The sequence below is a fragment of the Siniperca chuatsi genome, linkage group LG17 (assembly GCF_020085105.1).
Source record: "Siniperca chuatsi isolate FFG_IHB_CAS linkage group LG17, ASM2008510v1, whole genome shotgun sequence".
Taxonomy (NCBI): domain Eukaryota; kingdom Metazoa; phylum Chordata; class Actinopteri; order Centrarchiformes; family Sinipercidae; genus Siniperca; species Siniperca chuatsi.
In genome coordinates, this window is record NC_058058.1 from 8,483,156 (window position 1) to 8,544,103 (window position 60,948).

The 60,948-nt window shown below is 39.2% G+C and overlaps 1 long non-coding RNA gene across 1 annotated transcript; it reads right to left on the bottom strand.

Annotated features, from left to right (window-relative positions):
• Window positions 1–41,744: 41,744 nt before the first annotated feature.
• Window positions 41,745–50,328, bottom strand: LOC122865055. Its single transcript, XR_006375378.1, has 3 exons — window positions 50,111–50,328; window positions 49,932–50,007; window positions 41,745–41,822 (listed from the first exon to the last, which is right to left on the bottom strand). It is a non-coding gene; the product is annotated as an uncharacterized LOC122865055 (long non-coding RNA).
• Window positions 50,329–60,948: the final 10,620 nt, after the last annotated feature.

The window sequence follows — 60,948 nt, forward strand, 5'->3', positions numbered from 1 at the left end:
TTTATTTCCATCTGTAGCCTGTCACTCACGCCTTCATTTCCTGTCTGCCTGTTTACCTGCCTCACCTGTCTGCAGGTCACTGTCTCTGCTATACAAAGTTTATTCATTTTAGTGGGATGACAGACTGGGCACTGATTTCCTCTCCCACATATACACACATGCCTGTCTGTCTTATTGCCTGTCTGTCCTGTTTAACTCTTTGCGATGACCAGCCCATTTTAAAACGCCAACCGACCTTGCATGCCAAAGAGAAACATTACACAGCTGCTGCCTGCCATGCTGGCAGACATCGCCCACACTCAGGTTTTAATTTCTCTGTTAGATACCGCAGGCCTTCAGAGTGCACATTTGTTTGTGTGTGTGTGTGAGAGACAGAAAAAGACCATGTGTTGTTTTTTTAAGCCAGCAAAAAATCTGCCAACCACCCACCAGATCCTAACTGGCTTCAATCACAAATTAAACTCCATTTAAACATGCTAATATAATTCCAGAGCTCAAAACATGAATCTATTGTGTCAAGTCGAGGTGCCTGGCCACACTTGAACACAGATGTAAATATGGCATTAACCTGGCCCTCAGCGATCAGATTGGATTCAGAGAGAGCAAAAGCACTTAAAACCCAGGTGAATATACACTTAGAATGCCCCGAGGATCCAGTTATCCAACCAGTTAAACGTGAGGTGGTTAATGATGTTTTTGTCACATTAAGTGCAGCTGCAGCCTGTTTTCAAACCACATCTTCTGAGAGTGGAGTCAAACTGCATACTGTTTCAAATAGTGGCAGGCAGGTGGTAGAGAAACATATTTATTTAAAGCTAGGGTAGGTAAAGTTGGAGAAACTAGCAAGAGACAGCTAGATTTTGAAAGTATGCTCAGAAAAATGCAAATATGGACACCTACAATTACATGGCAACTAGGCAAGATCAAGTGATATGATCAAAAGCTCCAGAACAGCCATTAAAGGACCAGTGTGTAGGATTTAGTGGCATCTAGCGGTGGGGTTGCAGATTGCAACCAACTGAATACCCCTCGTCTCACTCTCTCCTTCCAAGTGTGTAGTAGAAACTACGGTGGCAGCGAAACTTGCAAAAAAAGCAAAAGCCCCTCTCTAGAGCCAGTGTTTGGTTTGTCTGTTCTGGGCTACTGTAGAAACATGGCGGTGCAACATGAACAGAACCTCCCATTGCAAACCCCTATTACAAAAATAACCCCATATATAACATACAGACATGTACTGTATGTAGTACTGCAAATATAATGCCAGATGTTACAATCATGAAAATATTTTGCCAAATATATCAATACATTGAAGCAGCCATGCTATCAGTTAACTATTAGTTTACATTGTTTAATGTCATCAAAAGACGAGTGTTATGGGACATTAAAAAATTCTAACAATATTTGTAAAGTTAAATCATTTTTCCAATAATCAATTTTTTTCACAACTTTGAACAATACTACCCAAAAAAGCTAAATAACTGATGTGCACAATGCACAATCGACACAATACAAGAAGTGTGTCTGTACTGAAGAGGCCACCTCCAAGCATGGTATTATTTCTCTTCCTCTTATATTTCCTCTTTGTATCTCCATTGGTGGTTAAGGAAAGGGAATATTGAATCCTTAGATGTGTTTATGCATGAGTTTAAAGTTTTGGAGTCTTTCCTAGATTCAAAGTCGAATAATTGACAATATCTGCAGGGGGATTTATTGGGCTACCACATGTGAATGTGAAGTTTCGGTCAAAGTGAAAAAAGGTGGCTTTGTTGAGGACTTGGAAACCTTTAATTACATTAAAAAATCTATTAAGTTTGGTTTCTCAATGAGCTATTGTTTTTGTCTGTCTGAATTCATGAGAAGAGAAGCAGGTGTAGTTTGTTTTTCATTAATACACTGTGAGCAGGAACACAATTAACTGGCAGACACACACACACATGCATGCGCTCACATAGCAGCTGTTACTCGAGCTCTTGCATTATTGTGTGATGATGTGTGTGAGGTAAACTGTAAGTATTTTGACTTACATTTGCATGTCATAGCTGCTGTTTTGTGTGTGTATGTTTTGGGTTGGATCGTGTCATTTCCAAACAATGGAAAAACAGTGGAGAAGTGAAGAAAGAGACAAAAGAAGATGTTTACACTGGTTGGAGGTGAGAAAAAGATGGGGAAGCAAAAGTAGTCAGAAAAAAGAGGAGTAAGTGGATGAAAATTAGCTAACAAAACAGAGCAGGACAGAAACATAAGTGCGAGACAAGAGGAGCAGGCGGGAATAAGGGATGGAAGAATGAAGGATGCATCAAAATAAACAAACAGAGGTGGAAGTGAAGGGAACAGGGGCCACAGGAGGAGGAAGGAGGGATAGTCAAGGAGAAAAAATAGGCAAGAGGGAGAGATAGTGAGCTTCCACATCAGGTAAACACAGAGATGGAGAGGAAGGGAGGAGAAGAGATAGTAAACCACATCCAGTAGGACTAAAAAGTTATAATGAGAGACAGTTGAGAAGGGAAACTGGAGAAGGTGTTGAGGGATGGAGAGAATAAGAAAAGATAGTGTCTCTCTCTCTTTCTGTCTGGCTGGTCGGATGCTAACTATGTCTGCTCCTTAAGGACCAAAACACAGGTATCTTGAAGTAAACACAATTAATGAGGGAAGATGGAGGAGAGAGTTGGAAGGAGTGAATGAATGAGAGATAGATGGAGTGGCAGAGAAAAGACATACTGTGTTACATTTTTCTCTTCACTTTCTTTTTGTCTTGCTTTCTCAGTGTCACTTGCTCTTTTTCCTATCTTTCTACCTCTCAACCAGTGGGTGTTGGGTGGCGTACGTGGATAGAGGAGTGGGTTGGCAGCCCTGTGGTGCTGACAGCTCCTGATAGAGCTGTTCTAATGGGAGCAGATAATGATTGACGGCCCCGCAGCGAGCTGACAGCACATAAAGGTCACATTAGTTCCCACTGCGATAAACAGAGGAAAAGATGGAAAGAGGCTGAGAGAGAGTGTGTGAGAAAGCAGGTGGATAAGAGAGAGAAGCTGAGAAGGACCGGAAGTAAAGACAGACAGTCAGGCACACAGACGAAATGTCAAAAAGGCTGGGAAGATAGGGGTAAAATAAAAATAGACAGGTCAAACAGAGGTAGGAAGAAAATACGTTAAACCAATCAGAAAAGTCTGCCGGCACAGACAGACAAAAGATTCTCAACGAAAACTGAGACAGAGAACTAGTTAGTCTGTGTTTCTTCCTGTCTTCAGAGAGAACCTGTTTCTCAAATGCACATTGTTTTCATAGTAATCAATCAGGGATGACTTCAGTCTAACTCCCACACCAGAGCAAATCTGTTGACTTTCTAACTTTTGTGAGTCCACACCTACTATCAACCTTTCTATCTACATTCTTCCACTTGGCAACATCAAAAACACTGTATTTACATATTTAGTAAATAGTCCTACGTATTTGATATAGTTTAATATTTATATATTTTATTGTTAAATTTAAGTTGCACTTTATGTTAAACTTCAATTAAAAGCTGAGCCCCAATTAAATGCAGAGTCCCTTTTACTGGGGCTACACGGATTTTCAAATAGACGATAAAACCTTAAAGCCCACATGGTCGCCGCTTGTGCTAGTTCTAAGCTGCTTAGATCGTGTGTGCAAATATAAATGTTTAAACTTTTGAAACCATGAGCCCCAAAGAATAATTCATTCAGATTTACCGGCATGGTAAACAAGACAGACAAAAAAACATGGTGACTCCCTACCTTTGAAGCGGTCATAAAATCTGAATATATGTCCATTCCTTGATTATTTAACATATTTCCCATCTTTGCCATACAGACGCCTGTCCCAAATATAGGCAGGTTGAGTTCAGTGATTGAAGCAAATAAAAGCCTGGGCTATTAAAAGTTTTACGGTATTAAAAGTTGTACTGAAGATAGCTTTAAAGCTGCACTATCAATATTTTTAATATTAACAACTGATCAACTGGCTATGTGTGATGTGATAGTGGTCGCCTGAAGTAACAAACCCACAGAGAATGATCACCCAACTCTGCATTTCCTCTCAGCTCTACGAAGCCTTTTAGTCTTTTTTGGGTCATTGTTTTTTGGCCATCAAACTCCACCCTTATCAACCTTGTTTGCAGCCAGAGCCTGCAGCTGTTTTCAGCAAAAAAAAAAAAAAAATGTTGATAAAGCACCAAACAGCAGAGAAACAAAGTTAGTGACTTACGGGAGAACATAGTGGATTTACCATCTATAAAGTGTCAGATGTTTCCCTCAGGAGTTGGTGGAGACCAAACCAGTGCTAAAAGTAGAGTGAATATTGCACATAGCTAAAAATTGGACTAACATTCATCAGGTGGCCAGAAACTCAACCCCAAATTAGTGCTAATTTTGCTCTGTGTCTGCTGGATGTGTAAATTCATAATAGTTTGCTAACACATTTGCCATGTCAACATAAGAAGTGATAATGCCAGTGTTGGATTCACAGCTTGTTTGTGATTCCCCCAAGTGGAAAAAAATCTGTTATTGCAGGTTTAAAGTTGCACTAATCAATATCGTTATATCAAATGACTGTGTAAAGTTAGCTGAAGTTAAAAATTAGCCAAGTGCTGGTGACATAGTGGAGCATTTAGCTACAGAGCCAGGTTTTCCACCAGGAGATTGTGGAAACAGAGGTAAAAATTGTTAGAAAATAATGTAGTAAATAGTGTTGCTCCATGTCTGCTAAATAATATGTTAGCCATAACAACTTTATAAGGTGATAATATGTCAGGGTTTTTCTGTTTTTTCTACTGACCCTCAAATAGCAAACAAACAAAAAAAAAGAAAACAAACAAACAAACAAAAAATTATGCAGCTTTTAAATATGTTTAAATAATGTGGATTTTTGCTTATTTGAAGTAGTTACTTTTCATAAGTGCGTTTTCAAATAGTACATCATTATCCAATCCAAACTGAGCTGCTTTTTTTCTACTCTTTAAAATTGTGGACAAAATAATCTTTATTAGCGCCTAGGTAACTGCTATCTTGATTGCTAACATTTGCCAGTGATATCGATTGAAGAACCATTAATGCATGCAAGGACCATTTTGGATTATTTGATTCACTGGATTAATTGTGTTTTTTCACTCCCCATGATGGGGGAAAGTGTGATGTGAATACTATATCTACAGGTGAAAGGCCTACACACCCACAGTCTGCCCACACAGTTGTTTTCACCTACTATATTCTTCCTAATTAGACCTCTTCTCAGGACTGTGTGGGCGTATACATACTAGCCTTTACTGACATCTCCTTTAGTCTCCTGTTAGCTTTATCGCACCTGTTAGTGAGGGGACCACTCACACCTTTATAAGTCTTATTAGTACGTGAACTGAGGTCTTATCAGGCAGAACAACTGAAAACACCTGTGTGGCTGTGCAAGGCCTTTATGTTTTCAATTGTTGGTGTGTTTTCCAATCTTCTGCACTGTGCTAATGGTATGATGTAAGACCGAAATGGCTGCTGTGTTAATAAGTTGTGTTGGTTGCAGTTAAGTTGAAGTTTACAGTACACAGGGCAGCACAACGGACTAAAATGCACACGTGAAGACACATTGTAGCAGAGCTCAAGCACTTTTTGACCATATACTTAAAGTCTGTATTCTCTACAACCGAGTATGGTTGCATATCCACAGCGATAAACACTCTATAGCATTAGTTATTTATTTGGCACGGCTGCCTGAACGCTGTGGGGAGAAGGACTCACATTCCAGTCTGTTTTTGTCTTTGTTTAGACATACCCGACTTCAGTTGAACAATGTCGGCATACAGTTTGACACTAATTGTTGCCCATTTTCGCTGTAACTAACTGGGAAACTGTAATTCTCCCATACAGTGGATCTAAAAGTCATAAATTCTCATTTGTGTTCCACGTGTGCGAGTAGTCGACATAAATAGACTATTTTGACAGTAATTGTTTGGGTCACAGGGCGTACCGAACTGAGGAAGTCGCATACCGAATATCCTGTACCGAATAATTCGGGACAAATAGACATACCGTTACGCCCCTAGTGTTAATTAATTCAACACTGTGGTAAATCATAAAGCGCTTATTTTGTGTTGCTAAGAAAATGCCGTTTTAAAAGTCCACCTGTCCCTGCTGGTAAGATTTGTCACTTTTGTTCTGCTTGTTGATTGCTAAGCATGAGGTAATGGTTTTTTCATAGTTTTCTCCTTTATCAAATAAAAAAGTTTCAGTGTTTGTGACAAAAGAAATATTTTCAAACACATGTTGCTTTGAAAACTACCAATTAAATTGGTGATTTTTAGAATTTTAAAGCTGACACACCACACTAATTAGCGACTTGGCAACAATTCCTTGTTTTCAATGCCTTAGTCATTATGATTTAATCACTTCAAAGACAAACACCTATTTTCATGCAGTGCTTCTGTTTTTTCCCACCCCGTTTATTCTATTGCGACCTTGACCTATCCATAAGCACCTGCAGACACATACCAGCTCATTTTCTCCATTCTATACCTTCCTCCTGTATTTCTTCACCCCTATTTTACCTTTCTCATACATTCATACATATTGCATACCCCAGTTATTCCTACCCCAAACTACATGCAGCCAGACAGTCCCCCTATAACAGGATCCTGACATTTCCTATGATATGATATGGATATGGAGATAGCAGAAAGAGTTTACCTCTGCTTCCTCCTCCTCCTGCTGCATCTCACCTTCCTCACTTTTCTCCCCCTTCTCCCCTCATCCTCCCTTGTGTGCTGTGCGAGGACAGAGAGAGACAGATGATGTGTGTGTCTGTATGTGTGTGTGTGTGTTTATGTGTGTATTTGGAGAGGACGTGTGTGTGTGTTTTATACAATGTGAGAGTGTGTGTTTGCATGTATTGCTCTGTTTCTCTGCAGGCTGTTTATACTAGTCTGGAGTTTTCCACCAATCCCCGTATGGCTAGTGTTGTGTCCCATCAGCCACACACACACACACACACAAATACATACACAAGAGACCAAACATCTCGTTACTGCTAGTGGGATATGGGTGTGTTCTTGGTTGTGTTCAGGGCAGAAAGAGACAGTAAGTGCACTTGCTGTAGTTGCTTGTATGTGACAGAGAGAAGAGGGACACAGCATTTGTATGCATATTTGTGTTTGAATGTATGTGTGAAGGAGAGAGACAAAGTAGGTGTGAATGTGTGTGTTTTTCACAAAGACAGCGCGTTTTAGCCTGTGTGTGTGTGTGTGTGTGTGTGTGTGTGTGTGTGTGTGTGTTAAATACTGTCAGTGGCCAGATGGTTGTGAAAGCTGCAGCATCATTTTAGAACAAAGGAGAAGATAAAGTTTTCTAGGGTGATGATATATTTGTGTGTGTGTGTGTGTGTGTTTGTTTGAGTGAGTGTGTGGGTGTACATGTGTGTAAGTGTTCCTGCCCTTTTATCATTATGAGAACCAATAATCCTCCAAACTCATTTTGTAGTTCATCACTTTGAAAAGGGCATGCAGTGGCTTATAGTGAAGGTTAAAGGAAAATTCCGGTTCATTACAACTAAGAGCTTATTTGCGTAGTTTTTGTCACTATTTTTATTGGGTATGATAACATTGTTCTTGTTACAACTACATTCTACAATCAGACAGGGTGTAAACAGTTTAGACAGATTGTGTAAACCACTTTATATAGAGTAAAGTGAGCACTTCTTAAATGTTCTTTGAACATTGAAAAGGTCTTTGAACCTGTATGATGCTGGTAATTGGTTAATCATTTTAATTACTTTTTAAGAAAAAAACACAACCTTCTCTGGTTGGAGCTTATCAAGTGTGATTTGCTGGATTTTCTGACTGGACTATTGGTTGGTCAACACAAGCAATTAGAACTACTTTTGTTACGTATTTTTTCAGTACTAGTTAAATGGCTCCTGGGAGACTTAATATACAGTATAGACAAATCCCCAGTCAGCAGTGCATATGTATTATGAAGGGTAGCATGGAGCACAGTGGTGAAAGCATTATCACAAATAGTGTTGAAAGTGAACAGTGAGAGACTCTGCCAGAGATCCTAAATCTTGCCACTGTTTGTTTGTGTGGCAATGGGAGATAAACTGTAATGAGTAAGCTTTTCCTCTGCTTGTTGTTGAGGTTTGGTGTTTTAGTGTGCGCTTCTTCTGCTATTCTTTCGAGAACCATTTTTGGGTTTTAGGCCTTAAATTGTGAAATTTTTAGGAACGTCAGGACATTTTAGTTTGATCCTCATCTCTTTGGTATTTGAATTTACTTTAGGGATAGGGTTGAATAAAGGTTAGTGTGAGATTAGGACAAGCCACACTGGCGGGTAAATGTTTGTACCAAAATCGTCATGTATTAAAAAACTATGCTGAGAGTCTCTACTGCGTTTTGGTGTCATTTATGGGTCTGCTGTCTACAGTATGTCGGAATTTGACACACACACACACACACACACACACACACACACACACACACACACACACACACACACACACACACACTGACACTACCATATGTGATTTTACACACGTCTAAACAGTGCTGCAAAACTGACCATCTCGAAAATAAATATGCAGCGTCCGGTTACACTTTCAAGATAAAGCTTGCTGAGAAACATTTCAGGTGACGGTCGCAGTTTGGTCAGGTTTAGGCACCTAAACTACTTGGTGAGGTTCAGGAAAAGATTATGGTTTGGGTTAAAATAACTACTTCCTTAAAACAACCAACATTGACTATTGGTTTCACACGGGAAACGAACGCCCATCTCCTTTGTGAAAGTCCTGTGTTTGACCCATTACTTTTATGTTTGATCCTTAAGTACATTTAATAGCAAATACTTCAGTAGAGTTTTGAGATCAAGACTTCTTGAGTTGTATTCAGGCTTGAATCATTAACTGTTAATGAATATATTAAAATAATTTTGCTACAAATTTTGCTCTGGCCTCTTCTTTGAGTGTGTATTCAACATAATACCTTATTATCCCAATGAAATGTACTAAAACAAATGTATGTGTGACACAAAAAGGCAATTTATTATTCTGGCTGTTAAAAAAACATGCTTGGCTGGTGGATTTTTTCATATACCAGTCCCCTTGGCCCGTGAGTCAAAAAGTTAATTTCAGACACTGAGTATTAAGATCAGTGAGGTTAAGGAATAAAGTATATGGAATGTCCTCATAAGGGTAAAAATACATGTGTATGTGTGCTCTTGCTTATACTGCGTTTATATTTGGGTATTGTCGTCAGTGTCTGCATTTAGGTGTGAATGCTTGTGGGTATCCTTGGATGTTGGGGGAATTATTAAATAATCCATAAATGTATACACAATTAAGTATTTTTATTGGCAGACATTTGAGACAGATTACTTTTCATAGAATTGTGTCTTTTAACTAATGTGTGTGTTTCATATTCAAACCCATTCGTCTTGGTGTTTTTGCAGCTTTCTTCCCTCTATGTGATGATGCAGTTATTTAGAATTAACACTGCATTCAAATTGCTTGAATTATTGTCCTTTAAGGGAATATTCATGAGGTGGAAAAAGTATTTATCCCTCATTTGATTTAAGCACTTCCAGCCGTAACAGAAACTAAACAGCCAAAAGCTCATTAAAAATGCTGAGTCATTTCTGGTTAGGGAAAAGCTGAGTTGGCAGAATGCTGTGCTGCTGCAGCTTTGTGCACATGAGGTTGGCTGACCTACAGTGTACTACCTTTTCCTAGGTCTTATAGCCTAATTTTCATTAATTAATTTTCATTCCTCCCATATGTGTGTTTTTGTGTAACATATAAATCCCTACTGTCATTTCCTTAGCTTTTATTTGCCCTACTTATTCATGAAAACCTTCTCTTACTTGATCTGAATTTGGTAGAAGAAATATGATATATAGAGTGATGACTCTGACACAGTAAAGTTTACTAATGCTGCTGTACCCATGTCACTGATTGGCTCAATGTATAGAGACAACAGAAAGACGTAGTTTGTTATAAGGGGTGATGTGAAATATGATTGAGATAAGTCAGTAGAGTGTCTTTTAATAAGTTATACCCTGCTGAACCCACAGGCAGGTCTATATTTAAAAATGCATGCAATGCAGAAAGTTTGTTTTAACAGCACTCTCCCTGAATTTGTTATAGCACCAGTAGTTCCATATAATACCCATATTTACCCCCAATCTCACTGCTGATGTTTTGAAATTAAAAACACATGCAGTTCAAAACATAAATAGCAGGCTGGGAGGAATGTTTTGGGTTTTCACTACCGGGAACTACAACAAAATAAGGGAGAGCATCTTCATATCATATTGGGGATTCTAGTCAGGGGCGTTTTTTCAGCAAAAGCCAAGGTATGGCAATGTAACATGACGTCAAGGACCTACTATGCTATTGAAAACTGTTTTATCAGACAAATAGCTCTCTCTCACATTCACAATGCCTAATTTTGCATGTAATGCGCAACTTAGAAAGAGCCGTGAAAACGCCTTTTATCCTGTCTATTGTGGCGCATATTTCAGCACCATGGACAGAGAGTGGAGGTCTAAGTATCATTAGTCATTTGTTTAAACTTCACAGAAAATAAAGAAATGCATTGAATTACATGCTTATTTCAAGTAAGTAACCAAGGGGTGTTAAAAACACAGAAAAACAAAAGGCAAATTTGGCACAAAATTGGCAAATTTATTGTAGTTTCAGAGTACTAAGGTCCGACCATGCAGGCTGATTTTGGTCTTCAGTAACATGTTAGAATTCATTCGTTACCGGAAAAAACACTGACAGTCTTGGACATCATTTGTACAGGCTGTTGGGCAAAATGCTTCCATTACACACTGTTGAAAGTTATGGACCTATCAGAGGTCTATTTTCTTCTCACAGACAAATAGGCCTGAATGAGTGCATGTTGTGCAGTAATAATAATAATTATATGCATACAATGACCATACAGTGCAATACCTTCAGTTTCAATAATTGATACCTAAAGTCCAAGTTGCCTCTCAAAAAGGTCTCTCCTTTCTATGGGGCCTTGGCTGTCTGCGAGCCCCATACCTGTCTCCGGCACTTGTTGATACACCTCCAAAGTGGCGGCAAGCAAAACAGAAAATTGAGTCAGTAGACACCGAATATTCAGTCCACTCATGTTGGTCATATTAGATGCTGGAAAATCTTCTGCCGTTCCTCATGGGGTACTGGCCAAGGCATTGTTGAGATGGCGAGTCGGTTTTAAGCCTTGATACGTCCCCGACACCGACTGCTGTTGCTGTTGTTCGGCTAGCAGTAGCTGCAGCTCTAGGCTCGGTTGTAGTGTTAGCCACCTGGCTGGACAAAGCAGGAGGGAACACTGGCAGCTTCTCAGGATCAACAGCTTGCAACACCGCCCCACTTGACGGCATTTCAGATGTTGTAAATACATCTTTACGTTTTGTGAAAAATCCATCAATTGATATTTGTTTTCGTTTCAACTCTTGTTTGCTCGTTAAATACAAACCAGCTAGCCTCTGATTTTTCTTCCTGCCCCGAATCATTCTGATGTTGATAAGTTTAGCTACGTAATACATAACAAGGTCATAAACAAACACACATTGCAAACACTCAAAACGTGCAAAATTAATAGGCTAATATGAAGGCTATATATATCTCTTTATTTACCCAGGTAAGATTTGTTGAGGACAAATGATAAATTTTAAGGCAATACAAGTGTAATTAGTTTCTTATATTTATCTTATTTAAAAATATAAAATAAAATGATTAAATTTAATTTAAAAAAAACTGCCATACCTTGCCATACGCAATTGACACCTATGATTGCAGTATAAGATTAAGATGATACCACATATGTCATACCCCCCCCCCATGAAATACTAAAGACACTACATTGTTATCTCCCACCATATAGCATGATAGCTACAATAGTGAAGCAGTGGAACAATCAGATACACATTCTATATGTGACTTTATCAGTCTATGCAACTTAAAGGAATAGTTTGACATTTTGGGATATACGCTAATTTGTTTTCTTGCTGCGAGTTAGATGAGAAGCTATGTATAGAGCTAGAGCCAGCAGACAGTTAGCTTAGCTTAGCACAAAGACTGGAAACAGGGGTAAACAGCCAGCCAGCCAGGCTTTGTCTAAAAGTAAATGATGTAAATATACGCCTACCGGCACCTCGAAAGCTCACTAATTAACACTTTATAACTTGTTTGTTTAATTTTTACTAAAACAGAAGTGTAAAAACAGCAAGTTGTGGTTTTATAGGGAGTTACAGCATGTGCCCGATTGTTTCTTAGCCAGGCGCTGTAACTTCCTGGAGTCTTGTCATCACTGTGAAGTTGCCAGGCAAGCAGTGGAGACTCCAGGAAGTCAATGCTTTTTATTCTATTGTTTTTGTACGAATTAAACAAACGAGATATATCAAGCTAATTTGTGAGCTTTAGAGGTGCTGGTAGGTGGATTTTTTTAACTTTTGCACAGAGCCAGGCTAGCTGCTTCCTCCAAGTTTTAATGCTAAGCTAAGCTTACCATCTGCAGGCTCTAGCTTCATATTTATTGTACAGACACAGGAGTGGTAATGATCTTCTCATCTAACTCTCAGGAAAAAGCGAATAATTGTATTTCCCCAAAATGTCAAACCAATATCTTACGAAAAATATTACAGTTTAAGAGGTTAAAGAGTAAAACAAAATTTTATATCACATAACTTTTTACAGTTTGAAAACTTAATTTATTGCTATGTTTCCCTCTTTAGGTAATTTTGTCTAATCGACAATTGCTTTCTCTGGCAATTGCAAAATGGAGGAGAATTTGATTGCAGCAATTCAAAGCTGCCCACTTGTACAGCTGAGACTGAAAGCCAACAAGGATAGGACTCTAAACTAATGCTTAAACATTGGTTGCATCCACTGAATTAGATAATGGCACATGCGGAAGGGGTTTTATTGATTATTTTCTGGTTATTTTCAAATATTGGGGCCTGCTAGCTCTGTACGTGGAAGTAAAGTAATAATATGAGAGGCATTCCCAAATCAGAAAAAAAACTCATTCCTGTTCAAAGACGGCCTGTGATTTGTCAGAATAAAGCGACACACCAGCCATGTTGCACAAATGGTCGAGCAGCGTGGAGTGGTGAGGGGTTAAGGTTTGGTTCGGTGTTTATGTAATAAATGTAAGTCAGTGGAGTGTCATTATCGAAAAAAACAAACAATGCAAAAAGATGTGTGGAGTGAAGTGAATAGGGTTACAGGGAGTCAGCTTTTATAGGTGTCAAAGAGTCAACTGTGAGGCATCTCCTCTCTCAGCTGCTGTTGATTGGCCTCAAGGAGAGAGGGAAAGGAGAAAGACAGAAGGAAAGAAAAGAGAGGAGAGAGCAAAAAGAGATAAAAGAGGAAGAGGAGACTCGAGAGGAAGGGGAATGTGTCTGAGGTGAAGAGAGGAGGTGAAAGAGGGAGGCAGCGTATAAGGCAACATAAGTGAGTGAAAAAAGTCAAACTGAGAGAGGATCTGACGAGGAGGGCCAGGGAGGAGAGATGAAAGGACATGGAGAGAGAGAACGAGTGGATTTGGCAGGAGGATAGCTGAAAAAGAGGTGAAATGAAGTTCACAGGGAAAGGAAAGGAGTCTTTCATATTTCTGTAATTATCTATTTTACTTTCCTCTTTTCTGTCCTGTTGAGAACAGTATTTCTCTCAATCTCAATCTCAATCCTCGCCTCCCAGCTTCCAGTATACTTTATCCCAATTTTTGTCTCTTTTTTTCTTTTTGCCTTTCATCTTCCCTTTGTCTCTCTTACACACACATATCCGCCACTTAACACACACACTCACACACCTCTGAATGTGTCTATCTCCTGGGCATGTTGGAGCATTAGATGAGCTCACAAATGAATGTCAGCCAAAATATACGCAACCTTGGTCGTCAAACAAGGCATGTTATTAATGGTTTGCTCTTTCACTACATCCTCTGTCTCTCTGTCAGATGCATGTGTAATTTGTTATCTTTTTCTGTCAATTTCCTCACTGTCAGTCATTTCCTTAGAACTGCAAGTCTCAAACAGAACACTATTGCCTCTCTTTTGTTTGTCTGTTTGAATAGTTCTATTTGTCATGTTTGTTTTCATGCTTGTTTTATATGTTGTTTTATCTGGAGAGAGATAGGGAAAAAGAGTTGAATTTTTGTGTGTAAATCTAAGTGTGTGTGTATATGCGCAGTGAGAGAGACAGGCAGAGACGGACAGACAATAACATTGCCAGAAAAAAAAGACGAGTGAGTGGAAAAAGAGAGTGGAAAAAGAGAAGCATGAGGGGGAGAGAGGTATAAACGGCAGTAGTAGTTGAGGAGGGGAAATTAAAAAGGCAGAGGAGAGCTATCAGAGAGCCTTTTAATTAGCCATCCCGTTTATCACCGTCGGCAAATCAAGCCAAGGTACCGTCTGTTGTCGTGTCAGGAGAAAGTCGGAAAATCACTTTTCTCTGAGGCAGCAGGCATGAAGGAGAGACAGGAGATGAAAGAGGCCGAGACGAGAGAGAGACAAGTGAAGAAAGTTATGAGAGAGAGATTAAAAGTAGGGCTTGTTTATTATATAATACACATATACAGTAAAAATGTCACTGTTTATAAATACGATATTCAGAAATGTAATGAAAATGAATGAACGCATATTTATAGACATGTACGCCCCAACATGCATTGCACAGACAGCCAGAGACATATCAATATGATACCTATGGAATATTTAAGCAACAACAATGAAAAACTGTGCTGTGATACTTCAACAATAGAATAAAACATTGAGATAGGATGAGGGATGAGATTGCATATGAAAGTTAAAAACACAGCAACAAGAGCCACACATACAAGCACAATTAAGCAAAGATACAGGCTTCTTTATCAGCTATTAGCTCACACAAATACTGCATATGTGTCTGTCTGTTATTACATTGGATGAGAGTGCGTGTATGTACAGTATATGCCTGCCTATCCGTGTGCATGTGTTTTTATGGGCATTCATGCATGTACTGAAAGTACATGTGGGATGTTGGGACTCCATAATATACTCTGTGGTACCAACGCATCCATTCTAACTGTCCTCTTTATACTAGCTAGATCTAATTGAATCTAATTGGGACAATTAAAGTGAAATTGGACCAGAAGAATTTATTGAACCAGTTATCTGTAGTAATTAGGCAGTAATTGGCCTATTGTTATCTTTACAAGTCTCCTGGAAGGGCTGACAAAGACCCAGCACACAGACCTATAAGTGAGATTGGCACATAGTGCATAAAGAGACATGGCCTTTCTGTTTGTGTTTGTTTCCTCCTCTCTACAAATACATTTTACCATATGTTTCTATCTGCATGTGCCTACAGTATACAGACATTTTGCGTGTTTATGTTTTCTTTGAGAGAATGTGTGTGTGTGTGTGTGTGTATTTCAATGCATTTTTTCTTCGTCCTACAGCTGTACCTATTGATGTTGTCTATGTGCAGCAAAATCAGTGAGGGTCCTTTCGCACATAGAGAACATTTTCCAATATTCTTTTTTTGCAGTTAGACTCTTTCATCATCTTCTCATTGTTTGTCATCCCTCTCTTCCTTTCATCCCTGCTCTCACTCAACACATTTAGACCTCTAGAATACTAAAGACACTGAAAGAGGTCGCTCATAGTTACAAACCCAAAGACAGTCATCACCTCACATCCTCCTTAACCCTAACCCAGACTCTAATTCAACCCCCAACTCCAGCTTTAAAACCTCACGCAGACACTGATTATCTATAAATTCCCTTACGCACAATAATAAAAACACCTCAGTAGAAATGTATGGATGGTTTTGAGAGTAAGTTGAGTATTACCTGAAAGTGTTAACATGTATTTGTTTTGCACAGTTTGTACTATAGTTTGGTGCTTATTGAATAAGAGTTTTTGAATATGAAGTTGTCACTAAGACATCACTTAATGACTTCTATGTTAATTACAGCTGGGTGAAATAATCTATATGTAATGGCCTGAAGGCTCAGAAGGTTCAGAGAGCGATCAAGTTGGGAAAATAAAGGTGCAGCATTAGTATGCTGTCTCAAACTGTAGAAATTCAAATCAAGTGCAAAATATTCCATTAAAATACCTAATGAACTGAAAACAATAGTGAATGTCTTTCTGGGGAAATACATTACCTCCATTGCAATCCCAAAATAGAGCTGAGCAGTGCACAGGGAGGAATTCTCCTTCAAAGAATAGAAGACAAAGTGATGACAGCAATATTCCTTTATAGTGGTATAGTACCTGTGAGGATGAAATGAAAGACTACATACATCAATGAAACTGTTGCTATTAAATAAACTTTTAAAGGGAAAAGAAACAAATGGGCGTTACTCTGCATTTCTACATCCACTGTCTTGTTTCATGTTGCTTGTTGTTTATTCAGCAGTTGCTTTACTGCGCTTACATGTATGGAGAGGAGGAATGACTACAGCGACCAATAACTCTTTCAATGTACAAATGGGCATGTGAGTATTTATTAAGATAGACTTGAAAAATCCAAATCTATCCTTTAATGTGAACTCTGTCATCCTACCACTTATATCTTTAAACCTTGCAGCACATGTAGAGTCAGGGTGTCTTTTCCAAATTTTTTGTATCTGCATGAGGCCACCTTTTGTAGCACACTGTCACAGCTGGAGGACAGATTCACAGTGAAGCCTGCGGCACCTGTGTTGAGAACAGAAAACTTCCCACCAACTTCACTGTTTTTCCCTTTGTAACTTAGTCCTTCCTCCCTGTGTCTCAGTTTGTTCTCATTATGGCTAAAGGTACATCCCCTACCACCCTCACCTTTTGTCTTTTTCTGTCCTTTTCTTTGTCAGTTGGTGCGTACCCCTTCAGTCCTTTTGCTCTCTTACTCTCCCTTCACATCTTCCCAGTGTTGACTGTGTCAAGACAAAAGCACTTCCAACCACTGTTTCTTTCTTTCTTTTGACTCCTATTTTGTTGACTCTGTTCTTCAATTCAATTCAGTTTAATTCAGTGGAGCTTTATTGCATGGGAAACAAACGTTAACATTGCCAAAACTCATGTGTGAAATAAAAACTTAAGTCCTAATAAATAAACAGAAGAAATGTGCTATTAAAATATTTACAGATAAGTAAGATAAGATAATAATATTAATAATAAATTGTAGACTTGCAGTTAGTCTCAGCACCAGCTGACATAGGGGACTCTTTTCTGGGCTCAGCTCTTGGGTTTGGAGGGCTTTGGAATGGAGGTTGTTTAGGGGGCTGGATTTAAGGTGATTAAAAAATTTGAGCGCTCTCTTTTGAATGTTAATTATCAGTGCGTATCTGCCTAAGTCTGCTCCACATGCATTTGTTGGTGTTTTTCTGTGTACTTCCCTGAGGACTCTGTGTCAGGAGCTGCCTGAGGTAGCTTCACCATGGTGCTCCCGACCTCCCTTTTCCCTCCCTTCTTTCCTCCCCCCTCCCTCTCCTTCTCCATCCTCCCTCCATTTTCCTCACTATTCCATCTTATCCCCATGGGATTTCCAGGCCTTAATTATTCATTGTAATTTGTAGATTAATTCTGCATGGCTACCTCCCTCATCACACACACACACACACACACACACTGATTCCTTCACCTCTGTCTCTTTATCTCTTTACTTCGCTCCACCTCAGGCTCCTCTGCTACTTACCTCCTACTTGCCTTTCGTGTCTCTATATGTCTTTTTCTTTCTTTCTTCTCCCCTGTCTTCCATCTCTACTTCAATCCATCCTCTATCTTTCTCTTCCCCTTCTGCTGTTTACATCATCTCTTTTTTTTTGCATCTCTTTCTCAGTCTCTTTCCTCTTCTCCCAGCCCTCCCTTCTGGTTCTATACTAGTCCCTGGTTTTCTCTGTCTTTCTCTACCTATACATACTTTCCTCCTCCCTCCCTCGTTCTCTCCCTTCTCCCTTCCGGTGACAGGTTCCATTATCATGTTTCTCACGGCTCGCCTGCTCTCCCCCTGATGGATGACCTCACGCGAATATTAATTTACTGTAGCATTAACAATATCACATCTTATTCTACACTTACCTCTCCTCCCCCCGCTTCCCTCTCCTTCTCCCTCCCTCTCTACCTGCTCTACCCTCCAAACACCCTTCAGCTAGTTCTCTCATTTTCTTTTGTCACTTTGCTCCCTCTCTTTTACTCTCTTCTCATGTCTTCATCTCTCTCTGCACTTTTGGCTGAAGTTAGCTCTCCTCATTCAAAGTAAATTCCTTCACATTATTGTATATTCATTCAAAAAGCCAATAAAATATTTTTACCAATAGAGCAATTCTATTAACTCATTGCAGCTTATCATCTTTCCATTTCGAATTCCGATGCAATCTTCACACTAACACAAACCTATAGTGTATATATACTGCAGGAATATTAAATTGAGTGGCATTTACCGAGGCCCCATGAAATCCCTCTTTCTGAAGCCAAATGTTGAGGCAATCTACATAATTCATATTGTGCATCATGACACGCAATGCATAATGGATATGTTGAGTGAAAGGTGCTTGCACGTTATATAGATCAGCGATGTGAACGGAAAAGCTGTTGACATGAGAGGAGATGGAGGGAGGAGAGGAGGAAAGATGTGGAAAAGATGAGCGCTGATGAATGTGAAGAGAACAGGCCGTTGACTCTGGCACTCATTGCTCATATGCTCTTTACCCGCTGCTTTCTCACGCTATCTCTTCTCTCTTTTCCACCACCTTCCCAATCTCTCTTACTCTACTTTCCCCTCTCACATAACAACCATTTCTCACTCCCTTCCCCTCACTGTGTTCTCGAAATCCCACTTTTTATCCCATCATCTCTCTCCCTGTCTTGAGAGGCTCATGTTCACAGTATTTATCATCACCTGTCTAAGTTAATTTGATCAGGAGGACTCATGTCAGGCCTTAGCTGCTGCTGCTCTGATTCAAGCTAGACCTATCCTAACTCACAGAAGCAGATAAATACAGTTCAACTTTTTCAGTTCTCTGTTTAAAGTTGGGTGGAGATATGCTGGGAATTTGCTAAGGTCATCAAACTCGTTGCAAGAGTAATAAAGGTGTAAACTATCCCGCCCTTACAGGTGCAATAAAATGAACAGGAGAGCCCCTTAGATGTCAATCAAGCATGGACAATGCATGCTTACACATTTCCTTGATGCATGCTTTTGCAAAATCTGTGCAGTGGTCTACATGCTTCTGCACTGCAAGGCCTACTTGTAACAAGAGATGTTGGCTAGTTTAGCATAGTTGTGCAGAAATTACAAGCAAAGATAAATAATGTGTTCTTACTCTCTTTTTATATTTTGCAACCTCACTGAAGATCTTTTGAGGACTGAAAATGGTGCAAATAGCCATGTTAAGAACATGAGAGGACAATTTCTAACTTTGAGAACTCACTAACAGTGAGGTGCAGACCAGTGTGAGCTTCAATGCAAGTCAAAATTAAAACACCAGTACACCGTGCAATAAAGGATGCAATCAAGCACTGGAGAAGAATCGTGTCACTTATTTTGTAAGAACATTAGAGAAAATGAAAATAGAAAAATAGAAACATCACTGTGTTTTCTCCCCCAAATTATATTAGGGGACAAAAACGGTGACAGTAAGGAAAAAGTCATAATTTTTGGATAATTTTATTTCCAACTAATGGACTGACAAATCTGCTGACACTTTTCAGTGTCTTTCAACCTTCATCACAGCATACTGTACATGACATCAAAGGATAAAAAAGGACATAATGCAATCAACAATCATCTATTCTATTTACATCTAAAAATATACAGAACATTTCCTGCTTCCTGATGAAATTTCAGCCTATCCCACATGTACAATTGACAGAAACTCAGGTCTTAGAGTCTGTGGTAGAGTAATAATGCACACAATGTTTATTTTAAATCCCTGCTGGGCAGATTAATCCCACCTCTAAATTAATTTACATTAGGTATTTAGATGATAATACAATGAGCCTCATATACATCTGCCACACAGTAAAATACGTAAACAGATGGAACACACACACACACACACACACACACACACACACACACACACACACACACACACACATACTAACAAAAACTGGAAGGTGTTGGCTACTTCTAGGGAAATGAGGAATCATTTTCTTGTATTCAGTTTTTTCTTCTCCTCTTATTAACAGTATGTGTCAATGTGTGTGACAGTTTTATTGATGACCTTCCAAGCCAATGAATTAACTGTGGAAGATTAAAAAGGATTCAGGAGACAACAAAGATAGCAAACATGACAGTTTGATGGGATAAAAGAGTCACGGATAGTCATGGATTATTAGTAAGAAAAGTAAAAGCTAAAATAATAGGAATACATATTGTGTGCATTCGCATGTGTGTGCAAGAGAAAGAGAGATGGAAAAAGCCAGATGAGAAGGCCATCGTTTGAAAATAACAAAGCTTTCTGTATAAATACTGTTGTGAAAGGTACAGTAATGTGTGTTCTGTAAGAGGCAAAAGTAAAAGATGCATAACAAGGAGCTGCAACACTGGAAATAGAGCATGTTATTGAATATCAGATAGAGGCTCTCTCTGAATAAAGCAGAGTTAATGTACACAACAGACAAAACCGTCCATCAGGCACAGACAAAGTGAAGGTTGAGTCAAAAATATTTTGATGCTGTCTATTCATATTTTAGAAGAGATTGTGATAATTGCTCATTATTAAAAATATTATTGTAGCAAAATATTGTTGTGCAGCATGAAGACCAACTCCAGCTCTAAATGCTAAAGATCTCAAACCACCACACACTTGCAGCACCCATTTTTATTTCCTGATGAATTATTTTGAAAAGTTTGCTCTCTTGTTATTTGTCAGCAGCTACAAGAAAACTTACGAGTAACAAGTTGCTTGATGGACATTTGATCTTACTTTAACAATACGCACTTCTTGTGGTCTGCTGTACATTGCCAAGGACAGTGTCTGCAGTATTAATACAGGATAGATGCAGGATAAATGATTGAGTACCAATGTCCTCCATGTGAGAAAGTTTCTACATCCTGCTGACTTAAGTGTCACTTTTTTCAAGTGTCTGTTAACTGCCAATCCAATCCAAAATAACTATGTAATTTATGGTCTTATGTACATAATATATGGTCTTATGTACATACAATATTAAAAATTATGCAATTAATTCCGCAAACCAATAATAAAAAATCCACTTCAGTTTTCTCACATAAACAGTTGCAACTAAACCTCTCGACTCCCGCTCAATCTGCCTCTTTGATTCTGAGCCAACTCATCTCTACTTAGCCTTTTGCAATTAGCTAGCTAATCATATATTGCCTATATTTGATCTATCTATCTAGTTGTCTCTCTCTCTCTCTCCCCTTGCTCTTTCCCCCCATCATACTTGTTTGTGCTGGGTGCACAACCACCGGTGAAGATGACAATGTGCCATTCTTTTATTTTCCAACTGTGGTGGACTCCACCCTCAAAGGGTTAAAACTTGCAGAGAATTTTTACCTGGGTGAGAATAGTCACAGGCAGCCATCTGGCTATTTACACCCGACATGAGCGTTGTTTGCGGGTGATTTTTAGCGGCTGCGGGTGTTGAGTGTCACCCGAGGGAGGTTATCGACAGCCGTGGGTGTTGAGCGTCGGCCGTGGTTGTCTATTTTTGGCCACGGGGTTTAGTGCTTGTCACAGATGGTCGGCCGCTGTATGGCACTAGTTACTGCTACAGAGCCATCATTTTACATTGCATTCATTCAGAACAAATAGGGACATCATAGCTAAGTTAGCCAACTTTGCATGTGTATGCTAACTCTTGAGATCATATATACATTTTTACTATTTAAAGCAAAATTTCCAGTGCCTTTAATGTACTAGAGGTAGTACACTGAGTTATAATTTATAACCCAAGTGCTGACAAAGCTTGGTGCTGTTGTGAAGTAACACTGAGCCTGAGCAAAGAGAGGATTTGTACAAGAAATTTAATTAAAGGTAAATAAGGTATGTTTTTCTAAAAATGTTCAAATGAATGCACCACCTGCGCGAAGTGTCTGTGCTTCTGTTAAGCGGTTTCCTATCAGTACATTTGATAATTTCTTTCTTGTCAGTCCACTGAAGGAAATTCATGAAAACTAATTTTGCTATTGTAGTGTGTTTAATTCTTGAGTGCACTGACAACAGTATCGTGCTTAAGTGAAAGCAGGTGGAATAGGCACAGATGAGTGAGAGCAATTTCAGAGTTACATTCAAGCTACTGGGTTGTCAGCTGAGATTCTGTGCTCCTGTTTCTTCTATTGGTAGAGAAAGCAGACAGACACACACTCACAGTCATACCCACTCACATACACTTGTATGCAAAGGCAATACACATTCATTTGCTCCCTTGTTTATTTCCTCAAACTTAGAGAAACAGCCTAAAATAGCAGAATTGTACGAGGTAATCGTGTGTGAGCTTGTGCAACATCAGACATGTGCCACATGACACATACATGTCAAATATCTCCACTTGACACACACACAGCATCAGACTGGGAGTTAACAGTTTTGGCCTCCAGCAAAAAACCTCTCCTACGTCCCTGAGCACTCACTGGATAGAGATTCTACTATAGTCCTGCTCACTCTGTCTGACAGATTCAGACTGGGGAGAGCAACACTTACACACTCTTCTGGGTAAAACACATTCCAGTGGAAGGGAAATGCTGTGTGCCCTCTGGGAACCATAGGAAAGGATTGCACTGTTGCATGTTCCTGGCAGCACAGGGATCTTAGCCTAACTTAGGCCCTAGAAGGTACAAATATAAACTGTTAGCATAAAAGAACTGTCCTTTAAACAGGTGTTCAACAGTTGCAATAACCCATAAACAGCATTTCCACAATTGTTTTGTGGTAGTAGGTAAATCTTGCTTAACAACACTAATTGCGTAGTAAATTAGCTAGTATTTGTTTAGGTTTCAAGTTTTCATTTATCAAAAATATCGGTGTTATCTGTGCTTATTTTAGTGAAAAAGACATATAAATTTGCTTTAAAAGATAGGGCTGGCGATATTCTATATTTTCGAAGTCTGCAAATCCCATAAAAAGACCAAAACCAACAATGTGTTAGTCTGTCTTTCTGACGTCCCTACTCTCTGTGACACTCAGCCCCAAGCCCATTCATTATTTCTGAAAACGTGTAAATCTTGCACGATGGGTCATGGATATATACTTTCATTTTCAAAAAAGGCCAAATTAATTTCCTAAAACATCAAGACACTGTAGTTTTAGCAAACATTACTCAAACAGGAGTAAATTGTGAATTTGTTGGGATCACTTTTCATCCACGGATTTGGTGCACTAGCAAATATATACGGCAGCAGAACAGTGCATGTGGAATTGAGTTAAAATAAACTATAGTGCCCATGTTCACTATAATAAAGCAACATGCCACCCAGTGCAACTGTGTGGCTGTTTGATGTGTTTTTGATTGTTTGATTGTTTTTGGACAATGAAGCTCTATGACACAGAGGCTTTGACTACACAAGCAGTACTCATTAAGGATCAATTTGTTGTTGGTTTTGGTCTTTTCATGGGATTTATTGGCAATAAGAAAAATGTAGAACATCATCAGTCTTATCGTTTATGAAAAGGTAATAAGCAGGTCATTTGTTCCCATTTTTCTTTTCACTTTTTGTAATTGCAAGATTTTCTGAGCTGTGTTCATTCAAGACCCTGTTTACTGTTAACTATGGCAAATCTTCTTGCAGCAGTAAACCTCAGTCAGTTTTAAAAGATCTGCTCCTGTAAAAAAAATCTGGGTATTTTTCAGTTAGATTCTGTGAAATATGAAAGCAATAATTTATACTTCAGTAAAAAGTATTTTTTGACATGTCATGGGAAATAAATGCTGCAACAGGTTAGACGTCCAGCTGACACAGTTGGCAACAGGTGTTGAGTGCTTACCTTTCTTTGTAAGGCCTCAGATGTTGACAAAAGTACCCCACAGCTGTGATTGGTTGTGTCATGAGTCACTGAGAAAAACTTCCCTGCTGAAAATAACTTCCCTGCTGAGAATAATGTAGGGTGATGGCACATTGCTACAAAACAGCCACTCAACTGGTGTGAGTGCTGCAGTGACTGCTGTATAAATGTGATGGCCCAAATTGTCAGCAGACATACACTGTACATGCAAACACACACACACATCACACAGCATTTCTTTTGGCTGACAAGATCACCCAGGACTGACAGAGTCATAATGGCCACTCCAGGCCATTACTTCACTAAACCCTGGGGAGAGCAAACAGGATGATACAAACATAAGAGCAATAGAAAACCTAAGTGAGCATGGATAGGAAGAGAGAATGTAATACTGATATATTTTCCAAATAGATTGATGACTGAGTAAATGTCCAATTAATCTGCTTTATGATAGCAGGATGAGCTCTGCAGGATGAAATATGTATGAGGGTCCTTCAGACAGCTCTGTGTTTAAAAATTCTTTTCATCCTACGCCCCTGAGGAAGTGTGTCAGATTAGTTTGTCTGTGTGTGTGTGTGTGTGTGTGTGTACTTCATACCTCCCGCTCAGACCTCAAGGAAGTTCTCGCTCAGGGATACAAGCTCAGAGGGGAGTTGGCTTCATTCCCGGGTACATATATAAACATGCATAAATGGGCATATCAAGCATGTTAACATCCATCTTCAGAAACATACGAACACACACAAACAGACACCTTTACACTTTGCATTAAAATGCATTTCGTGTGATAGGATTGCAATCGGATAGTGCTTGACCACACGAAAGTACAGGTGTAAATGCACTCAAGATGCTTTGAGGACGGATTGTGATCCCATTGGCCAAACCACCTCCAGAGGTTGTCAGGGACACATTGTGACCATATTAAACACAAGTGTAAATGCAATGTGGGCGGAAATATGTAATCGCAGAGCGCAAGTTTGCGTCTCTTCTGGATAACACTGGTCGTAGTCTTCCGCAAATAAAATCAAAAGTTTGACAGCGCATACATAGGTTTGAGACCCAGTCTTCATCCGTAAAGGTCCCATCACTATCCTTTCCCACCAGTCTTGACTGCGTTCCCACATCCAGATCGTCCTATGGATAGTGGTGGCACTGATCACAGCTGAAATAAAAGCAGCTGCATAAAACAGCATTCTCCTCTGCTTTTGTCTTTGGCATTCCAGTTGTCAAAGATAGCTTCTTCCTCCGCTTTGAAAAGCATTCAAAAGTCCATACAATAGTGCAGCTTCATGGATGGCTACCATCTTTTTTATTTTTAGGTCTTAGGTCGGTACCTGTACTACCCGTGATGCACGCCACACCCAACGCAATTACTTCCACACAAAAACAAACACACACAGTTGAGCAGGAGCAGAGTCTCTGGCCGAGTGATCAATTGATCTAGATTTCATCTAAAGCCAATAATGGGAGAGGATCCAGAGGCTATGTGGGCAGGGTAATCATTGTGTTAAGTTGCACCCACCGCTGGGCTCACTACTGCTGCACACACTTGTTTGTGTTTGTGTGTATTTAGGGAGTAATCCTGTTTGTATTGGACCAATATGGCTGTTGATGGTGTGCACTGTGTGTAGGGCCCATATACACTATGTGTTTGTCTGTGTGTCCCTGTGCAGAATTGTTTTTCTAGTTCAGTTTCTCCTCCTCTTGACCACATGCCCCTGCTTTTTACAATACTATTATATTATGTCTCAATCTGACTGGTCACACAAAGCTTAATACTTTAGAAGTACTTTGTATGAACATGGATGTATGTAAGAGGTACAATATGCTTCCATTGACATGCATTAGGTGTAGTTTGACTTTGCGCAACAAACAACTGCAATAAATTATTTAAGTTTTATGCTTGGATGAGGTTAAAACGAGTATGAATAAGGAGAAGATGCGATTAAGGCTGATTGTATCATTGTTTGTGTTTCAAGGTGCTTTACAGACATTTAAACTTTAAAAGGGATTGGAAGCAAACTTAAGAGACTGAATAAAAGAAAGTGTGAACATGCGTAAAAACTTGAAGGCAACACTGAAACAAAAAATAGGACTTGGGGCACATCTTAGATCCTGTGGTAATTAAAGCTGTAAATGTTGTGATATGTGGCACTGCTCCATGCTATTCACTTGAGAAATCCCCAAAATTACATACAGTACTAAAAAGTATGGCAGACAAAATCATGATGTGTTCTGTTGGAGAGGAGACAAATTAATTTACTACTCCAACATAAATATTATCTTAGGTGAGAAGCAGCTATGGAATGCCATAATGTGCCACAAATTCAAAATGCTCTTTTCAATGTAATCTTGTTATACCGTCTGTATATTCTCATTACATAAATTTCATATTACATAATATCCACATGGCAGCAGCTGGAAACACATTTTCCTTGCTGATTTTTTTGCTAAATTGCTGAAAATATACACAGATATCAATGAAATATTCAGTACTTTATGTCATCTGTTCTGGCTGATGCTTATATGCTTTGACTTATGTGCTTTTGTGCGTGTCTTTGAGGTGTGAGCATACATGTGTTTTTACTTTTGTGTTTATGAATGGGATTTAAAGGCTGCCTTATAGATCAGAGCTACCTAATGCTGTGTGTTTCCAAGAGAACATAAAATAAAGAAAATAAATAAAGCATGAAAAGAGGAGAGAGTGAAGAGACAGAAAGAGACTATCGTGCACTCTCTTAGATAAATAGAGATGCATCTGAATAACAGCGCTGCTGGAAAGCATGATTGTTAAATAAGCTGACAAAAAAGTAAAGCTTTTAAGTAGTTTGTTTAGTTTGATGTACAAATTTGAATTATGTTAATTTTTGTGTCTTTTTTCCACCCCAGAAGCAAGCTTTAAGCTATAGTAGGATTGTGTTTTACTGCATGTCAGATGTTAAAAGCACATCATTCCATTTTATTCACACCACTGGCTTATTTACCTGATTATTTTATCACAGCAGATTTTGAAAATATAAAACCCTTATCATACCTGATCAAATTTACATTTACTTACCCTATCTCGCTGTGTTTCAGCTGAATTAAGTCCATCAGTGTGCTATTGTACAACATGGTGAGAGTTCTGATCAGTGAGCCAGAAAGGCTCTGATTCTCTGATCCTCTTATCTTCCCTCCACATTTATAAATCCAAGATCTATCTCTGCTTTTTATTCCACGAGTTCTGCTCTATAAACTTCCACATGCTCCAGTATTTCTTTTGAGTGTTTGTGTGTCTCTGTGTGTGTCCAAATTGGGAAAGCCATGATGTCTGGCATTATCCTTTAATTTCCATGGAAATAGGTTTCAGAGGCCCCAACACATACCAGTTGGAATTTACCAATCTGCTTTTTGGTACACACACACACATGCACGCGCGCACACACACACACACACACACACACACACACACACACACACACACACACACACACACACACACACACACAGACAGACTCCTTAGACTGCCTCATTTATGCTGTGTCAAGCCACTATTTACAGTATAATGCAGGATGGAAACATCAGAATCAATATGAGCAGTGAACATAGCCGCCATGAGAAACATCTACATGTCGTGAAATTATTAAAAAAGCACCCAGTTGTTACTAACATAAAAAAAACATGAGGCTTTTTACAAAGAATGTTGAGGAACTATGTTATCTCAGATCCAAAAGAGATTACAGGCCCTAAAAATGGTGCCAGTGGAATGGTCACGACAAAATGCAGTCTCCTAAACTGTGTCTAATTTGAACTGGCTCAATAAGAGTATATTCCAATATCTTCACCACACCTGGGGCCTCTGCTGCCACACCAAAATTACTCTCAGACACTGCCTAGTAAGCATGCAAAGCACCCTCTTGCAGACACTAATAATCACAGAGGCAAACATAAAGACATCTGCGCCTATAGGGTGTAAAGAAAAAAAGTTTTAATATTACCAAATAACACATGGTGCTATGGGGAGATGATCAAAATTGAGGAGAAGGATGTTGCTCGGTTAGTCAGGAGTAGAGGATCATATAAGATATAATGTGCAGGTATTAATAAACAGATGATTAGCCAGGGTGAGGGTGCAAGGTGGAGGACAGAGGAAGGGTTGAGGAGAAGGAGGAGTGAGAAAAAAAACGAGTGGACATGCCCTCAAATGGCCTGGCATAAACAAAAGTAGAAAAGCAGGACTTTAATATTCATAACCCGGGACCAGACAGGCCTGTCGCTTTCATGTGCATAAGGAAACAAGAGAGGACGGCAGGGAGGGAGGGATGAGAGAAAGATGAGAGAGAAAGCGATAAAGGCAGTAAATGAGAAATGGGGAGGGGAATAAAAGTTTGCAGTTAAGTTAGAATATAGGGCGATTTCAAGCTCAGTTACAGAGCACATGAAAGCCTGAGCCTTTCACGTCCTCGTTCCTCTGTTCTTTCTCTTTGTTCTTCAGTTTTTGTATCCCTCCATCCTTTGTCATCTTTAACAGCCGCTTCCCTCTCCCTCTGCTTTAAACTCTTGCCCTCTGTCTTTTCCTTGACTTCCTCTTGTTTCATCTCTTCTCTCTGTTTTCCTGCTTCTCCTCTAGAGGCCATATCTGTGACTTGGAGCCTTTAAGTGAGCAACAGTCTGGCAGATTTCAATATATTTTCAGACTGTGGGTAGAGCCAAACCTAGGTGACAATATCTTTGAATATCAATTCCAATAATGAGATGCCCTTTATTTGACTTACACACACATCAGTGTAGGTAACTTGCAAAAGAAAGTTAAATCCAACACTTCTCTTCTTCTCTTCATGTGAGAGTTAAAGCTCCCAACTTTTCTGGTGGTGTAACGACAACGAAGACCGTGAACTGGCCTCGGGTGGGGGAAGAAGAATGAAGGGGAAAATGGATGACAGGGTTTGAATTGGACAGCAGAGTAGGTTGGAGAAATGGCTGAAGTTGAACAAGAAGGGAAAAATAAATGTCCCTAGTCTGGTTCCAGGATGTCCGTACAGGAAACTAGGAAAATACTGTATGTATGAAGTTACAGGCCCATATCTGGTCAAGTAGGTGTCATTTAATCCACAATACTGTCTCCATTAATTAACTGTCATTTCCAAATGTTAACAAATGCCCCACTTCAATGTGGTAGCTGACAATAAAAATGATTTGTTTGATCTATCTCCTCTAACACAAAACCACCATCCACACCTAGTGCACCAAGGTAATAACCATGCAGTATCATTACCAAAGATTAATAGGGCTTTTAATATAGTCATTAAACTCCAGTCTGAAATAATGACGACAGTTGTCAGCCAAGATAGTATTCTGTTCCATTTCAGGATGCTTTGAAGCTCCTTGGGGTGCCAGAGTTATAGGTGCCACTGGTGCTATCAAGAGCTAACAACATCCTTTGGCATTTACACTTCACTGGTCTCCAAACTATGAGCGCTGAGCTCATCTGCACTGTGGCAACCTATCAGGCATGCAATGTCCCTATCACAGCATTTCAAAAAGTATCTTTTATAATATTAAAAGAAAAAACCCTTAATACAACCAGCATTTGAGGATACTTACTTAAAGAATTATGCGTTTTTTTATTCCCTTATTAGACAGTGGACAGCTGACAGGAAATGAGGGGAGGGAGAGAGGGGGGATGACATGCAACAAAGGCTCCCAGCTGACAAACTTACATTGCAACATTCAACAATGCACTAAACACAATTCTGTCAAATTACTTTTTTTTTTAGAATTTGGCAACTGTCACTTACGCTGTATGCACAACTTTGCGCATTTGTCAGATTAATGAAGGCAGGAGGTCAGTCATGACAAGTCATGATGGAGAGTAAGGGACAAGTGCACCCAATAAAGTATTTCTGATTCTAATTCTTGTGGCCATTGGATCTGCTGGCCATTGGATCAAGTAGACGTTAAATTTTTTTTACAGTCAGTACAACCACAAGTACGAGTGGCAAGTAGACGACGAAGGCTCATCAGAAACACAATTTTTGGCTTTATTGAGACTAAAGAAGACTACTGTTTTCAACCTATTTCCTCCAGAATGTGTCATTACTGAGGGCCTTTTCCATTCTGGATCACATAAAAAAGGCAGATACCCAATACAGCAAGGAAAGACTAGGCTTTCCTCCATGTTGGCAGTTTCATCCACTTCCATAAAGCAAAGAGCTCTGCTGCTTGCTTTCAGGGTGTGGGGATTCCCTAAAAGAAAATGATCCACCAAAATAGCACAGCAAGTTGTGCATGCTGCGTTAGGGTTGGGTTCCAATAGCCGATTTCACTTTAGATCCAGTTCCTACTTGGCAAAATACTGATTTGTTAAGCTTTGTTATGCTAACAAATCTCTTATCAAACCATTTACTGTACCTCTTCCCACCCTGTTTATAAGAAAAGAGCATTGTGCAAAACACTTGCTAGCCAGCACCATCGCTTTCACTTTCACAAACTTCATTGCAGATTATATAAACTGCAGCTAATTAGTGTTAGTTCTGTAACAGCTAAAATGAAACTGTTGTCTTGTTAATGTACTCTCTGCAAGCTGGTGTCTGCACTCAGCCGAAGATTGTTTGTGACAGAAAAGACATTACTCTGCAACGTTACCCCATGCTCGTGAGTGGACTGTGTGTCCTTCTCTTCTCTGGAGAAATGAGCTTGCCGATCGCACCACATTAATCTCAGAAGAATCTCCCAGTTAAATATCATGTATTTCATATAAATAATTAAGCTAATTAACTTAATATTTCTGAATCAGGATCAGCAAGTTGTTCATGAAAAATAAGGTGCAAAAGTAAGTAGGCTGCACCTGTTATTTCAGTGTGTCATATACAGTACATTTATATGTAATACAGCTCATCTCATTTGCAGGTTGTAGCTACGGGTTGTGAACATTAATTAGGCTGCCACTAAAAACTGCTGTTCTTCTGCCTTCTCAGCCAACAAAGGGAAATAACAGATCTTTGAGTTTTAGTTATCTTTAACTTTTATTACTTGCAAATGTTGAGAGCTGAACCTTATTAGATTCGACAAGGGATTCAAGTGGGAACAATACTGGCTTCTGATTCAATAAAATGCTTTCAAACCCCAACCCTACTGCCACTCTCTCAACTTAGTATATTGCTGTATATACACCCCAGGTGCTAAACCAAGTATCATGATCAAAATGATCAACATCAGGATAAATAACTCCTCCACTACCACGTTGGACTCTGAGAAAACTGCACTTCAGAAAGCCACAAAGTATTTTTTGACTTTACATAACAAAGCAAGTTGACTAAGAGCATGTTCTTATCTATATCTATCCTCTATCTAGCCTGGGGGAGAAGTGTGTGGTCAGACAATTACTATTTAAATCATTTCACAGTTCTATGAAGATGGAGTTTAGTGCTTGAAGGCCTGATTCACTCCTGACCTTACCTAAAAACAGCATAACCAGTCTGATGATAAAACTGCCATTTCATAATGTTGCTGTCAATACATGAATAGCTTGTTGCTACAGCAATAGCTTTTCCTTTTGTGAACTAAAGAGTTGTTTTAGTACACAACCCCCTCAGTTAACCCTAGTACTGCACCTCCGGACCTTTTGACAAGGGTTTTCAGGTTTTTATTTGTCACATAAAATAAAATAGCATATCCCTTTAGATTTGAAAAGACTAGAGATATTTCAACCATGCAGCAACTGTAAAGACTGGAAAAAAACACTGGGAAGTAGGAAAAGGCTGGAAGCTCAGACTGGGAAGGAGAGAAGTCAGTTAGAGAAATCAACATCTGTATTGCCAGATCTGTAGAGCTACAAGATGCAAAACAGGCAGTTTTGACAGTCCATACTGTACTCAGCATACTGTAAATAACACCTGTCTTTATCTTGCAAGTATATACGTATATAGGATGTAATCTTGTTGCTATGCTTCACATGCGCAAAATGATAATTCACTGGATTATAGTCTTATACAGTATATCTCTTATCTCTTCTGTTTGATGTGGGCGATAATGCCTTACATCCCTTTCCTCAGAAATTTAATGTGTCATTATCTTGTTCATGTACACTAGATGAGATTGCATGTCCTCAGGTTGCTGTCAAAACATGCAAAAATCTATTCTATCTCCCTGTCATCACCTAATGATCATGGGTCTTATCTTGATCCCTCTGTTCTGACTGTTGTATCACTATTTGTGTGTATATGTGTGTGTGCTGCAGTTCTCTTCCTTTTAATATCTAATCTCATTGTAACTGTCACCACTAATAAGTTTGATTTAATTAAGTTTGAGCTTGCATTCATGCAGTAGTCATAGCGGTAGAATCTGTGCCAACCTTTTCTCTTTTTTTCCCTGTGAATTTTATTGTGTACTAAGACTAAGACTGATCAAGGTCTGTTGACCCAGTCATGCTGTACATGAATGCAATAGATAGTCTACAACTTGTCTAGTGGATGGTAAATGGTGTTGAGCAGTAACACATTAACACATTACATTACACATTATAATTTAAAAATTAGTTATCAAATTGCAGTAACTAATCCCAGTAATGCTCCGTTACTTCCATTTTTGGGGGTAGGCTTGTTTGTTGTTTTACTGTCAGTTTGATGAATGGTTGAATGAACGATTAATTTAATCTTTGTGAGTTTAGAAGAGAGAATGGTGACATGTTAGCTTCGGCAGGGGCTGGACGTGGGGGGAGGCGGTTAGCCCCTACCAAAAGAGGAGAAATTGTTCCTTGTAATGCCAGTGTTGTTTACATGTTGTGTATTCTTAGCTGGCTGGCTAATGTTAGCTACTGGTTAGCCAACAGGTTAGCCTACGTTCAGGAATCACCGTTTTTTTCAGGCTTCACTGTGAAACAGGACTTCCGGAGTTAAGCTAGCTGTTGGTGGCCAGTAAATGCCTCCAAACCACATGCTTTGCACTTGCTAAAGCACAATGCACATATATAATATTATTACTGTCTTAAAATTTTATTTTTCAAGTAACTTGCCCAACACTAGAAGCAAGTCACAAAAATAGCAGACTACAATTTAAAAGATAATTGGTCCAGAAGAACAGTGCAAAAATGCCACAGCAATGGCCGCTGCGTTCTGAAAAATATACAATTCTATTGAAAGACAACATCTTTTTTTCCAGTAAGAAAAGTCATGTTGCTGTGGTGATGTTGTGGATGGAAGTATCAATTGATCTGTTTTATCCTGAACAGAGCCTCCATCCCCCTCTTTTAGGTGTATTATTTGGCTGAAATTAAACCCAGTCACCCCCCACAACTGAGATTACAGAGAAATAGCTGACACAGTGTAATTGATGACCTCTATCTACCTGTCTGTCTTTCTGTCTCTCCTATCCCTCCCTCCTCCTGTTGCAACTCTTGTTGGATGAAAACTACTGACATCATAAACCACTTTCTCATTTTCTCCTCCAGGCTTCAGCTCAATAACAACGTCCATCGACACTGTACACAATCAATCAATCTATCAATCAACCAAACAAGCAATCACTCTTACATTATTCAGAACACTTTTCATTCAGATGATTGACAAACAGTGCTCTTCACAATCAGTGACAGACAAGCCGGTCGGGGTTCAGAGTTTCACGCAGAGCACCCTGCAGAGGCCCGACTTACCGGACAGCTCTCTAACAGCAGGGGGTGGCGGATTTTCCACGAAATAGAAGGTATGCAGGATTGTGGATTGGTTGCTGGATTTTGGTTTTGGCTCATTACAACATGCTTGCAAGGACGTGGTGGTGATGTCCTAGGTTTTTACATTTTGCATGTTTTTTTCTTCTTTATCTCACACCCATTCTACTCTTTCATTTTTTTCTCCATTTTATTCCAGCAACAAAAGAGGCAAATACATACACACTTACATATTATGTGTTGTTATCACTTGAGGGTGCTCTCATTTGTTCCTCTTTTGTCTGTTTCACGGTGTAGACATCAGAAATTCACCGTAAATGGCTATGAGAAAGAAATATATTAATGTTACTAAATATTGATTGAGTTAAGATACTGATTCTCAAGTTGTAAGAGCCCTCAGGGGGACTTTGGGGAGGTCACAATGACTTAAAGAAAGTGAAGACATGTATTTCAAATATGTACATTTATGCTGATAATCATACATTACATGTAAATAATGGAAATGTGCTGCCTTTAGGCTCTTTTGAATAATTAACGAAGTAAAAATTGCCTGAAAAGGGAAAATAAAAACACTTTGCGTTCATGTGTCCTTGCAGCAAGAGGTCAGGTGTGGGTGTTAGTTCATCTGTGGTCACCTGTTGAGGGGGTTGAAATCAATTTAAATAAGATAGGAAATAGTGCATGAGAGCTTTCTTTTTACCTTAAGAATATCCTGAGGGCTGTTTTTCTCTTTTTACAAAAGAAGATAATATTTCTGACATTGCTCATGAAATGTTGACTCATAACCTTGTCCAAATACACACCAACAACAGGAAATCCTTGGATTGTGGATTAAGAATATAAACACACATTCATGCACACACACCTACCTCTTTATATAGACATTGTGACTTGTGGTTTTAATGAGGACTTGAGGCTGCTCAGTTGAATTGTCTGAGGTTTTCTGGAGAGCTGATTAGTGTTTCACTCTACCTACAGCTGAATTAATTCAATGATGGTCTGAATTATTTTATTATTTTCCAATCCATCGCATCCAAAAGCTGAGATTTATGCAGAAGATATTCTCACTTCATGTCTTCTCAAAACAGGGGGCTCATCTATTTTATATGTAACACATGGAAAGGCATGTTTAAAATAGAGGGTGTTGGAAGGCTATAACCAAAAATATTTTTAAGGCAGGGGAAATGCTCTATCACACATTCGTCTAATTTGCAACTAAAATTTATTCAATTTAATTGACGTCTCAGATTTTTCTCTAACATTGTTTAAAAAACAGAGTATTTTCAATAAATTTCACTAATACCTTTACAACAAAAATCAAATATTTATTGTAAGAGCTGACTGTGTCTGCACCATCTCCAAGTCTTAGTTTTGCACAGAGCAAACACAATAGTTTTAAACAACACAGTGGCAACATGTGTGTCTATGCATAAATGGGTTAATTGCGTTCTTTGAATTCAGTTCTTCCTTTCACATTTTTTTAAGTTTTTGGCTTCTGTCTGTTTGCATTTGTGAATTCAAAGTTCATTACTGTGTCTTTTACATGAACCGTAATGATTGTGGCACTCTGAATGATCAGTTGAATAAAAGATGACACTACTACATTAGATATTTTGGCATTATATTTATGGGTTGTAAGAGTTCCTTTGAATAGATAAATACAAAATGTGTACTGCTTTCTTATAGGCAATATCCAGTTAATACAGTTGGTCCTCATACACCTTTAGTCCTCACACTCCTTTAGTAAGTCAGGTCACCAGATCTACTGACTGTTTAGTCTAAATTAAATTCTGAACAGCTGGATTTGTTCTTAAACTTATGAGAAGCAGTTTCCTACTGCTCATTTGTCTCTGCGACAAAGGGGAAATTGTGTCTCCATATCTTTGTCTTGCACTGCTTTAGGAAAGTCCTCATAAACCTGTTTAAGTTGCGAGGATTTCTAAGGGAATAAATGGACAAAATGACAGTCTGCATTAATGCTGTGTACTGACTTGAAAACTGCATGGGGCCCTTCACTGCAGTGATGCTCATCAATAGCAATTTTCTTGAACACAGAAAGACAGGAAGGACTCAAACCGTTTTGGTACAAAACATGCGCACTTACAGACACACACACATACATGCACACACAAACACACATACACAAAAACCATTAGCATTGATCAAGACACTCTTTCTGTTGTTCTTGGCAAACATGATGACAGAAAAAATGGATGATCCCTTCACACACACACTCTCTCTCTCACACACACACACACACAAAATGACAGACTCTCAGTCTCCATGGAGCCCAACTGGAAATAATTCATGATTGGCTCCTATTGTTAAAGGCTATGTCAAGCACCAGCCTGTGAGCTGCAAGGTGATGAATAGCAAAATAAACAGATATTTACCCCCTGACAGCTCCTTTTCAATTAAAGGGAAACACTCATGATTTTCAACATTATCAGCATCAATAATTGTTTGGTTAACGTTCCATTAGCAGGGATGGTGTTATGCTGCTGGAGCACTACCTAGAAAATCATTGTTGTCACATTGGAGAAACTTGCTGGCCTCATAAATACTGAAAACTAATGCAATTCAATTATAGTTTGACAAAGCAATCCCAACTCAAGGTCCACTCACTAGCTTTTTTCTGGAGCTTTCAACTATAGTAGCAGTAGTAGTAGCTGTTATGATTTCATCCATAGCACCTTTAAGACATCTCCTAGGTGACCTTGGAATGTCCCGAGCTTTCAACTATATCACATGGTGCTCATCACGAAGATTCATCTTAACAGCAACTGAACTGGCATGTCAACAGATCTATCTCCATGACAACTGAACAAACTCCAACTGGTTTAAGGTCAAGAACGAACTATAATTGCAATTCAATTGCAGTTTATAATAGTTTGATTCAAACACCACATCACAGAAAACTATAGGTGAGCACAACCTCTCCTGTGTAGCTTCTGCCAGTTGCTACAGCAGTAACTGTAACCAATGAATAGCCTTAAAAAGCAAGACCTTTTCTTTTTTTTTCTATTATCTTTGTCACTAAGGCTGCATTACACAACACTTCCATTAGAGGAGGGACAGCAATGCCATTAGTTCCTGTCCACATCTGTGATAATGTTATACTGCTGTACAGAAATGTTTTCCGTGACAGATGATGCTACACTTTCTACCTTTCGCCATCACGAAGGCTAAGCTAAAATGATAAAATGTCAGAAATGTTTGCTGCTTGTCATAGAAGACTACAGTTTTCAGTGACATAATTGTCTGAACATCAAAAGCATTGTAGCAAGCACTGTAGCCCCATGGTGTTTCAGTCTACGACCTGCATGAGGCTGTATCCATCCATTGACATTGTACCACTCTTCAAGTTTGCGAGGTCTACTGTATCAAAAGTAAGTCCAAAGACATTTCTCACAGTAGGCATTTTAATTTATCAAACACCTGTAACTAATAACATCAATAGTGTTGCATTACATTTGTATGCCAAGTGTGCCAGTACTAGTGCTCTGCTTTTTCACAAAATACATTTTGACTTGTCATAGTAGGAAAAGCATAGGTGTAAATAATAAAATGAATGATGGTTGAACTCCATTTAGCTGCTTCACTGCGCTTGATCGTCATCAAACTTACAGTCAAGAGAGAACATTGTGTCAAATTCAATTCTGTGAGTCCAGTACAGAGAGAAGTCCAGGGCAGGTTTTGCCTACCATGGCAAAATGACTTGAAGCAGGGGGAGACAGTTGTATTTTATTGTCACCCTATACACATGACAGTGTACATTAATGGAAAAAGTGGAAATAATTGCATTTAAACAATAATTAACTGCCTGATTAGTAAAAACTGCAATACATGTTCTGATCAGCACAATATATTACATTAGCCAAGGCAGCGGTGTCAGTACAAGCTGTTTTTAATTGATGTTTGATGACAACATGAGCACACTAGTAGGAGGTAGAGCAAAGCTGCAGTAGAGCAGAAAATTGAAGACTTTTCATTAGCAAAAATGACAATAGGAAAAAAGTTTAATTACAGCAGCTGTTATCCTTTAAATCCTTTAAATAAACACTGGCAGAAGATTTTCAAGACAGAGAAGCACTTGATGAAGGCAGAGAGGATAGGGGAGTATAGGGTGTGGGGTCCACTTTAAATACCCATGATGGTGTTGGTCACATGTGAATACTTGCTAATGGTATTCAGCCTGGTGATCAGCCACAGCAGGACCCCTGCCGCTGGGTGTGTGTCTTTTTTCAACCTGTCGTTCCAGCTCACCCATGAATAATTTATGATATACCCCATAAAATCACATCTTTAGAATTACAGATTAATACCTCAGGGGTTGAGGGTGATAGGAGAAAGGGAAAAAAAAGAGGAGGAGAAGAAGTGACCGAGAACCTGATCACTCACCTATGTTTGTGTGTCTTTTGATATGTGTATGTTACTCCCTTTATATCTCCTTACTTTAGCTCTTGAGCCATCAGCATGGTTTCTGAAATGAAATGGGCTAAATTAAAGTAGGTACTCAAACTATATGTACTCCAAAAGACTGTATTGTACTATATAGTACTATATTGCCCACATAGGGCATTGAGTGGGTTGTCCCGCAATCACAGGGTTTGTGGTTTGATCGCCGCCTCCCACTGTCCACATGTCAAAGTGTCATTGAAGCTTGCATGGAAGCTTGCTGTCATCAGTGTGTGAGTGTATGTGTGTGAGAATGGGTAAATAATAGTCAAATTGTAAAGCACTTTGGATAAAAGCGCTATATAAATGCAGTCCATTATTGGTTTCATAGACAAGCGCACAACATCTCTAAAGCTCTGGTTCGATATGTAGTTTTTCTTTGTTTGGCCACTTGCGTGGGGATGTTGGTTTGATAAGAAGGAAAGTGACATTGGATAGGGTTAGATAAGTGGACGAGGGGGATATGTTTTTTACATTGTTACTTCTTGATACTTTTTGTGTAAAATTTACTTGAGAAAAAGTGATTAAACAGATTAAAAACATTTTGTAACTCTAACCATTGGTTCTATTGGCTATATAAACGGTGTCCAACAGTCATACATGAGCAGTCAGAAAGCCTAACTGGTTTTAAACAAACACCCAGGTTAGTCAAATTTAATTGGAAGAGAAAAGACCGCTAACAGTAAAATTACAACCCAAACAGTCCATTGTAAACATCTACCACAGCTTACAGTCCAACTTCTGGTTCAACCGTACTTGCCATTGTTGTGCGCTTTCATGGTTTTCCTGTGCATGACGGTTTATTAACGACATTACAGGTGTGCTCACTTATAGGTTTACCTCCAAATACAGTGGTAGCTACTTTTGGCAAAACTGTCGGCTTGTTTTGGATGATTGTTTGACCACTCCTGTTCGTGCCCTTTGGACCTTTAGCTACAATGCTGTGTTCCTAGACCTTAGCAGTTAATTTTGTTGAGTACACTTTTATCATGACTGATAGACCCATTTTGCGGAGCAACAAAAATAAAAAAAATCAGAAGTTGAAATGAATTGTACTTTTCCTTTAAACAAGTCAGTTGGTTCATGTTACTTTTATGTGACTTTCTGTGTGTATGCAGTTTATTGTGATTATTAGTGATTACTACAAGAAGTGACTCACATTTGGATGCATTGCCAAGCATCCGAAAGACTTTTCTTACCACCACCCAACATCTCTTGGTTTTTCCCTCTGCTCCGATTTATCTCAGTCCTGCTGAATATATCAATACATTTACATGCTTGAATTTAATAGCAAAACAGCAGCTTTACTAATTTGAAATTAGGGTGAAAGTGAATTCTGTGACAGCTGTGTATTTTTAGTACATTTCAACAACCTCATCTCACCCAACTCTCTTGTACTATGTATTATCCACTCTATTCCCTTTGTTAATGAGGAGTTGTGTAAAATCTTTTGTTTGCTGTATAATTTAGCTGAATAGTGGTTGTAAACATTCTTAATACCCTGCTTGTTTTTTGTAAGTGGTATAGTTTAAAATGCTTTATTAATTTTTTGCTCATTACAACTTAATGAGGTGTATGAATCAAAAGGACACCTTTCCTAAAAGCCACAATGACAATACACAATATACATGTAAACACAGTCACAAAATATATTTAAAAAATTTAACAAAATTGAATGTATTTAGGCTGCAGGTACTGAGGTGTGTTATCACAATTGTGAGGAAAGCTCTTTGAATTGAATGCAGCTTCTGTTGTTTGTCAACCTCCTTAGTCTGTTGAGAAACTGAATTAACTGAATAGGATAGTGCGGCACATCTGTTCAGAAGGAGCTGTTAATGTTGAGTAAACAAACCTCTGACAAATTGATCCTAGCTACAATTATATGATAATTTTAGTTTCTGTTGCTTTGTTTCTTTGCTTCTGCTTTTTAAATTCTTAGTGTTTCACACAGGTTGAGAATTTATTTATGGTGGTGGGCACAGAGCTCTGACAGTCTGCTACAAAACAGCATTGCATTTACAACAAACTTCTAGGGGAAGGGGAGTCATTTTTCCAAAACTATATTATTTCACTAACTGCTCTAGCTGACATTTCAATCGCTCTGCACATTCTTGGATTTTGAAATTGTACAGGTAAATCATCAAAGTAATTCGTGCAGTGACTTAAGTGGTTACTTTTTCTGTTTAATAATTTCTGAAGCTTTAAAAAAAAATACTGTCAGTTTTCAAAGGTTATAAAAGACATCAGGATTAGAAAATCTTGAAAACGTATTTTCTGTGAGGGCAACTTTGTAACTTTTCACTGTATGAGTTTGGGGAATGATTGTTTGTACGTCAAAAAAGTGGGCGACCTGGTGGGCTTCAAGAGGTTTAATACATCCAAATAACATTTGTAAAACCCAGACCCGGTGTCTAATTGAGACCTAAGTTTATTTGTAAAAACATGTAGCCCCACCTGGCCAGTAAAAGGGACTCGGCGTTTAATTGGGGCTCTGCTTTTACGGTACCTCACAATAAAAGAATAAAGAAAAAAGAAAAAATAAGTAACAAAAAATCTTGTTTGCTTGGAGCTACCTACAAAAGTAGAAGCTCTGAGCTGAAACACACTGGAAGTGCATGATCCTTGATACTTAGTTCTGTTTGCCTTTTGTTTGTAGATTTATTTAAGTTGTCTGCCTTATTTCCATTAATTACTCTCCTGGCTCCTTGGGTGTCAATTTATCTCTCACCAACAGCTCTCTCTTTTCTTTGTCTCCTCTCTGAAGCAACATGCTGATAAAGAATTTAACAGTGCCAGAAGAAAGTATCTGAAACGTTTCTCAACTGAACATCGGTATACTGATTCTGTTTGGGAAATGACTGATTATTTTGATAATTACTTTTTGAAGATAAGTATTAGTATTAAAATGACTACATATGTCAACACAACTGAGTCTATGCACTGTCGAGAATGTTTGTTGCATAAAAAAGAAGTTACTTTTGCATAATAGCCTGTCTAATATCAACATAAAATCACTTTATGGCCTATTTCCCACAACTGCACCTGCTGAGGGGCCGCTTCATTAGTGTAAACTTGAGAACGAATATGGCAACAAATTAGTCAATAACAAATGTCTATATTTCTTCCTCTGCCGCCCTTGTGACTCTTCTGCTGTAGATTTATGTAACATTGACAGCCCTTCTTTCCTCACTCCGACAACAGACTGACAAGGCATCAATCTCTGCTCCCCAGCTGAATGCTACGGCACAGAACACCCACAGAGATGCCAGACGATCGATATTCAGAATAAATTCTACCTTCCGCTTACTGGCACCATGGGAGAGAAGAGATGGAGAGCAGATACACACACAAACACACTTACACTCATATATGCACACACAGTTACATACACACACATCACACCAGTGTTAGGGAGGGCAATGCAGTGGACATGTCAGCGTGCTGCAGGCAGGCAGGCAGGCAGGCAGGCAGTGAGCAAAACCCCCTGTGGTGAAACCTTAAAGTGTCATCAGTGTCTGTTGCAGACACCACCTGCCTGGCTGCCATTCAGCATCTTACATGCATACAGTGTGCCCTTGAATGAAAAAGAAAGGAAACCTTCTAAGAATACGTGTTAAAATGTTAGAAAACAATGACTGAGTACACTTAGACTCAGCCCAGTCTACCTACCTATCGTATTGTAAGTGACGTAGTTCAGATGAGATCCTCTAGGGCAGACTTCCATAGGTGGAGGTGGAGGGGAGGTTGGTGTTGTGATCGGTAGTCAGATGGCTGGAGCTGCAAAAGCAGAAGAGACATGCGTTCGAGACCACTGTTAGCTTCCCGTTTCAACTGACAAAACCGGACGTTTTTGTGTGTATTTTTAACCCAAGTCATGATCTTTTTCTAAGCCTAATCAAGTGGTTTTTGTGCCTAAACATCACCAGACCATAACCACAGCTTAGAGATTCAACTTTGAAATCTAGAGATTAAATGTATCCGTGGTTTGCAGAAACGTAAAATGGCTCCGTTTTATTCTGGCGATTGGGATGTTAGACTACACCAAACTTTGCTTTTTTTAATTGCCAAATGATAAGTCAAATCTGTGTGTGTTGTTAAATATAGACTGGACTCATCTCTGTTGCAGGCTTTTCCTGCCTGGCTATTCAACTGTTAAAAAATGTAAACAGGGAAAATCAAACATGACCAAAATCACAACACCTATCCTAAAAGCATACAAAGTAACAGCAGTTTTTTCAACATGTGCACACAAAAAGTTTCATTGTCAAAACTTGTACTTTTATTTATTTGATGCACTACTTTTCCAGTCTGAAAACTTCTGCAGCTCATCCCTCTGCATGCAGAGTATATGTTATTGAAATGCACTCTCTTTCACCCCTGCACTGTCACTATTCAGTTTTGAAAAACCAATTGACAAAAGCTATCCGCACCCCACTATTACTTCCTTTCACATGGTTGTGCAAGAGTTGAATTTCTGCAGAGAGCTTGATCGCTGCGTCATAACAGACTGGAAGCTTACTCCAGCGAAGTGGCATCTTTCTCAACTCTTCTACTTTTATACTCAGCACCAACTCATAAATGTTTTTGTTATGCTCCATCTCTGTGCAGTATGTGGGGGAGATGGTTAAATGCAGGCTATGACTGGGTCATCAACATTCACCAAGTCCAGTTGACCCCCCCCCAGCAACTTAAAGTATGAAATCTTACATATATACATTTAATTTGACAAATAGTCATTATAATCATCCTCTTCCTAAGACAATACGTAAACCTAATACCTAAGTACAGTGGTCCGGGTGCATATGATTAACAGGATAGGAGCCAGGAAAACAAACATACAGAATCGATGGCTACACACAAACACAGTATTTGATTATGTTTTCAGACTTTCCTCTAATCTTTGCCATTTTTTAGTCAATTACTGGATATTTTATTCTCCTAATGCCTCTAAAAGTAAAATAATGTGTAAAGTAATAAAGTAAATAAGTCCACTTTTTTGTTTAAGTGATGTGATGAGGGGTTGTAAGTAGAAATTTTAATGAGTGAAAAGCCAAAAGGTTGGGGACCATTGCCTTACTATCTTGTGCAGCTATTATTATTATTATTATTATTATTATACTAAACATAATTGTGATATACTGTAGATGTTTACTACATTTGTAGTTTTTTTCACTTCCCTCCACTCCACAGAGAGATCGGAGATTCATTCAGGAGCTCTATGTCTCGCTCCTCAGAAAGACAGATGCTTGCCTGAAACCAATCTTTGAATTCACTCTATTCACTACAACCTCCAATACAATACATGCATGCATATACATATAAAATGGATGTGTTTACATCCATTTTATTAAAACTGACAGTATTTTTTGTAACACATATGTTGTAGCTGGTCAAGTTCATTTTAACTACTTTTTGTTCCGGTTGGAAGTTTAATCTCCTGCAATGCATCTTATTTTGTAAACTCATTAATAAATTTGTATGTAAAATCTTAATCTGCAAAGTAACCAGTAAAAGCCAAATATTGTAGAGGAGTAAAAAGTACAAAAGCTCCATCAAAAATCTAGTCAAGTAGAAGTATAAAATCAAAGCACTGAAAAGCACATACCTCAAAATTGTACTTAAGTATAGTATTGAGTAAATGATTACTAAGTTACATTTCACCATTAGTGGTTATAGTAGAATAGTTAATAGTTAAAGAGAAAGTAGTATGCAATGTAATTGAGAAGCAGCCACTTGAAATGTCATCTGGTATGACTGTTCTCTTTCTCTTATTTTTATCACCTATCTTTCTCTCTCTCTCTCTCTCTCTCTCTCTCTCTCTCTCTCTCTCTCTTCTCTCTCTCTCTCTTTCTCAGCTTCCTCTTTTCCCCCCAAAGCAGAGATCATCTCTTCTCTCTTCCTTTGATCCTAATAAACCACATCTGGAATAATTCCCATGACAGGAAAGCATGGAAGCCAGAGTGACACCACCAAACACTCGTCTCTGAAGAATTTGCTGAGTAAATGTCACTCTGGGCACAAACATACACACAGGCATACACATACATGAAAACAAACTCAACCACCTCAGCATCACCTCTCTTTCACCTTCCTTAATAAGAACCATAGTACATGACAGTCTTAGAAACTCTCCAGAGTCTTGGAGAATAATTCAGACAGTGCAGACAGACATGGTAAAGGTGACGCTGCTTCGTCACTACTGGCTGTAAGAGGAAAGTTGGTCTTAAGATGCTTTTGGTTTAAGGACCCAGGACCATTTAAACCACAGGGATCAGACAAAGGCCAGTTAAATAAATGCTCATACTCCCAGTCTCCCAGTGGTTGTGAGGATGCTTCCTCACACAAGGACATGAAAGCATGGGATCAAATCCCAGCAGGGTCAAGAGGAGTGAGCACTGAGTGAAGGGCAAGTTAACACGCTACTGTAATACAAAAACTGGTAGGTGACCAAAGAACAATGTCTGGGTTTCATGGAAATAGCCATTGACAGGGCAGAACAAGTAAATCAGAAAAAATATCTTCTGTCTTAGCTCAGAACGGAAAATGGACCTAAACAAAACAGCCCCACCAACAAAAATATTTCTTTCTCGTAAAAAAGTTTAAGCATTAGCATGCTAACATGCTGATGTTCAGCAGGTATCATGTTTACTATGTTCAGCATCTTAGTTTGGTGTGTTAGCATGCTAACATTTGCTTATTACTGAACACAAAGTACAGCTGAGGCTGATGGGAATGTCAGTAGTTTTGCAGGTATTTGATCATAAACCAAAGACAAATTGGACAAATTAAGATTTACGGTTGGCTTAAGAACAATGTCTGGTTTCATGCAAAAAGTAAATGAATAAAAATCAATAAAATATCTAAAGTCAATAACAGAAATTACTCAAAATGAAAAAAAAACAAGGAATGCAACCACCCACTCACAAAATTTTTTCCCCTATTGAATTTATCCAACCAAAGATGATGTAAATTATGAGCAACACCGAAATGCCTAAAACCACAAAACTTTACTTCTTTTATATTTCTCTGTATTTTCCTAAATGGTTAGTTAAGCCCAAATTCTTTTGCAAATTCAGCCTTGATGATCATGTGACAAATGCAAAAACCTCAGAATATACAGGTATTATTACAGGGATGTTTGCGGAAGCCTACATTCAAATGCAGAATTTACAGACCTGAACACCTTCATTCTTCTTGTTATCTTGGTCTTTGCTCTCAGGTAAGACACAGAAACTCTCAGTTCTGGCTTGTTGACCATGCTAGTAAAAACTCCTGAGGTGCATTGTGACTTTATGATACTTCTGGAACTTTTCAGAGCAAGAGAGAAAGAAGAAGACCTACAGAGAGGAAGAGGGAGCGTGGGTGTGTTTGTACATGTCTCTCAGCTTGGGCAGTAGGAAAATGGAAAGTGGTATTATATATGAACACAAGGCTGTAATATAAGCTGTGGTACACAACTCTCTTTATTTCTGTTGCATCAGCCAGCGTAGGCTGTCCTCCTCTCGCTCTGTGTTTATGCAACTGGTTATCAGATATGAGCCAGCCTTCTTATCATATTGTATGTCTCCAGGCTGTGAGTGGGTTCGCTCAAACTTTCCCCAAACTAAACGATTGAAATGGAACAGAAACTTTTAGTCCTCAAGACTCGTTGCCCGCTGTGTGAACCCCAAATGCTCAAATCCCATTTCTGCAGTGTGGAGAAACGGAAAAAATAGAGGGAAGGAGATGAGCATAGGGGAAGAGTGGGAAGAAAAGATGTTGGGGGAGGAAGGGGAGGGGGTTGGCATGCTCAGTTGTCTTAGTAGATAAGAAATAAGCTCATATAGCTTGAAATCTCCCTGGATGTGCTTTCAACAAGGTGCATAAGCAGATATAAATATATTAATGGGAGCAGCCTCCACATTTATTAAAGAGGGAATCCGCCACATTTCCGTGGTGCAGACGATGGCACCCTGAGGGGTAATGAATGACACAGTGATTCATCTGCTTTTTGTGTGATTGCGTGTGTGTGTGTGTGTGTGTGTGTTCGATATGACTCTTCGAGACATGCAGACATCTGTGAGCTGTCATAGAGTTTGTGTGTCAGTCAGGGGAGGGCCAGATGTTTTGGCGCATTTATGCTATCTGTCTGATCTTAACAGTAGTTCACTCTCTTGTTGTCATATCATGGTCCCATTGCGTCTGTTTAATTAATACCCAACATTCATTGGCAAATAAAGTCAAAAGTAAAAAAAGGCATTCAGATATTAGTTTTGGTTTACTGAGAATTGTCTTTTTCCTTTTTTGCCTCTCCATTGTTTCTTCTTCAGTTATTCACCTCCCCCTCTTCAAACAGGTTTTCATTTTTCTTTTGCAGCCTATAGGCCCCTTTATTATTCATGAACTCCATATTGTTTTTGGCTGATCCAGAATACATGTTTTCCCTCCTATATTACCTACAACCCGCACACAGTCTCCTCGCCAAAGCCTCTTCTACAATTTAACAGGGCTAAACTTCAGGATTACTGTATGTTACTGCATTCATAATTAATGTTCATTCCACTTTAATCATTATCATATAGTAGGCCTATGCTCAGTGACAATATGGGAGAGAGAACGGGGTATGGTGTGACAAAAGGTTGTGAACCAACCTTTTTGACTTGACTGAACTTAACCAGTTGACACTGACACCTTCCATGTATTTGCTGCTGTTCTCATTTACAGGTATTTGCCCATCAACCCAGACTGGTAACTCTGCTCAGTGAAAGGTCTCTCAAATACACATAGGAATTATGACTTTGTCACAGGAGACTGCTGTTTTGCTGATGTTTCCTACCAGCAGTTAATGTTGGTTTCCTTTAACCACAATCTTTCCTAACCCTAACAAGTCGTTATTGTGCCTAAATCTAACCAAATCTAAACTATAGTGATGTCAGAGCAAAACATGTTTTTATTTTTAAAACAGTGATTTGGAACAGCTCTGGAAGGCACTGACAAATTATGGCATCCTGCCAATAGAGTTGTCAGATCCGAATATGCTTGAATGTGTCGTTTTTGAAGGGCAATTATAAATTATGTATTTGTTGTTTAATTTGGAGGACTTGTTAAATATAATCCCCCTGAAATGCGGGGTGAAAGTAAAAAAAATCTGCTACAATGGAACTACAGTACTCAAGTAAAATCACAGCCTGCTTACACTAAGTACATTGCTTGAGTACATTTAAATTTCCACTTCTGTGTAGTGGTCACTGAAGACATTTTTACTTTAATAAACATATATGCACCAATGGTGCTTAAAAAGTACTGTGAGGGCTGCTGTCATGTACTCTGCACTACACTGCTTGCTGTATGCATTTCAAAGTCCTCTATTTGTATGAGTTTACAGACTCTTTTCAGTAGAAACGGCCAGATACGGTGAATATGTCACAGACACATGACAAGCTAACAAGAAAACATTTTATTATTGGTGTAAAAACAAATAATTGGAAAGAGCGTCTGTAAGCAGGAACTGTGTGTGCACAGTCTTGTTTTACCTTTGTACAGTATGTATACTTCTGAGAAGCATTCCTCACGATACACATTTTCTTTGTCACGTTCCTTAATTTGTTGTGATTGACAATACTGATTCTCCCTCTCCTCCCACAGTGACCTTCTGTTCTCTGAATTTTATCCTGAGTGATGGGAGGATGAATGCCCGCTTGTCTTTGAAAAGTTAAAGTCTACTTTTCTACTTTCTGTTAGTTTCCCCAGTTATTTTCTCACAGCTGTCTTCCTGCCAATCTCTTCCCCTCTTTCTGGCTCTTGCCATCACCCACCCTGATATTATAAGTCACAGAATTCTCTGCCAAGTAATCTACCTCATCAAATGTGATGATATGCAAATGGATTTGATTATAACATGACAGCAATCAGTGGGGCCCCTTTTAGCCATCGTATTGGATCTAAAAATGGCTGCCAACCATCTCGCATGCTGTAGACAGTAAAGCCAGGCATTAGTGAAATGGGGTGACTCATTATACGTCAAGTGTGATTAAGACTCAACAGGCATCATACACTTGTAAGATGTGTATAATCCATATCATTCGTGTCCTGTAAAAACCTTGTATTTCTAGATGGCTGCCTTAACAGCAAGAAAATGGACTTAACCATAGAGTCACATTCATTTTTCTCATGTTTTAGAATAAATTTAGATTTTGGCTTTGATTAACATTAGAAACAATAACAATATGGAAAACATAGAGAAGTGAGGGTTTCTGTAAGCCACCAAACATTACATTTAATGTTTAATTTAATGTAATTAAAGCACCATTTATGCAGAATTCATGCATGAATCATTTTCTTTTAGTCACCAACAATGTCTCACTGATACACTCTTTGTGAGCAGGGTCAATGTCAGTTCCAAGGGTCAAGCTAATTATCCTGTACTTGTGGTCTGATTTTCATCCATCCTTAACCTTTGACTCTGCTCTTGACCTCGAGGACCTCTTACACACCCCGAGTTGTGCTGTGTGTGTGTGTGTTTGTACTTGTAAGCCCATTTCTGTGTGTTTCCGTGTGGGTGTGTGCGTGCTAAAGACCTGTCTGCGCACCAGACACTGAAGCAGTTTCATTAGGATTGCTGGTTCCCAGGAGGGGGGCATGTGAATAATTACCAATTAGACTGTTGTCAAGAGCCAGTAGGGGTGCAGCGCAGTGGCAGCCATGGAAGGTTAGGGTGGGTGTGTGCATGCCTACGTACTTGTTTGACATGAGTATGAGTGTGTGTGTATATATATATATATGTGTGTGTGAGGTTTTCTGATTGTACTCCCAGAGCACTGGAGCGTGCGGTCGTGGCTGTTAAATACAGAACGTTGTTTAATCTAATGCTTCAGTCACTTGCTGGGGTTCTTGTCAGCTTTGTCAGCTAATTATAAAGTAGCCACATGGATTACACACTTCTCTCTCTTTCATTTTTTGATATTACATTCCTGTCTTTTACTCTCCTCTTGTGTTCTCTCTTCTTTCTGCATTTTGAGTGTTTTTAGATGGGGCACTGTATGTAAGTGACCTTGTTTTTCTTATGATTTAAAAGCCTATTTGCCTTCTATGCCTATGTAACAACCTGCCATAATAAACAACCTGACCTTTCTCAATAAATACCCAACTCTCTGAGAGGAATGGTGGTTTTATGTATTTCTGAAAACATTCTCATAAGTGTTATATTTTTGCCTGAGCTGATGGTCTATATATGTATTATATGATTTCAAAAAGATGCACATGTCAACCTGAAAATAGACTTTTTCTGCTCTTAATTTCTGGAACACCTTCATTTTCTCTTAAAGTTTACTGTTTATATAATGTTTCCCCCTTTTATCACATTTTATTGTTGGCCTCTTTGCCTCTGTTTTATTCGCAGTATCTCTATTTGCCGTTTTATTGGTTATCTTATTTAATGTGCCTCTAGTAGTTTCATTTCATTGTAAAGCACACTGTAATGCTGTTAAGAAAGGTGCTATAAAATAGATTTTAATGTTAGTGAGATTACTATTTGGAGGTTTTTAAGGTTTAAATTGTATTGCAATGTGAATCCAATAAACCATAATCATAAAACCAATCTCACAGTAACTCAGACAAGAGATGAGCAAGAAAGATATCCTGCATTTTTGTTCCTATGTCCTACTCTGATTTACTGTAGTGCTAAAAGGCCTCTTCATTAAGCACTGTATGTGGTGATATACTATATACTTTGTGTGAATGATTTATTACATAAAAGAAAACAAAATGACAGAAAGAATAGGGCCTCTCTAACAAACAGGTTGATGAAAGAGGGCGATGTATTTCACAGGCTCCTTTATTCTCCCAGGATTCATCTGTGTGAGAAAAAGGAGATAGAGGAGGGCGATAACACAGTATGGTCAAACTCACCTTGCTGCCTCCTCACCCTGCAACATCTTTTTTTCCCTCCTGTTTCCCTCAGTTTGTCATTCTGCTTGGCTCGTTCCTTGAGATGGGATAGGATGATAGGAGAAGAGGCAAGGTGGTTAGGTGATGGGTTGCATTGTTAGCTCTCCACCTGCTCCCCTCCCCCACCTTGTTCTGCTTACCTTTTTCTTGATCTCTCCGTCCCTTTTGTCTTCCTCTTCATCTTTTTTTCCTACAGCTACACAGTTTCCTGCTTCTCTCTTGTTCTTCTGTTTCTCTTCCAACATCTTTCACTTTTCTTTCCTGCTTGCCCCGAGAGATAAGGATCATGTCAAAGAGAAAGGATGTCGAGAAAGATAGAGAAGAAAAGTTTTGCACACTGTGCTGTGGCTTGGACTATCATAACATGTTACAATATTTCTCTATCTCCCCCTCTATTTTTAATTTTCTCTCTTTCTGGGTTTCTCTCCTTTGCCTTTGTCTGTAGTCCAGGAAAACAATAGCCTTCAGTTTCACAAGTCACTCTCCTCGTCTTACTGATTCATCTTTTTCTTGCTCCTCTTGTCTCTCCTGCGCATCTTTATGTACCACCTCTACCTCCCACGCCAGGAAATAAAAAAAGATGTTAGCTGTGTTTAACCACAGAGAGAAACTTGTATGCCAGAAAAGACAAGACACTTGGACTCTTCATCTTTCTTTCTCTTTATATCTCTGTCCTTCATTTCTTTCTAATTTTCTCATCAGCAGCTCCCTTATGCGCCTCCCCTTTTTCTCCTCTACTGTTCCTCAGGTTTTCATCATGTCTACCTCTTTGTTTGGCAATATACAGCCACGTAAAGCCCGGGGCAACAAACAAGACCCTGCCTGGGGTTCAAATACAACCCTGGGAGGAGGGCTGGATATCGTTTGAAATTTTTAGCCATGCTAGCAGCATGGCTCTATGGAAGGCAATGTGGATCTGTTGGCTAGTCAGTCCACCACTTTCAGTCCAGACTGAAATATCTTGACAACTAGTGCATGGATTGCCATGAAATTTTGCACAGATATTCATGGTCCCCAGATAATGAAGCCTATTGACTTTGATGATCCCCTGACTTTCCCCAACTGCCATCAAGAGGTTGACATTTGTAGCATTTAGTGAAATGTCTTTACAACTTTTGGATGGATTGCTGTGAAATTTGATACAGTTATCCATGTTGCCCAGATGATGTATCCTAATGACTTTGGTGATCCCCTGAGTTTTTCTCTAGCACCACCAAAATTTAATTTTGATTTATGACCATAATGCCTGCAAAACTAATGACATTCCAATCAGCCTCAGCTGTACTTTCTGTTTAGTGTGAATTAACAAATGTTAGCGTGCAAACATGCTAAACTTAGAGAGTGAACATGGTTAAATCCACACCTGCCAAACATCAGCATGTTAGTATTGTCATTGTGAGCATTTAAGCATGCAGATGGTATCATTTAGCTTAGTGCTTCTCTGTACCTAGCCTCACAGAGCTGTTAGCATGGTTGAAACTTATTCTTGTGTAATATTAGAACTGATATGTTACCTAAGTTTGGGTACCTAACACTGAGAAAGAATGAGGTTGTATACTCAGCCCCACCTGTTACAGAAACAGAGACAGACAGTGAGACACGAGAGAGAAAGAGATATTGCCAGGGACATCTTGAGATAATCACATGAAAAAGTACTTTTTTAATTTGATGAGCACTCTTCCCTAAGCTCTCAAATAATTACAAAACATTCTCCCATGAGAAAAACACACTCAATCTCACTCTTCATTAGGTGTTGTCAGTCGTCATTTGTGTGTGCATGTGTGTGTGGTATGTGCAAGTTAAAAACACTGCATTGCAACGGTGTTTCTCAACAAGATGTGAAATGGTGTGTGAGAAAGACAATGATGAGTTGGCTATGCATGTGCACACATGTGTGAGTTTGTGTGTATGTGAATGAGAGAAAGTGCAAGATTTCCCCTGCTGGCTGAGCATGTCAGCCCTGTCAGGAATTGAACTCGTCTCCCAGCCTCATGCCGCTGGCTGCTGCTGTTCTCTCCTCTTCCAACGCCTCCCTCACGCATCTTCACTCTTCCTCCACAGCTCCTATACATCCATCAAACAGACACACATCACACACGCTTACATGTAAACTTAACCACCCACATACAAACACACATTGCATGATACTCAACTCACACTTACAATCTTTTTATCCTACAGATCAAACATAGAAACACTGCAAATCTCAGTAGAGTTGAATTTTCATCAGCAGAATTACAAAGTGGTTCAGGGGATTGCAGATTAACATTTCCCAGATTAGATCGGTGCAGTGGGTTACTGTGATTTAAGCGAAAACCCCATCATGACTCGCTGCCAGGACAAACTGAGTAGACCCAGTGACCCAGTCCCCTGCTGATATCACTCTTGCTTTCACTCTCTTTTTCTCTTCATCTACTGTATTTCTATGTATGATGAAAACAAGAAATTTTGACTATACTCAAATGTATGCAGCAAACCTGAGCTTGGCAGATGACATCATAGACAAAGGAGTCCCCTGTGGACTATTTGCTCCATAACTCCAAACTAACTTTTTCTGGGAATTTACATTCTACAATTTGAAATAACTAACGCATGGGGGTATTTTATCGTCTGATTCCATGTATTTTATACTGAATATGTCTCAATTTAATACATTTAGGTTAAAACAGCAAAGGATTCAGTATTTAGACGTGTATTCATAGCAGCAAGAAGAAGCCTTAGAAACACACTTAGATCTTCATGTTGAAAAATCAAATTTACAAGAAGTAGTTAAATGAATAAATTAAGAATAATCCAAACAATCAAAACATTTAAAACCTTTTATTTTTGGTATCTGACCGCAGTATTTCTCAGCTAGAAGAGAGAAAAAATATTCACTTGTAGTTAAAAGCAGTTTGCTATTTATATATCATATTTGATATAACAGTGAACTTTAACTTTTTTGCATATTAGAGTACTGAGCAGGCCTGAAATTTTGGCCTGAGTCCGACCCGGCCCAGATTATTCCAGCCTAAGCTGTTGCTCAAAACTCATATTAATCAGTATGGATTATTGTCAGTGTCATTGTGATTTTGTTATTGAAAGTTATACTTTATAATAATATTGATCATTTAATGTTTTTAATAGTAATATATATGTTTTAGGCTAAAAAATGATCCAAACCCACAGAACACACATAAAAATGTGCTGGACCCAACTCGAATTCTCAAGCTTTTGGGGTTTATCAGGCTCAGTGCAAGTGGCAGACCTATAGCACATAACATTATAAATCAGTGACCATTTAGTTTTACAGCTGCTAGTAATTCTCAAGTTGAAACATTTGACAAAAGTGTTTTATATGATTTGTGTGTGTGTCTTTGTTGGCGTGACTGATTGTAGTAAATGATGGTGTGCTTCAGTGTTAGGCCAGTACCAGGCAAAAAAAAGAAGCCTAAATTGACTGAACCCAATGACCTCCCCAAAGTCCTCTTTCATTTAACGATTCCTCTACTGGATTTAGGGGCTGTCACTATCAATTAACTTTCCTCACATCAGTCACAGCTGGAGAGGAGCAAAAGGTTGGCTGAGGGGAGGGTGGGGGACAGATTGATCATGTGGTTGAGAATGAGGGCGCAAAACAGAGGAGGAAACCGAAGGCAAGGAAAAGACAGTGACACACACACACACACACACACACACTAAAGTCTGACTGCTACAGTACCATGGATGGATGGTGATGGTGGTGGCAGTGGGGGGCGGGTTGTATAATTTGATTTGGATTTAGTGTTGCTTGGAAGAATGACACAAATTCTACAGGGATTAATCCGGCTTTAATTCAATCTGGCCGCCGCAGCCTGAAATAGCCCCGCTCTGGTCCTGCTGTTCCTCTGTGAAGCACAGCTGCACCAGGCATGGGGTCCAGAGGCTGCGCGCATGTGTGTGTGTGTGTGTGTGTGTGTGTGTGTGTGTGTGTGTGTAACTGTAAGTGTGTGTGCATGAGGAAAAACTTGACTATGTTTAATTGTGAATGGATTTGTCTGTGTTTGCAAGTACTGTATCTGTGTGAATAGGAGTGTTAATGTCTGTGTTGTGGCTATCAGAACAGTGAGAATCAGACAATACAGCAGCCTGTGTTTGCATGATGTTGTGCACTTAAAAGCTACAGTAGTGCAGACTGACTTTCAAAGTCTCAGAATTGCTGTTCTGCTAAAACTACAAGACATTTTTTGTCCCAAAATGTTGTCATGGCTGCACGTACTCCACCTCATCTAAGATGAGGCGTTTTGATTACAAGATTATTCCAGTTAGAAAGATCTGTGACTGGGGCAAATGATCATGATGTTCACAGAAAACATTCGACAAGTCACTGTTTGTGTATTTCCACTAACTTTCCTGACCTAGTTTCCTGTTGTCCTCTCATACCATTGGATACTGTTCCTCTATCTCTCCTCCAAGGTGCTGCAACTACAAGTGCATCTTGTTTTTGGCTATGATAAAGCATGTTTGCAAACTGTCACAGTGTCTGAGGCTCTAGGCGTAATTGCAAAAGAAGGAACCGCATGTGCATTCTTAGAAAAAAAAAAAGATTTTGCGAGTCTACATATGTAATTTTGGGATTTGGGTGTGCGTGTGTGTCTATGTAAGTTTATTTGATCTGCTGTTGTACATTAGCTTGATAGGCCTCTCACCAGTGTCATGTTCAGCCAACAGGGAACATGTATATAATACTCCCTTTTTTCCTCTCTCACACAAACACACACACACACACAAACTGCTCTCTCCCAGCATCTGCCTCATCAGCATTGTTTGGCTCACTGCCTACAAACAATCTACAGTTCACCACAATTTCCTTCTAAAGGGGTGGTTGTCTGGTGATTTGTATCCCACATCTGATGTTAAAACATTCCTACTCACAACTACTGTGGTCTCTTTACATCTGCACCTGTACTCAAAAGGCCTATGAAAATAACAGGACTGAGAGTTTATCCAGACCATTTAATGTTCTGACTAGGATAAACTGGGTAGAAATAATGTTGCACTGGTCCTGAGGCTTATTAAACAAAACATTAAAAGCTTAAAGCAACAGTAATGGCCCATTGTGTTTTAACATCACTGGACAGAACAAATAGCATACTAAAAGATATGGCTATTTGTACAGCCTTCAAAGTAAGTTGGTGAAAAACTCAAATGCAGCACTGATGTAACCTGTTTAGGTTTATGAATCAATGTTTCGACAACCTGCCTTCTTTGGGATTACCTTGATGTGCCGAAACACTGAATTCAGGATTGACCTGAATAAATTAGCATGAGCCGAAGCGCTACTTCATAAAAATGATTATATCTGAGTTATGGTTGTGCAGCTTTCCCTTTTTGGCTAAAGTGTGGTGCCAGAATAAAGTGAAAGAGGAGTTCTTGTGTTCTCTGTGAAAGAAAAAACAAATATGCAGTAAAACAGTCAGAATCCTTTTATATCCGGAACGAATGCACATAAAAGAAATTTGTCACTGTGTGCCCGATGATCAGCTGAGGAGAGGTGGCCTTTGAACGGCACACCAGATGACTCCCAGATAATAAATTGGCAACAGAAGCTTCCAGTATGATGACAAGAAGAGTATGATATATAGTTTGGGTACTACTGCCATTGACGCGGTTAGAGATGGATGGATAAAGACACAGAGAGGGAAAGGAATAGATGGATAGAACAATATATGTGACTGAAAACCAATATGAGCAATGCAGAGGGTGTAAGGATGGGAAACACACATTTTAAATACGTCTGAGCCGGCAGGTTAGGGTAAAGGGACAGGGTTAGGGTTAACCCCTTTTTTTAAATACATTTTTTGTGGCTTTTTTTATAGTGCAGCTGAAGATAGACAGGAAAGGGAGAGAGGATGGCACGCAACAAAGGGCCGCGGGCTGGATTCAAACCCTGGCCGCTGAGGTAAGGACTCAGCATTGGTACATGGGGCGCACGCCCTACCAGGTGAGCTACCACGCCCTACCAGGTGAGCTACCACGCCCTACCAGGTGAGCTACCACGCCCTACCAGGTGAGCTACCACGCCCTACCAGGTGAGCTACCAGGGTGCCCCAGGGCTGATACATTTTAGTAGTGCTATGGGGGTACATTTTGATGATTGCCCATTTTGTTCATATCTTGTGCTCTACTGGCACACGGATGGGATGCATATATACTTACAAAAGCATGCTTTTGAAGCTCTGCATATTCCTGCTGACTGCAGAGGGTCATTATGCAAATATTTATTGCATGCAACCCATGAAATACAAATAGGACAAACACCTGAAACATATCAGGAACAAAAATGGACAGACGAATGAATGGTTGCTAGCCAGGCCTGGTATTTAAATCGACCAATATGTAGGTAAACGAAACTGATATTTACCTAGGGCTGCAACCATAAATTATTTTCATTATTGATTAATCTGTTGATTATGTTCTTGATTAATTGCTTCTTTTGTCTGATAATAGTCCAAAACTCTAATATATTCAGTTTAATATTATAGAAGACTAAAACAATGGGGCAAATATTCATGTTTGAGAAGCAGGAACCAATCATTTTTTTGGTAATTTTACTTTAAAAAATGACTTAAGCAATTACTTGATTATCAGAAAAGTTGCCAATTACTGTTGATTGACTAATCATAATCAACTAATGATTTCAGCTTTACATTTACCTTATATATAATATTGTCTATTGTCATTTATATATGTTTATATATATATATATATATATATATATATATATATATATATATATATATATATATATATATACACACACACACTGCACTATTGTAGTAATTTAGTAAAGAAGACTTTTAGCCAATGCTGGAGGAAGGACCATCATGGGAGGACAAACCCCTACATGGGATGTAGGGTTTGTCCTCCCATGATGGGAGGACAAACGGGCTGGATTGAAGGACAGCACAGAGGCACCCATCATGGCTGCACAGGAGCAGGCCTTGAGCACCAGAGCAATAGAGGCCCAGATCTACCACACCAGACAAGACCCAAGGTGTAGGCTGTGCAAAGAGGCCCCTGAGACAATCCAGCACATAACTGCAGGGTGTAAGATGCTGGCAGGAAAAGCATACATGGAGCGCCATAACCAAGTAGCTGGCATAGTGTACAGGAACATCTGCACTGAGTATGGACTGGAAACCCCGAGGTCAAAGTGGGAAACACCTCCAAAGGTGGTAGAGAATGACCGAGCCAAGATCCTGTGGGACTTCCAGATCCAGACTGACAGAATGGTAATGGCGAACCAGCCTGACATCGTGGTGGTTGACAAACAACAGAGAAAAGCCGTTGTGGTTGACATGGCGATACCAAGCGATGGCAACATCAGGAAAAAGGAACATGAGAAACTAGAGAAGTACCAAGGGCTCAGAGAAGAGCTGGAGAAGGCCTGGAAGGTGAAGGCAACAGTGGTGCCCGTGGTCATCGGAGCACTCGGGGCAGTGACCCCCAAACTGGAGGAGTGGCTACAGCAGATCCCTGGAAGAACACCAGACATCTCGGTCCAGAAGAGCGCAGTACTGGGAACAGCAAAAATACTGCGCAGAATCCTCAAGCTCCCAGGCCTCTGGTAGAGGCGCCGAGCTCGAAGGATGAGACCACCCACGGAGGGTGAAGGACAAAGTTTTTTTCACACTGCACTATTGCACTATTGTAGTAATTTAGTAAAGAAGACTTTTAGCCAATGCAAACATTGATGTAAACATGCGTGTTTCAAAATATTCAAAAGACTTTTGGAAATGATTTATGAGGAATTAAATGCATTCAGTACGTTTGTTAGACCTCAATAATACACACAATGCATTTTGGCAAGAAACACTAAATGTAAACATAATTGTTTGTTAACAAGAAATCTCCACAGGGTACCTTTGTTAAGATCATAGTTAGGATAAGGGTAAAGGTAAGCAGCTCTGAAGTTTGGCTGCAGCATTCTCCATTGGAACCACTATTAGACAAACATCTTTATAGAAAATGAATAATCTGAACACAGCATGCTTAATTATAACAAATTTACCTTATGTACCACTATAAAAGGGTCTTAAATACTAACTACTTTTCTTCTTCTATCTCAGATCAAAAGGATTCATGTGAAAAACAAATACTGACCCACATTCTTAATGGTCCTTTTTAATTCCCACTGGGGCCACTCATGCTAAAAATATTTATACTTGCTGTAATGCAAGGTGCTTTGGAAAAGCCTCCACTAAATAGCTGATATTATGTTGCGCTACTCGCATTTAGATTCACCACTGCTGCCACAAATTAGGACACTCATGACTCATTAGGAAAGAGTCTCGCACTCGCCAGAGGCTTCATTTATAAAGATGAGCCTTATGATAAAATTTTATCATTTCAATGTTTGTCTACAGAAATTCATCGTAAAGAACTTATTTATGAGTCTCAACCTTGATGATTAATTTTCAATGCTCCATTTCAGAGCCAGACTTGAAATACTTTTCCTCACCTTTACTATTACCAATGCTGTGGTGTTGCTGGCTCCACAGATAAGTGAGCGGAATACAAATCAACATTTTGGTCTTGTACAGTTTATCAGGCCAGTGAAGTTGAGTTGCTGGACTAGTTTAAAGTAACTTCACCAGTTGTAGTTCAAGGATTTTCCCAAGCAACTTTCTCCAGGCAGCCATGAATTCAAACAGCAACCTTTCATTAACTTTTCTTTTATCATTTTCCTTCATTCTAACCATTCTTTACTTTTATGTCTTTCCAAAGATCTCTTCATTGTAGTCCCACACCATAAAAATCAAATATAAAGGGACAAAAGAAAACGTTTTCAATATATTGACACTCATTCCATAACGTGGGTTCTTCCAAATTTTAGCTGCACTAGTGGAGTGGCTCTAGGGATGGCAATGTTGGTCGGTTGGTCCACCATCGTCAGGTCAAAGTTTTAATGTGTCCAATACTTTGGTTAATGCCAAAATACCCTTAGCCTCAGCTGTACTTTATGTTTAGTGATAATTAGCAAATGTTAGCATGCTAACATGCTAACTAAGAAAGTGAACATGGCAGACATTGCATCCACTAAACATCAGCAAGTTCACATTATCATTGTGAGCATGTTAGCATGCTGACGTTAGCAGTAAGCTCAACGCACCACTGTGCCTAAGTACAGCCTCATAGAGCCGCTGGCCGCTGTAGACTGTTTGTCTTGTTTTGTCTATTGGTACTGTAATACAATAATATTTAGATAAAGTAGTCCCAGACTCAGACGCCACCTAGATTCACACTTCTCCTCCTCCTGCAGACTGCCCTGCTGCTACCCTGTGCTCTCATATCCACTCACACACACATAGGCAGGCGGGCCTGGCCTCACCTCAGTGAGGTTCTGTCCTCTGGCCTGAAGCCTGCTGGACTGTTATAATTCATCACAACACACAGATATGCACACACATTGAGATACACATGCACAGGCTCTGGCCTTTGTGATGTATTTTAATCTCTTGTGCTCTCTGTACTTGTATCTCTGTAGGCCACACAGATCCAAAATCTGTGTGTGTGTGTGTGTGTGTGTGTGTGAGGGTATGTGACTTTATATTAAATCTTAATACCTGCACACCTTTAAATCCCCTTTTGTTGTAGGTAGCTGTACATCAGTGCAGAGTGTTAGTTCTGCATGGTTAGCTAGGTGACTTGGCATTTAGACTGCTGCTGATAGCAGTGCCCTGTGGTAAGGAGTGTGTGTGTTTGCATGTGAACGCATTTGTGCGTGCTAATCATGTCCCATGGTAGCAGAAGAAAGACAGCTTGAAGAGGAGACTGAGGACGGCCATTAGCTTTAAAGCCCAGGGATTGTATGATTACATTGGAAGTGAGTGTGTGTCTTTATGTAAAAGCGGATACTAATTTGTTTGTACCCATGTGCTTTTGAGCACGTGTGTATGTGACGGTGTAGTCCCTCATTCTGAAAACAGTGTCCAGATGACTACGACTGAAACCTTTTCTACCACGTGTGTATGTGTTTTTTTAACTGTGTAAGCTGTTAGAATCTAACAGCCAATGTAACACTTGTGAGCTCAGTTTTTATTATGAGATTTTATTCCAAAAACAAATTTTTGACAATTAGATCAGCTTGATCAGCAAACATTTTATGATTTATGAAGTGTAGTTAGTATAAATAAAATCATGATTCTGCAATGGCAAGGCCTATTTCTTGCTTGAAATTTATTCAGAGACTGATTTTGGTGAATAGTTTAGGAAAAATTTGATGTTTAAATATTCAGAACAAATCAGTAGCAAAGTCTAATCACAGCCCACCAAGTGGTGTGTTCATCCAATTATTTTATTTATTTGTTCAATTTTCAACAGGGACTATGCACATTAATCAGCATGTGTAAATGTCCCAGTGTTAGCAAAATAGCTTATGTTCCTTGACCAGATGTTGAATTACTCATTTATATTCATGATAAAACAGACAGCATGTAAAATCAAAACAAGAGAAGAAAGAAAACATAAAGGCTGGTGAACCAAGAATTAAAAGCTAAACAAGTGTGAGTCAACCAATATGCATGTTAGGAAATCGTCACTGTGACTTCTTTATCACAATATACTTTTGCACTGTTCTGCCCATCATCATGCCTGCCAGTTCTAACCTGCCCTGTCATTTCAGACCATTCCCTCTCTGCAAAGCAGTAGTCTTCAGCTTTTTCCCGCTGTTCCCCAGTAATGTTAACATCACTTGCTCGCCCACCTGCCCCTCATTCCCCTTAATCAATGTGGGTACATTCCCACGAGCACTAGTCCTCTTGTCTTGCAGATTGTCTGTTGTGCCACTATAGCTGCAGAATTCCAGCCTTTATTCCGTTCTGCCTGCATGTTCATGATATTTGCTTGTTTGGGTTTTTGCCTGGTGGACTACTGGTTATAACTGCGACATCCCCAGTTAGATTTCAACCTGGGATCTTTGTTGTGTATCCCTGTCTCTCTTCCTATGTTTCCAGTC